General features: G+C 45.0%; 1 protein-coding gene, 1 non-coding gene and 2 pseudogenes across 5 annotated transcripts; 1 reads left to right on the top strand and 3 right to left on the bottom strand.

Moving 5' to 3' along the window:
• Positions 1-16,355: 16,355 nt before the first annotated feature.
• LOC146889178 (paraneoplastic antigen-like protein 6B) lies at positions 16,356-17,395 on the bottom strand (annotated as a pseudogene).
• An 8,264-nt stretch (positions 17,396-25,659) lies between these two features.
• Positions 25,660-31,306, bottom strand: LOC146889177 (putative PWWP domain-containing DNA repair factor 4). 4 transcript variants are annotated; one of them, XM_085684473.2, is made up of 4 exons: positions 31,177-31,306; positions 30,199-30,390; positions 29,823-30,053; positions 25,660-28,168 (listed from the first exon to the last, which is right to left on the bottom strand). In XM_085684473.2, the coding sequence occupies exon 4, from the start codon at positions 27,988-27,990 to the stop codon at positions 25,918-25,920; it is 2,073 nt and encodes a 690-aa protein (XP_085540599.2). In that variant the 5' UTR covers positions 27,991-28,168; positions 29,823-30,053; positions 30,199-30,390; positions 31,177-31,306; the 3' UTR covers positions 25,660-25,917. The 4 variants fall into 4 exon arrangements, with proteins under 4 accessions (XP_085540599.2, XP_085540598.2, XP_085540602.2 ...); XM_085684472.2 differs by having other exon boundaries at positions 29,960-30,053; XM_085684476.2 differs by having other exon boundaries at positions 29,823-30,050.
• A 9,032-nt stretch (positions 31,307-40,338) lies between these two features.
• Positions 40,339-51,604, top strand: LOC146889179 (X-linked lymphocyte-regulated protein 5C-like; annotated as a pseudogene).
• Positions 51,605-53,706: 2,102 nt separating this feature from the next.
• LOC148117351 (small nucleolar RNA SNORA70) lies at positions 53,707-53,846 on the bottom strand. The gene has a single exon (XR_015737105.1). It is a non-coding gene; the product is annotated as a small nucleolar RNA SNORA70 (small nucleolar RNA).
• Between the last annotated feature and the right edge of the window lie 18,243 nt (positions 53,847-72,089).

Genomic DNA, 72,089 nt, shown 5'->3' with positions numbered 1-72,089 from the left:
TTCCTCAAACTATAAATGTTCTGCATTGCAAAAGGAAATATTCAGCCATCTTTGGATTGGGGAAAACATTTGTAAATTATTAACTTCATGGGAGTTAATATCTCAAATATCAATGAACTAGCACAACTCAATAGCAAAAAGCAAGCAGACAAAAACCCCCAAATAATCTGATTTTAAAAGGGACAAAAGAGCTCCATAGATAGAAGGATATGAAAATGTGTCAACATCACCAGTCAATAAGGAAATGAAAATCAAAACCACAAAGTGAGACTTCCCCAGATGGGTTGAAAGGCTACTATTAAAAAGCACAACAGAACAGAGCAGATGCACATATGAACTCACAGGGATTGTGACAGCATGCACAAGACCTGCACAAATCCAAGACACACAAAATCCTAGGATGGAGACGGAGAAGAGTACACAGATTCCCACCCCTTACTATAAAGCTGTTTGCAATTTATAGCTGCTGGGAAAAGAAAATCAGTTCTCCTTAATGGAGTGACAGTGAGTGTATCAATCACACTGCAGGGAAGGGCCCATGCTCAAGAGTAAATGGCCAACACAAGACAGACTGGTGTAGGAGATCCTTCTGTACCTGTGTTGCTTTCATTGGTTGAATAAAGAAACTGCCTTGGCCTTTTGATAGGGCAGACTTAGGTAGGCAGAGTAGACAGAACAGAATGGTGGGAAGAAGGGCAGACAGAGAACCACCATGGAGACGCCAGAGTCACACAAGCTCAATGACCTCGTGGTGAACACAGATGATTAGAAATGGCTTAAATCAAGATGTGAGAGTTAGCCAATAATAGGCTAGAAAAAAAAATGGGCCAGGCCGTAATTTAATTAATACAGTTTCTAAGTGATTATTTTGGGTGTAAACTAGCCGGGCGGCCGGGAGCCTGGCGGGACGCAGCCGGCTCCTTCTACAACAACAGACTCCATGGTTTATTTTTATGGGATTTTGTTTTGTTTTGTTTGGGTTTTGTTTATTTTTAAGGGGGGCATGAAACATCTCTTCGGAGAAAGAGTGGGGGGGAGAATATGGTAAAAATATATGAAAAATTTTAAGGTAATTTTTTTTAAAGACTCACAACAAATAGCAGTGCTGGAGATGCTGTGGGGAAAACCAAAGTATTTCTCACTGTTTCTGTGGATATTATACGTTACAGAGAAATAGCATAAGCATCCTTCAGATAATTAGAACAAGATATATCATATGACCTAGCAATCCTCTCTTGAGTCTATATGCAAACCATATAGCATCAGCACCATATTCAAATTGCCATGTTCCCATGTGCACTTGCATAGTATTCACAATAACCAGGCCATGGAATCATTTCAAGTATCCATCAAAGAGTAATGTAATCTCTCTCTCTCTCTCTCTCTCTCTCTCTCTCTCTCTCTCTCTGAGTGTGTGTGTGTGTGTGTGTGTGTGTGTGTGTGTGTGTGTAGCTAATAGAGACAGAAACAGACACAAAGAAAGACAGGGTGGAAAATTGATACTCTCATCTTTAGAATATAGAACTAAGCTGTTATCTTGGAAATTTCACATAAAAATTTTAACTCAGCATATTCATTTGTCTCCCTTCTCTCACATATATTTTTCAAAAAATGCTTTGTTTTATCTTGAAGGACTCAAGACCCTATTGTGTGTAAGCGATGCCCTTCTGTGTATGTGTTGTTCTTATTGATTAATGAGGAAAGCTGCTTTGGCCTATGTGAGGGCAGAAGATAACCAGGCTGGAAGAGATATATAGAGAGAACAGGCATGGTCAAGGAGACACCATGTAGCTGCCAAAGGAGAAAGATGTCAGAACATCCAGAACCTTACCCAGGAAGCCACAGGCTCATGGTGATACACAGATGAATAAAAAAAGGTTAATTTAAGATATAAGAGCTATCTAGAAATATGCTTGTGCCATTGACCAAACAGTGCTGTAATTAATATAGCTTCTGTGCACTTATTAGGGTCTGGGTGGCCAGGAAACAAACAAGCAGTCTCCACTTACAAAATGACACCCACCATCTGTGGTGGATTCACATAAGACATCTGTGGGTATTCACATAAGACATTAAAAAACTTAAGAAAAAAGAGGGCTGCTAGGCCCACAAAAAGCAGGAGCCAAGTGCAGCTTCTTAGTGGCTGCATTTTTTTTCCCAGATAGGCTGTGTTAGCGGGCTGCAGGTAGAGGCACAGCTTCTTTAAGAGCCAGCTTTCTGGTTTGTGCTGGTTGCACAAAGGGCTTTAGAACTTTTGGGAGGTCTGGCTATGGAACACTTAAGTGGGATTTGTGAACAGAGTGCTACAAGTTGCTTAATGGCAACATAGACCCGCTGCATCCCTGGAGCTGGGGCAGTAGGCATGGCTTGCAGAGGCAGTGAACATACCTCTACCATGTGGTATGGAGTAGAACCCACAGGCAGAGCCATGGAGTTGGTCCTAGCCTTGCCCATTTAGCAATTTTAAAAAAGGTGCTCCTTGTCAGAAAATGATTACAGCTATGCAATAAAGACAGACTCAGACAAAAACAAACCTCTGAATGGGCCACAGTGTGTTTAACAACATATATTAGCTTGGGAAAGAGAGGGAAAGGAGTATAGACAGTTAAATAATATAAATAGTAAAGACAGTCATAGATTTAAGGAGAAAAGATGATAAAATAAATATTAAAAAGTAAGAGTAAAAAAGCCACATAAGGTTGGAAAATACACAGAGAGTCTGGATTATGTGTACTATTGTGTGTTTTTTTAAAGTTTTTGACTGTTAATAAACTAATAACAGAGAGATAGTTCATTGTTTGGGCTGCTAAGCTAAACCAAGATGTATGTTTTAAAGGTATTTTGACCTCAAAATTTAAGTCTAAGGATGTGTTACTTTTGGATTAGAGATTCTACTTTTGTTCCCACAGAAGATGAGATACCTTAACTTCCTTCCAGTCTAATGTAGTATGATGGAACATAGACCCCCTGAAAGTTCTCTCTGGAGATTTGGAGACTGTGATATAATACACCAGGATTGTGCCTCCCGCGCCAGAGAAGGTGTTGAGTACTGCCTTGGAATCTAAGAGAAGTTTCATGGGATGTTGTGGAACATTTCAGAGTGATAAGTGCTCTGGCATTGTTTCTTAGTTCCAAGTTTCACATTCCCTGTGGTTTGTGGAAGTGGCTGCCCTGAGGCACAGTTCCTGCTTGAACCAACTCTTCTGCTTACTGAAGGAAATCTTAGGCTAGATTGGAACAGTTAGATAACATCTCTGGAGAACCTTGTTTAAAATAGGCCAGGATGTTTTGCAGGCCCCCAGACCACCCTTGCTACGTTAAGCTGCCTTGTATGCATAATCTAAAGAAGCCGTTGGTTAACTCATGATCTATAGTTCCTCTTTTTGATAAAACTTTTGATTGAAGCAATTGTTTCCAAAGTGCATAAAAGGATTGCTTAATAAATGTGCAGCATGCAGTTGCAAGTGCTGCTTTTGCTCTGCATCCCCTGTGTCCTGGTTTGTTCAAGACCCTTAGCCAGGGACCCCCGACACACTAGGTGCTGACATGTCTCCATAAACCCTCAAAATATTTTGCTCAACAAACAGCAGTAAGCAGTTTGAAGGAAACAACTCCCAAATTCCCAAAATGATCGTTTATAAATGTTTGTTTTAATTTGAAGTGGGATATGATATAGAGATGAATACTTTGTATTGGTATGGACCTTGGTCAATCGATACAAATTTAAGGTCAACTTTGTTACACTGTATATATGTATTTCTACTCTTGTTTAAGGTATTGTGTTTGTGGAGCTCATTTAAAAAAGTAATGCATAATTAAAAATTACAAATTAATAGCCATTTACAATAGTCAAACTTGTAGTCATGTTAGTCCAGTTTTCTTGATATATAGAGACATAGTTCAGTTAATAGATAATCTTCAACACTTTAGAATGTTTTAAGAACTTAAACTTTTCTCAATACTGAGTCATGTCTGTTTCTGCCTCTCTATACCCCCCTATGCCTCAACCTACTTCTTGGACCCCCTTTACACACTGGACTAACCGTCCCTATTCTCCCCCATCTTCTCCCACACCAGATCTCACCATAACCCTGCCCTTCTCTGTTCCGTCCAGGAGGTAGCAGGAGCCAATGGCATTATTAAAGTCCATGTTTCTGTCTGTCTTCTGGATCTCTCTCAGATAGAAAAGCGACTGTTAATCCTTCTGTTTATATTAAGGAGTTTCACTAATTGGCCCAGAACTTACCTGGCATGATTTCTATGTCATCCAGGCCTCTACTCTCACTTCTGAAGAGCGAAGTAGAATTCAGGCAGCAGCTAGACAGTACGCAGATCAGACCCACCTAGTAGACAATACAATCCCTGTGGGGGAATTGGCAGTACCAGCCATAGAACCATACTGGGATTATCAACCAGGCCAAAATGGCTGACATGGTCTGCTGCCTCCTTCAGGATATTAAGATGGTCTCAGAAAAAGTTGTTAATTTTGACAAACTCCAGGAGATCACAGAGCTAGCTGTCAAAAACCCAGATATTTTTAAAACAAGAGAACTTGGTTCAGCATACTAGATTGGGTCCAGCCTCCCCAGCAGAAGCCATGGTCCTGGCTACCCATTTCATTTCTCAGTTAACACCAGATATTAGAAAAAAAAATAAAAAGGCTAAGGAAGGTCCCCAAATCACCATACAGGAATTGGTGAAAATGTCCTTTAAAGATTTTAATGCCTGAGAAGAGGCAGTAGAGTCTTCCCAACAGACAAGGATACAGCAGGTGGCAAGGTTCTAATTCCAAGTCCTAGCAGCTTCCCTGAGACCACTGGGACCCCCAGAGGGGGACAGAGGAAGTCGACCATGAGGTTCCATCCAGCTGGAGCTCAGTCTAAGTCAGCCTTGCCAGGAGCCTGCTACAAATGGGACAGAATGGCCATTTGTCACAATACTACCCTGGGCCTCTATAGCCTATAAGGCCATGCCCTGTCTGCCAGCAGCCTGAACACTGGATATAACAATGACCCCATGTGGGCTCATCCTCTATGCCACAACACAGAGGTCCAGTCTCACCAACACCAGCAAGTGAGACTGTGCCAGCCTTCAAACTACTCAGGATTGATGTGGCCCAGACTTGGTGACTCCCATCGCCCTCTCCGAACCTAGGGTAACGTTGCAGGTAGCAGTTAAGTCCATTACTTTTCTTTTGGACACAGGAGCTACCCACCCTGTTTTCACATCTCACTTGGTCCCTTTATTCACCTTACCAATTTCAGTCATGGGGGTAGACAAGACCCACTCCTTCCCAGATTAGACCCTGTCACTGCCCTGCATTCTTGCAGGTGCTTCTTCTCTCATTCTTTCCTAGTCATACCTGCTTTCCTTGCAACTCTACTTGATTGAAACGTTTTCAGCCACTTCAGGGTCACACTCACTTTGACCCCCACACACTCTCCAGAGTCACATTTTCTTCTCACCTTAATAGCCTCACAGGTTCCTATCCCAGACTGCCCTGTCCCTATGCTCCCTAATCCAGTGGATCCCCAAGTATGGGACACTACTACTCTCATGATTGCTACTCACCACTAGCCAGTCCTAGTTCACCTTAAAGACCCTTCATCCTTCCCTTCCAGACCCCAGTGTCCTATTTCTGAAACCAACCGCCAAGGTCTTAAGCCTATTATCACCCACCCTCCTATCTCAAGGACTTTAAATTCCTATCAACTCACTCTGCAACACCCCCATCCTTCCCATGTGTAAGCCTTCTGGCTCTTACCCTTTGGTTCAAGACCTCTGCCTCATAAGTGAGGCAGTCATTCCAGTTCACCCAGTGGTTAACAACCCTTAGAATCTCCTGTCTAATGTTCCTCCTGCCACCTCCTACTTTACTGTTCTGTATCTAAAAAATGCCTTTTTTCACTGTCTCTTTACACCCTAACTCATACTTCCTCTTTGCCTTAACCTGGGAGGATCCTGACTCCCAGTCTTCGAGACAGCTTACATGAACTGTTCTCCCTCAGGGATTTTGGGACAGCCCCCATTTCTTTGGCCAAACTCTGGTTCCACATCTTACAAACTTTGACCAAGGTCCTAGAACACTTCTCCAGTATGTTGACGATCTCCTTCTTTGCAGTCCCACATTGCCTCTGTCCCGACAGGCCAACTCTGTCCTCCTGAACTTCCTCAGATCCTGGGATATTCAGTCTCACCAGCTAAGGCTCAGCCGTGCTCTCCTTCAGAAGTATATTTGGGTGTTCAACTTAGCCCAGGGTCTAAGACCCTCACCTCTGACAGAGTCTAGACCCTACAGGATTTACAACTCCAACCACAGTGGCTTAGATTCTCTCATTTGGGAGCCTGATAGGTTTCTTCCATCATTGGATCCCTAACTTTGCCATTACAGCCAAGCCTCTGTATCAGGCACCTAGAGAGACCCCCACGGGGCCTTTCACCCACCCAGCCATTATCTGCTGACACTTTTTTCTACCGAGAGATGCCCTTCTAACAGTCCCTGCTCTTGCTCTTCCTGACCTCACAACACCTTACCACTTTTAAACAGGTGAGAGGTCATGAGTGGCCACAGAAGTTCTACACCAACAGGTTGGGCCTTCAAATCAGGCTGTGGCCTTTTTATCCATCCATCTGGATTTTACCATCTGTGGATGGTAACCCTGCCTGAGAGACCTGGCTGGCAGCAGCAGCTGAATTCACTTGGGAGACTCTCAAGATCACCCTGTTCAGGCCAATCATGGTATATTCCACTCATCATCTCTCAGACCTTCTGAATCATTTTTTTTTTTCTCTATCTTTCTCCTTGGGCCTTCACGAGTCCAGGCTTTTAACTTACTGTTTCTAGAAAACCCCCAAATTACTTTGGCCTCCAGTCCTGCCCAAAACCCTGAAACCCCTCTTTCTCCAGGTAAACAACAGATATCGTTGCTCAGGTGCTCCTGGACCACATCATTCCTCGGTTTGGTGTTCCACAGACCATCCAAATGGACAATGGGCCAGCCTTCATTTCCAGGGTCATGGAGCTTACATCAGAAGGTCTCAGCATCTCCTGGAAATTCCACACTCCCTACCATCCACAATCCTTAGGAAATGTGGAGAAGGCCAATGGACTCATCAAACAACAACTAATCAAGCTCTGCATTGAAGTCAGGTCATCTTGACCCTCCCTTCTCCCCAATGCCCTTTCCTGCCTTGGAGCCTCCCTACCTTCCCCTATGGGTCGGAGCTCTTTTGAGCTACTTTATGGCAGACCCTTCCTCCTTAATCATCACCTCCCAGTCCAAACTCCTCCACTGGTAAGGTACCTACTCTACCTCTCCCTTCTGAGGTCCCTTCTCTCTTCACATGCTGACAGCTGTCTCCCTGCCCCTACACCAGCAGACCCAAATACCCCTGAAACTGTCCCCACTCTCACCATGGCACAGAGTACTCCTTAAACAGCTAGTTCTTAGGTTTCTTGAACTTTGAAGGACAGGACCGCACAGGACCACACATGGTAATCCTCACCACCTCCTCAGCTGCCAAGCTTCTGAGACACCCATGCTGGTCCTATCTCTACAAGCTTAAGTGGGAACCTATTCAGGATACTTGATCTGTCCAGCAGTTAGGAATTTCCACCCTTTGGTTTTTCATGATGCCACAATAAAGAGCCTATCTGCTCCTCGTCCTGGCATACTCATCTTTGTTGGTACAAACAAGACGGGTATTAACAATAGTTTTTCTCCCAAACACCTGCCTTCTTATCTCCCTCAAGAAGCAGCTGCTTGAGGTCTCCAGGATGGCAGTAAACTGGATGCCTCTCCAGCCACACCTCTCTCTGAGTGTGAGCCCACCAACTTCCAACTCTCTCCTCTCTCACACCATGAAAGCTCACAGGAAGTATCCAAACTTGAGACAGCAACCCTTTATCCAAAAAGTCTGGAATGTTTAATTGGGGGCTTCACCTCAGCCCCCTGGCATCTGTTTTGGAATGTTGAGCAGTAAACTCCATCTCAAGTCACCTCCCCTGGGAGTTGCCTCAATCCAAACTCCACCTCCAAGAAAACCCACCAAACAGTGACCCCTCCCTAGAGATACTAGAGGCCACTCCCACAAGCTATTTAACCCCCCCCCAAAGAACAAACACGTGGTTTTCCCATTTCCCTCTTTGGTGGTTATTTCAGTTGTCTTTTCTTCCTCTCCATGTTTTCCCAGGGTCCACCCAGGAACCCTGGCGTCCATTAAACCTGGTTAATTTTTTTTTAAATTTGATCTGATTTGGCCTAATTTGAATTATTGTGTTGGTATAGACTTTTATTGTTCTGCAGAAAAACTTAACAGCTTCTACTTTTCAGGTCGCTTTCATACTGTGAAATTCTGTATTCATCACCGCCCCCATGAAGTAAGTCTGCTGTAGAGATCAGTGGTATGGTTCTTGTCAATCATGTAAGAAGGCCTAGGCTCCTGTCCTACCACTAACATCAAAAGTGTGGGCCATGTGCCTCATGTACAAATATGTTCTCAGTTTTAGAGGTCCCGAATGATTTACTTTCTTGGAGTTTCATATTCTGATTCTACATGCTTGAAAAATGATTCCCAATTCCTTCCACAGGTCCTGTTCCTCATGTTTCCAAAAGAAAAGCATACTCCTCACTCACTGTGAAATATGTATGTTGAAGTACTTTATCGCATCAGTCCAGGACTTAAAAAAAAAGGTCTACCCACAATTGCAAGCAGAGGTTGTGCTTACATTTCCTGATTGTCAAGACCCGAATAATCACACAGAAACTATGTTAATTACAACACTGTTTACCCAATAGCTTGGGTGTATTCCTACCTATCTCTTATATCTTAAATTGACCCATTTCTGTTATTTTATATTTTACCCCATGGATAGTGATTTGTTACCTCTTGCTTCTTGGCAGCTACATGGCATCTCTCCTCTTTAGCAGCTACATGGTGTCTCTATGACTCTGCCTTAATGGAGTAAGTCACAGAACAAAACAATCCCACACCAACTTGGAATTAAGATTAATAAAAGTATCATTTATTTAAAAGGAAAAAAATTTACAGATCACCGTCCTAGACAACAGCCTCCTGCATGACCAGGAAAGGCATATGATAACCAGAAGTGGAATCCAAAGCAAGCAAGAGAGAGAGAGCTGCCACCCTTATTTTTAAAGAGAAAGATACCACACCCCAATGGGCTGGTATCTCAAGGGCTATTGTCTGAATGAGCAAAAGAAACTCCCACAGCACCTCTCCCTTTTGTTTAAGTAAGAGAGTTCTAAACCTACTACTAAATTATGTACAATAAGAACAAATATCCTATTCTAACTGTCCGAAGTCTTGTATAACAAATAACTTGACCAAGTGATGAGAGGAAAGTAGCTACATAAGTTGATCTAGCCTTCAACCCCATTGAAGATCTGAGAAGGGAAATAATGTTACCTTAGTAATTAGGAAGTGCAATCAAACAACTTCCAAAATATGCAACAGATCACAGAGACCACTGGCTACCTGGGCAATCACCCAAAGTCACATCTGCAGCTTTGAAACAACAGACTTTGGCTAAGGCCTACAATAAGCAACAGATTTTTTTTAAAGGCAAGAAATATTTCAAAACTGTCTTACCTTGTCTTGGTAAGATTTGACAGTTCTGCTTATCCATTTTCGAATACTATGTATTTTTTCAGTAGTTGAGGTATGGGCAGTTCCTTGCCCAGAGGCCAGTTTTGCCAAAAAGACAAGCTCCAAGTAAAGTGTCTTTGCTGTTCAACAATCTCTCAGGAACAGATGGGTGCTGCCAGGAGTGATTGTGTCTCTCTACCATAGAACTCTAAATTAGCTTAAATGCCATTTTCTACAGCCCTTTTAAGAGGTTGAAGATTTTTTATACAGAGTAGAATCTCTATATATCTAAAGAACCTGATTAGTCTAACTATAAATATGAAAGGCATAGATGATTATTGATTTACAATTCCTAATACCTATCTAACTTAAAAACCAAGAGAATAAACAACTGTGCAATAAATGAGGACAATGAGAGGAATCCAAAGCAAGCATGAGAGAGAGAGCTGCCACCCTTATTTTTAAAATGAAAGATAACATAGCCCAGTGGGCTGGTTTCTCAAAGGCTATTGGCTGAAGGAGCAAAAGTAACTCCCGCAGCACTGCCTACTCTCTCTATAGACTCTCTTCCAGTCTGACTATATTCTTTCCTGTCACAGGCCAAAGCAGCTTTATTCATTAGCCAATAAAAGAAACATATATTAAGGACATCCCACATCATCTCTCCTTTTCTGTCTAAACAAAAATGAAAGCTTTAACTTTAAAACAGTAAAATTACATGTAACAAAACAGGTATCAAGAAAGAATGATAGTGACAATATTTCTTTGTGAATCTAAAGTTTTATGTCTAATATATCTTTTATTATAATTGAGGAAAACTATAATCCTATTCATCTTCAATTGCAGCAAAGACACCAGGAGGATATAATATTACCTAAGTAAATAAGAAGTTCATTGTAAGAAACTTGCAAAACTCTAGATCTGACAAACATATCTTGATGCCTGGACAGTCACCCAAAGCACTTATATCACTTTGGGGCATCCATCTTCACCCTACAGGCCCACAGTACAGACATTTCCATGAAGCAGGAAATTTGAAGATGTGTTCCGTCTTGTAAAGGCAAAGTGCATCAGTTGGCATTTTCTGTGTCCTATAGAAATTCTGACAGACTCTTTCATGAAGACAGAACCATGAAGGACTGTCTCACATTCTTTAGTCAAGTTCAGATCTCATTTTTCTGTGGGTTCTACATGTCCAGTTTGTAGAGCATACTATCAAGCAGTCCAGCTAGCCTTTTCACATTGAAGGCAAAATCCATGAGGAGTTTCTTCAATGCTTATCATACTCTCTGAAGCAGTTGGTGCTACCAGAAACAGACAATTCTCAGTATTGAGAAAAGTTTAAGTTCTTAAAACATTTTAAAGTGTTGAAGATTATCTATTTAACTGAACTATATCTCGGTATATATAGAAAATTTGACTAACATGACTAAAAGTTTGACTATTGTAAATGGCTATTAATCTGTAATTTTTAATTATGCATTATTTTTTAAATGAGCTGCACAAACACAATACCTAAAACAAGAGTAGAAATACGTATATACAGTATAACAAAGTTGACCTTAAATTTGTATCAATGGATCAAGGTCCATAATAAAGCAAAGTATTCATCTCTATATCATATCCCCCTTCAAATTAAAACAAACATTTATAAATGATCATTTTGGAAATTTGGGAGTTGTTTTCTCCAAACTGCTTCCTGCTGTTTGTTGGGCAAAATATTTTTAGGGTTTATGGAGAACTTTCAGGGGGTCTATATTCCATCATACTACATTAGACTGGAAGGAAGTTAAGGTATCTCATCTTCTGTGGGAACAAAAGTAGAATCTCTAATCCAAAAGTAACACATCCTTAGACTTAAATTTTGAGGTTAAAATACCTTTAAAACATACATCTTGGTTTAGCTTAGCAGCCCAAACAATGAACTATCTCTCTGTTATTAGTTTATTAACAGTCAAAAACTTTAAAAAAACACACAATAGTACACATAATCCAGACTCTCTGTGTATTTTCCAACCTTATGTGGCTTTTTTACTCTTACTTTTTAATATTTATTTTATCATCTTTTCTCCTTAAATCTATGACTGTCTTTACTATTTATATTATTTAACTGTCTATACTCCTTTCCCTCTCTTTCCCAAGCTTATATATGTTGTTAAACACACTGTGGCCCATTCAGAGGTTTGTTTTTGTCTGAGTCTGTCTTTATTGCATAGCTGTAATCATTTTCTGACAAGGAGCACCTTTTTTAAAATTGCTAAATGGGCATGGCTAGGACCAACTCCATGGCTCTGCCTGTGGGTTCTACTCCATACCACATGGTAGAGGTATGTTCACTGCCTCTGAAAGCCATGCCTACTGTCCCAGCTCCAGGGATGCAGCGGGTCTATGTTGCCATTAAGCAACTTGTAGCACTCTGTTCACAAATCCCACTTAAGTGATCCATAGCCAGACCTCCCAAAAGTTCTAAAGCCCTTTGTGCAACCAGCACAAACCAGAAAGCTGGCTCTTAAAGAAGCTGTGCCTCTACCTGCAGCCCGCTAACACAGCCTATCTGGGAAAAAAAATGCAGCCACTAAGAAGCTGCACTTGGCTCCTGCTTTTTGTGGGCCTAGCAGCCCTCTTTTTTCTTAAGTTTTTTAATGTCTTATGTGAATACCCACAGATGTCTTATGTGAATCCACCACAGATGGTGGGTGTCATTTTGTAAGTGGAGACTGCTTGTTTGTTTCCTGGCCACCCAGACCCTAATAAGTGCACAGAAGCTATATTAATTACAGCACTGTTTGGTCAATGGCACAAGCATATTTCTAGATAGCTCTTATATCTTAAATTAACCTTTTTTTATTCATCTGTGTATCACCATGAGCCTGTGGCTTCCTGGGTAAGGTTCTGGATGTTCTGACATCTTTCTCCTTTGGCAGCTACATGGTGTCTCCTTGACCATGCCTGTTCTCTCTATATATCTCTTCCAGCCTGGTTATCTTCTGCCCTCACATAGGCCAAAGCAGCTTTCCTCATTAATCAATAAGAACAACACATACACAGAAGGGCATCGCTTACACACAATAGGGTCTTGAGTCCTTCAAGATAAAACAAAGCATTTTTTGAAAAATATATGTGAGAGAAGGGAGACAAATGAATATGCTGAGTTAAAATTTTTATGTGAAATTTCCAAGATAACAGCTTAGTTCTATATTCTAAAGATGAGAGTATCAATTTTCCACCCTGTCTTTCTTTGTGTCTGTTTCTGTCTCTATTAGCTACACACACACACACACACACACACACACACACACACACACTCAGAGAGAGAGAGAGAGAGAGAGAGAGAGAGAGAGAGAGAGAGAGAGAGAGATTACATTACTCTTTGATGGATACTTGAAATGATTCCATGGCCTGGTTATTGTGAATACTATGCAAGTGCACATGGGAACATGGCAATTTGAATATGGTGCTGATGCTATATGGTTTGCATATAGACTCAAGAGAGGATTGCTAGGTCATATGATATATCTTGTTCTAATTATGTGAAGGATGCTTATGCTATTTCTCTGTAACGTATAATATCCACAGAAACAGTGAGAAATACTTTGGTTTTCCCCACAGCATCTCCAGCACTGCTATTTGTTGTGAGTCTTTAAAAAAAATTACCTTAAAATTTTTCATATATTTTTACCATATTCTCCCCCCCACTCTTTCTCCGAAGAGATGTTTCATGCCCCCCTTAAAAATAAACAAAACCCAAACAAAACAAAACAAAATCCCATAAAAATAAACCATGGAGTCTGTTGTTGTAGAAGGAGCCGGCTGCGTCCCGCCAGGCTCCCGGCCGCCCGGCTAGTTTACACCCAAAATAATCACTTAGAAACTGTATTAATTAAATTACGGCCTGGCCCATTTTTTTTTCTAGCCTATTATTGGCTAACTCTCACATCTTGATTTAAGCCATTTCTAATCATCTGTGTTCACCACGAGGTCATTGAGCTTGTGTGACTCTGGCGTCTCCATGGTGGTTCTCTGTCTGCCCTTCTTCCCACCATTCTGTTCTGTCTACTCTGCCTACCTAAGTCTGCCCTATCAAAAGGCCAAGGCAGTTTCTTTATTCAACCAATGAAAGCAACACAGGTACAGAAGGATCTCCTACACCAGTCTGTCTTGTGTTGGCCATTTACTCTTGAGCATGGGCCCTTCCCTGCAGTGTGATTGATACACTCACTGTCACTCCATTAAGGAGAACTGATTTTCTTTTCCCAGCAGCTATAAATTGCAAACAGCTTTATAGTAAGGGGTGGGAATCTGTGTACTCTTCTCCGTCTCCATCCTAGGATTTTGTGTGTCTTGGATTTGTGCAGGTCTTGTGCATGCTGTCACAATCCCTGTGAGTTCATATGTGCATCTGCTCTGTTCTGTTGTGCTTTTTAATAGTAGCCTTTCAACCCATCTGGGGAAGTCTCACTTTGTGGTTTTGATTTTCATTTCCTTATTGACTGGTGATGTTGACACATTTTCATATCCTTCTATCTATGGAGCTCTTTTGTCCCTTTTTAAATCAGATTATTTGGGGGTTTTTGTCTGCTTGCTTTTTGCTATTGAGTTGTGCTAGTTCATTGATATTTGAGATATTAACTCCCATGAAGTTAATAATTTACAAATGTTTTCCCCAATCCAAAGATGGCTGAATATTTCCTTTTGCAATGCAGAACATTTATAGTTTGAGGAAATCTTTTATGCTTTTTCTGTCTAAAGTTTTCATGTGATAACTAAAAGTGCTCCAAGAACAATGTGAGGGTCAAAATTCTTCCTTCTACACGTAGATGCATAGTTTCCTGAGTGCTATATGCTGAAAAGACCATTCTTTCTCCAGTTTTTTTGTGGGTGTGGGGACTGTTTTCTTGTATGTTTTCCCCATCACATTGACACACACCTTGATGCCAATGGCATACTTTGTTTGTTCGAGCCAGAGTCACTCTATGTAGTCCTGGCAGTTTTGGAATTCACCATGTAGACCAGACATGCCTTTAACTCACAGATCTCCTGCCTCTGCCTCCCAATGCTGTGATAAAAAGTGTGTTCCACTATGTGTGGTACTCTTTTGATCATTATATCTGTGTAATATATTATGAAATCAGGAAGTATAATGCCTCCAATTTTGCTTTTCTGTTTCAGGGGAGGGTTTTTGCTATTTAGGGTCTTTTGTGGCTCCACAGATCTTTTTTTTCTTAAGTTTTCTTTTTTCTGTATTTTAGTGAACAAAAATGGCATTTAAATTCTGTGAGAATGATTGTCTAACTGAAACACCCGTCAGTCATGAATATTGGGTCCAAGGACCTTGCTTACTGCTCCATAGCCTCACCTGAGCACATAACTGACTTATCCCTAACTCTCGTCATCCTGGAGTGCCTACCCACTGAAACCAGATAGCCACTGCCCCCACACATATGGTCAGCCTGCTTTTACCAATCCAACCCCCCTGCCAACCCACAGCCCTTCATGTACATAAACTAATCTTGCTCCAGTCCAATCCAAGCCCACAAAAGGCAGAATGCAACTGTAATGTCCATGAAATTTATTGAACAGATACATTTACTGAAGTCATTGAAGGCAAGGGGATGACAGCACAGAAACTCCCCCAGATGTTAGAGGCCACAGGTCCCACCTTTTCCTAGTCTGTGATTCATTAGAAAAGATCTCATCTACTGGCCACACTGAGGCCTACTTGCCTCAGCTTCTTCCTTTCCAGGGACCCCTGATACGCCTCTTTACAGAATGATGGCATCTGGAAGTGTTCTTTCTTTTGGTGGAACTCTCTAGAAGAATCACCCATTGGAGGGTGATCCTGAATTATTCTGGACACGGGAAAACACTGAAAGTCACATCTTGCCAAACTGAATAACTGGTGTCACAAGTAACAACAAAAGTAACAACAAGAGTGGAACATTAAATCTTGGTTCTCAGAGCCTGTTCATCCTTAGTCCAGGTCTTCGTGCCCACCCCAGGTTGTAATCAGTCACAAGATGAGCATCAGCCAGTGGCTGATTGCCATGAACAATACTTTTTGCTGTTTCCAAGGGCTTGTCTTGGAATCTCTGTAGAGCACCTTCTCAGGTAAGAACACACACATCTACAGGGAACAAGCAACATGTTGCTGGCCTGTAAGTATATCAAGAAAGCTGACCAGGAATAAACAACACGAGATATGCACAGAGCAAATAGGGCCTTGGCTGGCATGGAAGTTCACAACACAAGCTGGGCTACGGTGGTGGCTAACAGGGTAAGTCAGGGACTGATATACTTTGCCTAGGGTGTGATGGATGGGAGAACGAGTATTAAAATGTGTACTCACTGAATACCTGGGTCACTGTGAGTAGAACAGATAAAGATGAGATTCCCAAGGCAGTGTCATAAGCCTGCCTGGAGATGCTAACTGGGTAAAAGAGTCAGGCAGTCAGGATATATCTACTTTGGGGCTGACCCTTCAGCAATACTTCTTGGCTGGTACAGAATGGGGTCCTCCTCTGCCTTATGTTCCCCTGCCTAGGCAAGGCTGGGCAGCCTCCTGGGCACTCTCTAAGATTACTGCCCATCTGTGCTGGGGTAGGAGCCCTAGGGGGCTGATCAGGTCCTTCCTGGCTTAGGTCTACAGGGCTGTGGTCTGGGTTATGGTCTTCTATCTCCTCCTCAACCTCATCCTCTGCCTGCTCCTCCACCTCATCTCCTGCCTTAACACTGGCTCTGCCATCAGTCTAGGCAGAAGACAGATCACCAGCTTCATCTTCTACCTGGGCTCCCATGTTGCTGGCTAGTCTTGCCTCCCATTCCTCAGATTCCCATATGAGCCCCAACAACTCCAGGAAAGTTGGAGGTCTCCCGATCATCGTCAGCCCCCTCAGAGCTTCCTCCAGAGGCTCAGTCAGGTTAGCCCTGGTGAGCATCTGCCTCAGGCACAAATCATCCGTGGAGATTCTCTCGAGAGCCCCTTTCTGGATGGCTTTCTGCAGCAGGACTTCTAGCCTCAACACAAAGACAGAGAGCTGCTCCTCTGACTGCTGCTTTGCAGTCAGACACTTGATTCCAATGGAGGCCTGAGACTCATTGTCTCCAAATAACTCGGGTCAGAGCCTCTAGGCAGTCCTCTGCAGTCTTTGCTGGATTCTCTGCTAACAGCCCATGGACAAGGTACAAAGCAGTTCCCCACAAGCCCTCCAGAAACTGTCTCCTCTTCTCCCTTTCTGGGACCCTTTGCCACACCTGAAACATGTCAGTGGTGTGGTCTAGCCAGGCCTCAAAGGATTCTTCCCCGGGGGCTGGCTGAATGCTCCCAGAAAACATACCCAAGCACACTGGTACTGCAAGGTATCGACCCAGGGCTGGATTGCCTGACTAACTGATTGGAGCCTGCGCACTCTGTCCAGCCCCAGACCCAGGTCTCCAGGTACACTGTCTACTGTATCCCCCTGTAGCTCCAAGAAGTGGAAAACACAACCAAGAAGCTCCTCGCTGAAGCAACTGGGCGCAAAGACCACGTTTCAGCACCCCCCCCCCCCCAGTGCCTAGGATTTCCCTTGGGACCAATGCATAGTTGACTTCCTGGTCAAGCTCAACCAAGCTCAACCAGAGCCCACATTACTGTGCCAAGCACAGTAATGTGGGCCATGTGCCACAGGGCAGCCTGCAGTGACCCTTGGAACTCAGCTTCACTGCAGTCCTCCGGGATGCCCAGGATAAGCAAGCCCCTATGAACGCTGACACCCAATTACCTGCACTAGTCCTGGAGCATCTCCACCGCCACAATCTGAAAATTTAGCAAAGCTCACACTAGGGGTCGGAAACAGTTTCCCCAGAAGCAGGTCGGGTTGGGATAGGGATAGGAGCCTAGGCTAGGACTCAGGAAGACCAGCCTAGCTTTCCACAGCCTGGAAACAGAAAACGGAGAGAGGAGGTTAATGTCCTCCCCACCCCTGCCCCTTCTCATCCTCTATCTCTAGAGCAGAGGTTCTCAACCTGTGCTTCGTGACCATTCAGGGTCAATCGACCTTTTCATGGGGATCTCCAAAGACCACTGGGAAACACAGGTTATTTACATTACAGTTCGTAAGAGTAGCAAAATTACAGGTATGAGGTAGCCATGAGAGAAGTTTTTATGGTTGTGTGAGGGGGTCACCACAACACGAAGAACTGTATTAAAGGGTCGTAGCATTAGGAATGTTGAGAACCACTGCACTACACGATGCTTCTGTATCCCACCCCGTGCCTCAGACACAGGCCTTCCCTAGCCCAGTACCTCCCTGCAGTCCAACCCAGGCAGGCATGAGGGTTGAGACGGGGGCTTGTCAGGGTCAGTAATACCCTCCCAGAATTTGGTACCTTCTAGGAGCAGAATCCTTTCTCCTTCAATCCCACAGCAAAGATTCCCTGGGCTGTTCTCCAGGTTCTCCCGCCAGCCAGCTCCCTTGCTCTCTCTAGCCTTATAGCTGTGCACTCACGCAGAACAGTATACAGATGCGAGCATAACGCTGCTCTCTGCAGTGCAGACTTAGCGCGGGTGTGTGTGTGTGTGTGGTGACACTGGAGCACGGATCCCCCCCACCCCACGTCCTCAAGATGTGGACTAGCCAGGCCATTTGTGCAGGAGGGTCATGAGACAAGGCTGTCTCCTAGCCCTTGGCAGCCTGGGACCTCCGGTGATGTCACCTTCACCGGTCTGGTCACTGGTGACATCATCGGCTGCTGACCCTTCCCCCACCATACATCTGTGCCCCTGGCACAGGGGATAAAGTGCTCAGGGATCTCCACAGAAGGGTATCAGAAATCTTTATTGCCCCCTCCAGCTCTGTTTCCTGATCAAGGCCAGGAAGCAGGGACTCTGGGGGTTTTTCCCTGGTGAGTCCCTCTCTGGACCTAGTTTAGTGACAGAGCTGGGCAAGCAACATCTAGGTAGAGTCCTTGGAACAGATAGCAGATGAGCCCACACACCCCATCCCAACACTCCCCATGGAGTGTGCACCATCTGGGTGATGCCCATTCCAGTGGAAGGGGCTGCAGGTACATTCACCACTGCAGGGCCTGCATGCCTACCTGCCCTTAGTGCCAGTGGCCAGCTCACAGGAGGGTCCAGCACTGGCAGGCCTTTCCTGCTCTGCATACTGTATATCCAGGTTCTTGAAAAGCTGCTTTTGAGATTTGAAGACCAAACCCTTAGACTTGTATCTTACTGCCTGTCTTTGGGTCAGTCCCTGCTGCTTCTTGTCACAGAAAAGTTTAGAGTTTCTGGGAATTCTGCCTAAATTCATACAGGGAGCACTGTGATGGTGGTGAGGTGTTCAACTTTTCCCGGCTTCCTTCCATGATCTGGGACATGACACTTTCAGTGTGAAGGTGGCATGGGTGGCCTAGATCCCAGGAGCCTTCCTATGGTTTTAACATCAGTTAGTCTTCCATCAGTCAGTCTCCAGCTCCCCCCGCCCCCATCTTCTGCTGCCTGGGCTAGACATTCACTCAGAGCTGTGTTATCCTGGCTCAAAAACAGTTTCAGACCCTGCCAGTCTAATCACTCTGACTCTCTGCAGTCACCAAGAGTCCAGGGCCACATGCCCAACATTTCTGCCAGTGAGAGCGAGGGCAAGCAAGTTCACAGAAGGTCATGCCTCTATGTATTATTTCTTGGCCCCATTTTCTTTCTTTGGGCATCATACTCTGGCCACTTGACTTTCACTACTGTAAAGGTTTCCCCCATGGTGTCCATCTCACTCAGACTGTTTTGGTTAATTATCAGGGACTCTATTTAGGCTTTTGTCATGTTGGAATACTCCAACATGATGCATACTCAAATGTGCATCAGAGTGCCCATTTGAACGTCCCTCAGTACTGCCACCAGCATTCTATCTGCCTTCCTGAACCTCTGGCTTGGAGGAAGCCTTTGGGGTATTTGACCAAAACATGACGTTGCTGAAACTTGAGCTGTATCCAAGTAGACATCCATTAATCTATTATCTGCTGTGAGGTGGGAAATCCATGTCCTCTCCCATTAGCGGTGTGTGAGTGCTCATCTGTATCCCACAACACAAGCAGCCTTTTAGTATTGATCATTGAACACCCCAAGGGGAGAATTACTATCTCATGCATTGACAAGTGTTTGGCATTTCCTTAATAAGTTATGGTATTGTGCATCCTCTTACAATTTCATCTTCCACTCCTGGTTGATCTTCTGTGATCTCCCTTGCCCCTTCCTTATGCCCAGCTCTGTCCTACAGACAGGTCTTTGGCCTGTTTTCAGGAGAAAGTTTCTAGCGTCAAACCTGAAGGTACTCTCATTGTGTACATGCAACCAATGGCCAAACTGGTTACTTGACTCACACTGGTCTTCAGTTTGTCATGTGTGGTTCTCTTTCTTGCCCCAGTAATTTCTACTATGATTATATACAGCCTGAAGGCAAGTGCTTTGGGAACAACAAAAAAATTTCAGTTTTCAGTTACAACCCAACTTTGTCAATTGGCCTAAAGTACCTTATCACTCCCTTACTCAGCCTCCAGAGCCTGCACTGTTTGTTCTCATACAGGCCAGTTACTGCTGTTAATGTCTGATATAAGAATTTCCATTTAATGAAATTCACTGCTTGACCTGTCATGGATCATACAATGAATGCCTTGTCTTCTTTCTTGGTTTGGAGGTAATTTTCCTGGGGTCTTTCCTCAGAGAAGGCTCTCCCCTGGGAACATAGATATGCAAGATGGTCTTGTGTTACCAGCTGGCCCAGTGGGCTTACAAGCAGATAATCAACATATTTCCCTGTTTATAGGCTGGTCGCTGCTTTCCCTCTTTTCCTTCTTTCTGAGAGAGGACTTTGCTTCTTTCTAGGGTTATTTTCCTCCCTCTGATCTAGGACATTGGTAGTGACACCTCAGTTGTTTTTCTTTTGTTTCGTCTTTGTACCCATTGTCTCTAAGTCTCAGCAGTTAGTAGCTTTTCCTTCTCTAACCTTTCCTTTCTTGGTTTCTGGGACACCCCTTCCTGCCTTTGAACAGACCTTCTGCCTCTTTTCCTGCCTTTCAGCTGAAGTTATTCTTCTACCTCTCCACCTTGTTTTTCTCTTCCTGTTCCATTGTTGGAGCTCAGTATAGTGTGGGTGATCTTCTAACTGTAGTTCAGAGATGTTTTGTGCTGGTAGTGATCCCTCCTCCAGATCTGCCCATGTGCATCAGAATGTCCATTTGGATGCCCCTCAGACATTTAACAGTTGAGATGTTTCAACTAGGGTGATTCAAGCACCTTTGCATGCCTGCTCTTTCCCTGTGCTTCACCCGTTCATACAGATGGCTTCTATCAGGTTACTTCAACAAAGGCAGCAAGAATATTCCTTCCCTTCCCTTCCCTTCCCTTCCCTTCCCTTCCCTTCCCTTCCCTTCCCTTCCCTTCCCTTCCCTTCCCTTCCCTTCCCTCCCCTCCCCTCCCCTCCCCTCCTCTCTCCACCCTTTCCCTCTCCACCCTTTCCCTTCCCTTTCCTTTGTTTTTCACTTCTAAATAACACTCACTACCAAAGGCTATCAACTATGAACAGGGACAGCCCTTTTTCCCCATAGTATCTATCCCACTCTTTATGCCTGTACTCTGACCCCTCAACCTGCTCATCCTTATTAGTAGCACTTATTTACATGTCATCACCAGATAAATGATGGATAGGTCTCTGCTTTTGAGCATTAAGAACTACCTCCTGGAAAGCAAGCAGGTGCACTTACTAAAAGGAGCCTTTCATGTCAAAAATCAGCTTCCAAAAAAACTTGTATGTTCCAGGGTAAGAGCATAAGGTTGAGAATTATTAAGCAAAAGGAACAGAGATATAGGAGAAATAAGAGATAGAAAAAGAACAGCATTGGGAGGGACATTCAGAAAATATTGAATCCACCTCACTTATTTTCCACAGACTTATAATTTACTCCAAAAAGGGGAGTAGGGAGATAAAAGACTATATTACCATGACACAAGGAATAGACTTGAATTCTCTGACCTTTGTTGGAGGAATCTACTTCAACACTCAAAATACTAATTAACCATACCGTAGGTCAGCATGTCTTGTTTGTGGACACACCTGCTGTCAACGACTCTGAGAAAGCAAAAAATGAGCTCAAACTCTCTGACCTTCAGAAAAAAAAAATGGAATGGGCTGATATCTGTGTGTGCCCTGACACTTTCAGGATCACATTGCCTTGAATGGCAAGTGAGTCTGTCTTCTGGATTGTAAGAGCCAGTGGTAAACACACACACACACACACACACACACACACACACACACACACACACACACATAAGACAGAAAGAGAGGGGGTAAAGACTGAGAGAGGAGATAGACAAAAATGGAAAGAGGGAGAGAGGGGGGGGAGCAGCGAGAGATCGATAGGGGTTGCAGACCCTCAGATCCTGAACTTTCTATGACCTCTTGCCTACTAGAGTAAACAACTTGTTTTCTTGTGCTTGCAGCTGCTCTGAGCAAGAAACCCTCATGGGTTCCTGAGAACAAAGAAGCGGTTTCTGGTGGACATGCAGTAGAAAATCCTGAGAGCTAGGGCCACTTATCAAGGAGAGCCCTATATAAGCTGCCCTGAAACACAATAAAATTAGCATTCTTGCTTCAAGAGTGACCCACGTCTCTGTGTGTTCTTTACTCCCCAGACCCTTGCCTGACTGTGGTTCTAGATGGTGCAGGTGCCACGGTGGGGGAGGGGCGGAGAAACTGTGGGGGAATGAAGACATGAGAGAGACAAAATGATGATACAATTTAGCTAACTTCAAGCTCACTGGAAATCAGTGGTGGATTGATCTTGCCTTGAAGACCATCTGAATAGTTTCTGAGCTTAAACAGGGGTGAGCGACCCAACACCCAGAGCTGTGAGAGGTAAATTTATATTTTTCATGTAAGTTAGGTCTGCCTTAGCTATTTTGTTACAGCAGCACAGATGGACATGGCAGCCTGATTGTCCAGCCTGGAGTTATGAACATGTAACCCAAGGGTACTTGTTCCTTCTAGCTCAGATTACCAGCCTACATGGTCTGCCTGTCTTGCTCTTTTGTCTTGTGGGGTTCATTGATACTACTTTAGGAGTCAACCAGCATTCATGAACAAGTCAACATCTTGCAAGAAAGAGATCTTTATTCCAATGCACGGGCTTCTGTGCTAGTCATCTGATGGAGACTCCATGGACCTGGATTCCTGGATGATGTGGATTCAATTTTCCACAAATCCACACTCATAAGAGTAAGGCTCTGGCTCTCGTTACCTCAGGATGTGACGTTATTAGGGGAGAGGTTTGCCGGACACATAATTTAATTTAGATGTGGTCCTGCTGGAAGAAGTTGGGTACCAGAGCAGATATGAATGTTGGTCACAGCAGCAGAGGAAGCTGTTTACCCAGAATAAGGACTGAAGTCCCCCATCTGTGAGGGGAATGTACATCTTGTTGCTGCTTCAAAGGACGCTGCAGACCCCAGGTGGGGAACAGACCTGGCCCAGGGAAAGACCCAAAGGAACATAGATTCTAAAACCTACAGGAGGGTTCAGAGAAAGGCTAGACATAGAGCCTCTGTTCTAAATGCCAGTGTCATAGAGGAAAACAACACTTCAAATTTATTATGACTTAGTCCTCTTCTCAACGCTGTAATTATTTCCAGTGAAAGAAGAAAGGCAGTGAGAATTTATAAAAAGAAAAAAAGAGAAACTCGGGCAACAAACCACCTCCAGATGCACTAGTCTAGCACAAAACCAAATCAATAACAACAACGAAAAGATAATATACTTTCTCCAAAAATTGCTGATCTCAACGTAAAGTTTCTCATTAAGAACAATTTGCAGGAGCCAATAGGCAAAAAATTCAATACTATTTTCAAATAACAGAAAAAAATTATTAATGTACTCCAAGAGAAAGACATAAAGGTTAATGCAATGAGGAAGTCAATTCAAGATATGAAGACAGGCTTCAGCAAAGAGATAAAACTGGTGAAGACAAACCAAACTGAAATGATACAGAAAATGCAAACTCATTTAGGCAGGTTAATAGCTTGGTGGAAACCTCCCTCATCAGTGAATGAGGCATGAGGGGGAAAAAAAGCATCAAGCTGGAAGACAGGGTAGAGGAATTAGATCATTCCTTAAGAACACGGGAGAATTCTGAAACACCATGAAAAGTGTGAGTCTTCAAATTAAGGGCATTCTGCACCAAAGTCATAGAAAATATTTTCAATAAAATCATAAAAGAAAATTTCCAAACCTAGAAAAAGAGATGCACACCTATGTGCAAGATGCATACAGAGCGTCACATAAACAAGAAAAGAACCCCTTATTATATAATATAGCAAAAACACTGAAATCACACAAAAAAGGATATGACAGAGAATTATAATAAAGTCACTTGTATGAGTAGGCCCATCAGAATAACATGAATAACATCTGATTATTTAATAGCAACATTTAAAACCAGAAGATTCTGCACAGATGTATTACAAGCTCTACAAAACCACAACTGACAAACCAATTATAGTCAGCAAATTATCTATTAGAATGAAGGAGAAAATTAAAATGTTTAATGATAAAAATAAAATAAAGGAAGTTTTGGACACTAAGCCACCTCTAGAGAAACTACTAAAAGGAAATTTTTCATCAAAAATAAAGGAAAATACATCAAAGAGGCCACTGTTTGAGCATAAACAATAACAGAACAATCAATCAAAAGATGTCAAAGAAAATAGCACAAATAAACAAAATGAAAGGAACTAATACAAATCTTTCAAAAACAACTCTCTATATTAATTGTCCCAACCCTCCATGAAAAAGACACCGATAAATATATTGAATTGGAAAAAAAAGAGCCATCATTTTGTTGCCTCTAAAAAATGGAGATTTGGCTATGTTAATACAACACAAAATAAAATTCAAACCCAAAAGACAAGATGTAAAGATATAAAGAAGATTTCCTTATTTTCATCAATGGAATCAAAAGGAGCATACAAACCCAAAGATATATGTATCAAAAACAGGTGCACAAATCTAATCTGATAGAAAAATGTAAACTCACAGTAAAAAGAAAACATTACACCGAAATTAGGTGAATTCAATACCCATCACCACCAATAGAGAGGTCACGTGGATTAAAACTAAACAAGGAAAACTGAAAATAAATCATAGTATTAATTAGAAAGACATGAAAGACTGGTCCAACTGAAGCACAAGAATACACATTGCACCTGATGGGCATTTGGCAAAACTAAACAAACATTAAGACAAAACGGAAAGCTAAAGAAACCATAATCATTGATAAAATATCCTATAATCTAAATGACTATAACAGAATTTAGCAAAATATCAATATCTAAAAACATCTATTTTTGACAGAACTCTACAAAAAAGAAAAATATTGAAGAGTGGAATCAAGAATTTATTGTTAATAGGCACTATGTAGGCAACGGGGACACAAATACAGTCCATGACCCAAGATAAAGAGGGAAAACCAATCAAAAGAGGACGAGAACAAGGGCTCTGAAAGGCAAAGCAAGTCTGCCCCTCATCAGTACACCACAGGTGTCAGTGACCCCCAAGGGATGACAGGTCCCCTCCCTTCCTGCAAACAACAGAAGTCTCTGTTCTCTGAAACGTGAGGAAAGCTGGGATACTGATGTCCAGTGCAGAGAGTCAGCCCACAAGGTTGGCAAATCTGTGTCATTTAGAGTATGAAGTCTCTCGGGAGTGCAGGATGGCTGAGAACGGAAAGTGCTTTCTGCATGAAGTGAAAACCTGACTTCAACATCCAGTACTGATTTGAAAAAAAACAGGTGTGTGGAAAGATATGTTTACTCTCAGTACCAGGGAGACAGAAACAGGAGGGTCAAAAAGAGCACACACATACAGTCACAGGCATGCATGCGTGCAAACGTGCTCTCTCTCTCGCTCTCTCTGTCTCTATCTGTCTGTCTGTCTCTCTCTCTCTCTCTTTCTTTCTCTCTCTCTCTCTTTCTTTCTCTCTCTCTCTCTCTCTCTCTCTCTCTCTCTCTCTCTCTCACACACACACACACACACACACACACACACACACACACACAGAACAAAGAGGGCTAGGCCAGGCCTGAAGCTAACAAGAATTGCCGAATCAATGTAGACAACCTGCACCTTCAAGCATGCATGTGAAAGTTTATCTGGGGCAGGGTGGTGTGGAGAAACAAGAATACAATGAGGAGCGGCCATAGTAAGCCCCACAGTCTCCCAGATGGTTCTCTTGTGGAGGTGGAGCTGCAGGGGGTGAAGGCTGAAATGAAGAAGCTCTCTTCTAAGGAATGGGCGCAGGAGGGTTCCTGCCAGCCCCAATCCTGGCTGCAGACCTCTTCCGGGCCACCTTTAGGATGGTCTTCTCAAAGAGCTCTTTTTCACGATAGTGCACAGGTGGGCCATTCAGGTACTTCTCTTCTGCCTCCTTGTAGCTGAGCTCTTCCAGGGCAGCGATGGAGCAGATGATTGCCTCTGGAAGAAGAACCTCCATGGTGAGCCGGACTTGGTCTCCTCTTGCCAGCGAGAGCAGGGCCTGGTCTGCTTCCTTGGATATTTTTTGCAAATGTGTAGCCACGAGATGCAACTGGTCCTCATCCTCCAGGTAGGTCTCAATGCATAAGACTTCCCTCTTTGATTTCCAGAGGTCGTCCAGCCACCTGGATGGTTTCTTGCCCTTCACAATGTCCAGCAGGTGCTGGTCGGCCCCCTTTTTCTTCACGATGAAGTCGACGAGCTTCTGGTTGGCTCTGTCCCAAGCGGCTCTCATGCGGTCAGGCAGAAGTTTCTTGCGGGGCCCCTTGCCACCCAGGGCGGTCTCCTCCTCCCAGTCTTCCAAGTCGGCATAGCTCACCTTGGGGAAATCAATGCGCAGGTCTCCCTCTTGGATGGCTCTCCTCAGCGGGTAACTGGCTCGGGACGTGTAGTAGTCCATAAAGGAGCCCCGGAAGGAGCCACAGGCGAGGTCCTCCTTGTAGCGGTCGATTACCGAGAGGCACCAGTTGATGCCCTGGCTGTACACTTTGCCAGCTCTCCGCAGGAGTGATAATTTCTCGCCACAGTCCAAGAGCTTCAGTTTGCGGAGAGGGACTCGGACACCCCTGCGCTCAACTTGCATGTTGCCCTCGATCAGCAGCACCCTGGCCGTCTTGTCGTTCTTGCTGACATTCTTGACCACCGCCGGCCAGAAAGGATGGTCCTGGAATTTGAACCAGACCAGCATTCCTCGTTGGATAGTATTCGTCTCCTGGGCAGAAGCCACACTGGTGGCTTGGCAGTTTTCCTGAGCTCCAGCGGCTCTCCTCTTGGCTCTGGTGTTATTCACCTTCAAGTGCACTCCAGTTTCCAGTCCTGAGAGCCCACACTGTGCACACAGCACATGGATCTTCCTTTTCCTGCCAGCAATGCGGACTGATCTTCTCAGTCCCAGGACTGGAGGCACACAGGGTGCCGATGCCCCCTCTGAGTCTGGCCTCGGGGTCCGCGGGCCAGGGTCCTCCTTGTTCTCTGGGAGGGTGGTCTTCCTTTGGGCTCCAATGGCCCGGATCTCTAGGCCGCCACACTGTACTTGCAGCCTGGGAGCTTTGGGAGAGGAAGAGGCGTGCCTAGGTGGCCCAGAGGCAGGCCGATGCTCAGTGTTAGCCCGGGCACCCTCCCTAGAGGCCCGGGCGCTCAAGGACCTGAGCTTGGGTGTACTCAACTTTCTCTTGCCAGAATGATCACCAGCATTTCCTGTTGGAGTCTTGCAGGAACTTGGCCACACTCTGTTGCCCCTTAACAAGTTCCCTTGCATTTCAAGGTGAGGGGGCTCTACAGCAGTATGGACCTGGGCTTCCCCACCTTGCACTGCAGGCTCATTCTGTGAGCCCATCAACACAGGTCCTGGGCGGCCTCGCTTCCCAGGACTCCTGTGGGAGAGCCCTTGGCCTTTCTGGTTGCATCCTCGGGACTGCTGGCACTGGTGTGGGCTGGAGCTGGTCTCTTCTTTCGGAACCTTGGGAGCCCCTGTGCTGGTTCTTCGGCCACCTGCCCTTTCTCCTTGATACAAGCGGGTTCCCTCGCCCAGAATATCCAGTGCCACCTTGAGGGCTCTCCTGTATGCCCTGGTCTGCCTTGGCGAGCCATTGCCCTGTGACTCCTTTTCGGCCAAGGAGGCGATGGTTACGATTTCAGACTTGGTTAGGGGCCTCACCTCTGTGCTCCTCACTCTGGTCTTCTCACCCACAGGAAGAATTTCGACCTCCAGGAAAGAGGCCCCTCTCCTCTTACTATGGGTTGAGGTCCTGGGTCTGGACAACACCTTTGCAGGCCACAGCTGGCCCTTCCAGCCACAGAGCACATAATCTGCAGAGTCCATGGTGATGGAACTCAGGGGCTGTTCTGATCAGGACAGGGTGACTCCCTGGGTTGTGGTGGGCACTCTTCCCTGCTGGTCGTCTCTGGCCTGGCAACCCAGTCTGTGGTGCTGCCCTCCCTCCAGAATCTGGTAGACAAGCTTAACCTGATGGCCTCTCTCAGGGTGATGTGGGCATGTCCTGTAAGTGTGGGAGAGGAAAACAGAGCTGTGTTAGGACGGAATTAGCCTTTAGTGGATACTGAAGCAACAGCTCAGTGAGGTGAGGAGAGAGAAAGCAAGGGAGTGCCCAAAGTCTGTCTTTCTACAGAGATGTGGGTGCGTGCGGGAGAACATATGGAAGGATCTGGAGCAGATGAGTATACTACACACGGTTGCCCACCCTGAGGCTGGGGTGATGAACTTCCTCCCGGAGAGGTGAGTGTCTTTACGTGGCTTGTGTATTTTCCTGCCCATCCAATACCTTGGGGGCTCCCTGGGATTCTGCTCGGGTGGGGGGAGCCTCATTGCTCTCTTTCCTAGGGAGCTAATCCCACCGTGCCCCACCCCAGGAACTCTGTGGACACCTAGTGCACCTTGCCTTCTGCACCAGTATGATACCAGGTTGAGGAACAAGGAGGGTGCGCAAATCTTCAGGGCGATTTGCATAACATGGCAAGTAAGGTTGGTTGCTGTCATGGTCATAGCTTCTGGCCTCCCTCCCCTTCCCCCGCCCCGCCTCATATTTTGTTCCCGATTTCTTGCTCCCAACTCCGTGCTGGACCTCGCTATGGGATCAAGTGTACACATGGCATAAAAGAGAGTCTCCCCCCCCCCAAGGAAAGCACTTCACCGTGGAGAAATGCTTTCTAATTGGCAGACTCAGTAGTGTCAGATGAGAGCAACAGGGTAAGTGTATCTCCGTTGGTATTGCCCACTCAAGTCCATAGACCCTGCATACCCATATCTGCTGGTGATGGGCACTGTTCTACCAACAGATCCCAGGCCACAGAACTCTCCTGCCCACAACCTCTGTGCCATAATGTTAATCCACAAGGTCTCCTTAAACAGACAGGAAATCAAAGCAGCTGTTTGATGACCGGGATGGTCACTTGCCCATCCCTAAGTTCAGAAGGCTTGCTTTGAATCTTGAGCGGTGTGCAGTCTCATTTATGGCATAGCTCTCCCGTTCATGTCTCTCCATTCTCTGCCTTTCCACACAGTTCCTCCCCCGCCCCGTGCTTCTCAGTGGAGTCTCATCCCTTTCTTCTCACTGTGAGTATGTGTGTGTCAGGGTCTACTCCTTTCCTGACTACTCTTGCCTTGGGCCTTTGGTTTCCTATCAGCAGTGAGCATGCCTCACATGCTTTTGTTTGTGGAAACAAAGCCCACGTTTGTCTGATCCTCAGGAGAGGCCCACTGAGGTTGCCGATAACCACACACTTTGAGGACCACAACACGGAAGAACCACGAAGGGCTCACATGCCGCAGTTGCTCACTGTTCCTGCCAAGATGCAGGTGGCTTCTGGCATTACCGGGCCAGCACCAGGCACAGTGAGGCAGAGCACTCTGGACTCAGGACTCCTGACACAGTTTCTTGAGGACCGTGGACGTTTTGGGGACTCCTGTCACGCCATGACCTCTTCTGTGAGTGTGGGCACACCTACCTCTCCCTTAGGGACTCCAGGTTTTACCGTTGGGAACTCCCGACCGCACAGAAATATGGGAGGCAAATAATATTCGCTTCATTCCCCTAGCCCTCCCCTTCCCACCCTCTGTATCCATAAACCCCTGTCGGTACATTCACTGCGCAAATGTGCAGTGTGCCCTCTTCCGTATTCCCGTTCAAGTCTTACCGACTTCTAATCTGATCTCGCAGTGCATAAAGTGGCTCTCAACATGCAGAAGTCTAGGTCTGTCCCAGTCCACACCTGCTGGGTGATGCACTAGTAAATGTGTACTGTGCAAGTCTGGGGCCCAATTTAGGGATCACCTGCAGTACTTCTTCCTCCGAGGAATCTGTGTGATTTCACAGAGTTGGCCTCCTCTGATCCAGTCTCCGTGGAGTCCTCGGCCGCAGGTATCTGCTGAGGACACAGAGGAAAACATAGGCACCCCACTTACTTCCGGCTGCCTTCTGCTGCACCTTCCCAGCACATGCTCACCAGCAAGGCTGACTGAGCGCCATCTAGCCCAACCATGCCCCCATGTGCAGGTACCACACCTCGGTACCTTTCCGATGAAAGCAGCAAAGTCTTTCCCAGAGGTGCACGGAGAAGGCTGCAAGATGGACTCCCGAAATCTGTCTCAACACAAGCTTTGGCCCCGTGCCCGAGGCCTTCTGTCAAGAACTCGGAAACGATCACTGTGTGTGGCGTCTATTCACGTTTTGTCCAGATGGGAACTTTCAGATGGCTTCTCTCCCTGTGGTGAGACAAACAGACAGGGGCCAATCTGACGAGAGGGTGCGAGAAGGGCACAAAGCGTATTGTTCACCCGCAGGGGCCATGATACACGGAGAGATCCGGATGATGGGCTGATGGGTCAGAGGGAAACCCCAGCTGCACATCCTGTGACACAGCCCAGCTGATGCTTAACCCAACTGTGAGTGGAGCAAAACCCGGGCACAAACTAACACTGGTCGAGAGAACAAACACTGCCCCTTCTTCAGGTGCTCATACCGCACTGATTTTTTTTGCCTCGGTCTGCCTAGCTGTGCTTAGTGGCCAGTTTAGAGGTGGCTGTCTTCTGGAGGCATTTCTTCACTTCTTGTGTCAGGTCTCCAGGCCAAGAGATCTGCAGACCTCAAAGGGAACTGCCAGTCCTCATCCACGTTTACCTCCCTCTTAAATGCCTTCCAGCTTCTCTCTCTCAGACAATACAAGCTACAACTATCTCGGGTAAGGTGCCGTTGCATAAACACGGCCATTCTGTCAAGAGCACGTGTGACAATCATTGCCAAACAACAACAAGGCATCCATTTACATAGGTTGGTGATCTATGCTTCCAGGGCCTGAGAGGATAAAGCTGGCACCAACGTGGTGTCACCCGAGGACAAAGAGACAGGGCTGGCTGAGCAGCCAGTCCTTGGGGCTTCGCTTCAAACAGTGGTAGCCAGAACCTTTCCCGTCCCATGAAAGAGCCAGCACTTACCCACCGCACACTCACAGGCTCAGCTCACATTCACTCAGGATGGCTGCAGGCACCTACCTCCCTATGCGCCTCGCCTCGCGTGTCTGTCTAATGATCCCACCTCTCCACTCTGTGAGTATCCTTCGCCAATGTAACCAGGAAAGAATGGCTTGTTCCAGTTGTCATGGCAACCACAGTGTCAATGGAAAACCGTTCTCTCCCAGTAGCCAGTTCTCTGCGGAAATCAGGAAGGAGGCTGACTTACATCTCTGTCACCTAGTTCCCCCACCATCCCCGGCAGCTGCACACGTGAAACAAAGTAGGCATGCACACACACACTACAGAAGGCGATGCTGCCTGCCATTCCAGGGTGCAGGGGACCTTGGTGCAGGGCTTTGACAATGGGCTGGGACAAGGCAAGACAAGAGCTGACAGGCTCCCTTCTGCCTTCTTATATAATAAGATCGGGTGGGGGCCAGATCTGAGAAGGACACCTTTTCAGCTGGCAGAATTTGGAAGGCAGGCACTTTGTAACTCCAGCTGTATTCTATGTCACTTTGCAACAAATATGGAGGACCATGGACCCTCAGGAAATCAGGTGGCAGCATCATTCTCCCCACCCCAGTACACACACACACACACACACACACACACAAATTTCCATGGTGACTCTCATGCAGGAAAGAGAGAGAGAGTAAACTTCAAATGGCAGGAAACTTTGGAAACCTCAAAGCCCACCCACAGTGACATACTTCCTTCAGCAGTGCCCCAAACAAACCAAAACTGCAGCCATCTAGGAGAAAACATATATTCACAGTCCCTGATGTGTATAGGTTATCTCATTTAAGTCACCACACCACACAGACTTACACATACACCACACAGACACACATACCACACAGATACACACACCCACCACACACCACACAGATACACACAACATACAGACACACACGCAGCACTCAAACACCGTACATCAACACAATGCATACCTTATAGACACCACACACACACACACACACACACACACCATACACACATACCACACTGATACACACACACCAGAGAGACACACACTATACATACACATACACAAACAAGGCACAGACGAAACCGTGTTTCTCTAAGCTGCTTGAATGCATGCCTACTATCCCATGCAGCCATCACTGTATCTCGTGGCATGTTTTTTCACCAGATTAGATGACAACAGTTTGGAAAGTTCACCTCTTCCAGATTTGTGTCCTCTGCCTGTAGCACATGTGTGGATCATTATAGAGTGTGTCTTTTGTCTGACAGATTTCACTGAAAATGCTCCCAACGTTCATGGAGGGGAGTGTATTACTTCTGAGGGCTGGATGGTCTAGAATTCTGTTGTGCAAATGCACCATGTTTGGTGTGTCTCTTTATCATCAGTGTGTAATTTGTGAGATTCCCACTGTCACGAGGGCTGCCATGAGCTTTGGCATACCTATATTGGCTCAATGGTTTCTATTCAGGGGATTTGCTCATACCCAGGAGTGGACCGACTGTGTGATGGACTGATTTCCAATTTTTTTGGACACAGAGGTGCTCCCTACAGTATATACAGCATTGAAAATCCCCACAGCACCAAGGTCTTGCTTGGGATGTTTCCTGTGCTTAACTGTAGTTCTTAATTTCCTTCCTAAATTGTAAAGTGGGGGTGGATTTAACTGCTGCCATCGTAAGTTTCTTGCATTCCCTAAAGTCAAATATCATAGAACTTGTATTTTGAGCCCCCATGGTTCATGAATACCCTGATGATATGGTGGCAAAGCATGTTCACTGTGGATTCACAGTCCTTGGGGGAGGGCAGTAAGACCAGGAAGTATCAGAGCCCAGATTGGACAACACAGTGACAGTCAGGAGTCTCCCTTATTTGTTAGTTCAGAAAAAGCTCCAGAAGGCAATCAGGATGGTGACCCTCATACTGCAGGTCTAAAAAGGCTGGGCACAAATGAGCCTGTACAGTGGGCAGGGGGCCAGAATACCTTCTGTTTCTTCCCCTTGTGTGCTTTTGCAGTCATCACTGGACACCCTGGTCCTCCAGTTGTAGCAAACATGAGTGATACTTAGGCAGAAGGGGCTTAATAGGGCCTGATGCACATGCCCAACCACAGACATGAGTCAAGCAAGAAAAAACTGTTATGGTTTAAATAAAATGCTATGGATCCCCAAGTGGCAGCATGCAGCAGGACATGAGACCATACTCAGGTCCCTGAAGGGGTGTCAGGGAGCAGCCAATTCCAGGCAGGAATGCAGCAGTTCCCCAAGTGACTGCAGTGGGCCTTCAAGGCAAAGTGTCCTATGCATGGAGCCTTGTTGTGTGTAAGAGACCTCAACAGGGTAGCCAGTCGCATGAGCAGAGACAGACAGATGGGCATGCCAGGACACCAAGCCGTAGATCTCTGAAGGTGGCTGATCCCTATCCGGGAGCCACGTGGCAGATGAGAGACAGAGACATGAATAGTCACACTGTGCATTGGATATTTATTTACTGGATTACGGAGTGGAGAAGGGGGAAGAGCAGAGAGAGAGAGAGAAAGACAGAGAGAGAGAGAGAGAGAGAGAGAGAAACAGAAGGGAAAAGGGGAGAAAGAAGAGACAGAGAAGCTGCTTCTTTGAGAGGGAGATCGAAAAGAAGGGAATCAGGCTGGGAGCTGAAGATCAGCTTGCCTCAGTAGACTGGAGGGAATGGGTGTGGCTTGTCTCTTAAAGGGACAGGACAGACCATTTCAACAACTACAAGCTCCAAGTTGCATGCATATTGTTGCTGGACTGGCATCCCTTAGAAACACGTACATTTAGTCTCATGTATGCTCGCCTGCTTATCCAGCACCCTTAGTTTCCAGGAGCGAGGACTAGCTCTGGAAAAGGAGGGTCTCGGGTGACTGTCACGAAGTATGTCTGTATAGGAGAATGACTAGGCATTAGGGCCCCCGAGGTGGTATCATGGGCCTCACTTCCACCCTGGAGTGGACAAGACCCAGAGGGGCTGTCTGGGAAAGTTTTGTGAAGGTGTTAGGAACCCCGAGGCATGAGCAGGACAGCTTGTGTGCTCCTGCAGAGACTTGGGACCTTTCAAATGACTCTTTCAGTGATAGGGGAGTTCAGCCAATCATATTCTGTTTTTGGAGCGTGCCGCCCTCAGGCAAAAGCCTGCCTATAAACCTTACAAACGCGCTCCGCTAGCTCTCTTTTCGCCTGGCTCCTGTGTCCAGATGGATCGGTTGGATTCTGGTGTAAGCTGTTGTAAGTCTTACTTCTGTTTATTAAAGCTATATATTTTGTATCAATATAGTCTGGGGACTTTTCTTTACCAATCGCCCTGCAGCTTCATCTGGCGCCCAACGTGGGGCTTTTCACCCCTCGTGGTGCGGGCCTAGCGGCCTGAGCGCACACCGCACCTGGGGTCTAGCCAGTTCCTAGCCGCATTTGCGGGGCCGCGCAACTAACTTCCTTGGCTTTTGCTACCCCCGTTGAGCACTGTCTTCCCCCAGCACTCGATCTATGAATTTAACCTCTGGATTTGAGAGTATATATTTTAAAATTTGCTTTCCGGGTCGGCGCCATTGCCACGTGGATTCAGGTGTGCCCTCGCAGCTTACTGGCAGACAAGGGTCATTACAGGTAAGATTTTTCTTTTCAGTTAAAAACAAATAAATAAATACAATTTCTTTTGATTGAACATGTCAGAAAATATTACTATCCAAAAATTCAATGGCCTTTTTAATTGCACCATGGAGGATATCCTCCATGAGGTTTCTGATATTCCTCTTACTTGGTTATTTCTGGGACTTGTCGCTTTTCTGGTGTTTGGATATGTTATAAGAATGATGCAGTCCTTCAAGATTGAATCAGCAATGCTGAGGGCAGAGATTAAAACCTTAAGGACAATTCAGACTGACACCAACCTCCTCAAAAAAGAGTTTGGAGTTTTCAAGGAAGAGACTAGATCTTTGTCTGATATGACTTGGTCGACTGACCAAAATATCAAGAAGGTACAGTCTGATATTGCTTCTTTAGAAGGGAGCTTCACTGCTCTCAAGGAGGGGACAACCAAAATGACTCGTAACCTCCAGTCCATGACTGTAAATGCTGAAACATTAGCTGTGAGGGTTAAAACCATTGAATGTAAAAATTGGACTTTATCAAAAAGGTATGATAGATTAATTGACAGGATTTCCATACAAGAAGGCACAGTACATGCCATGAGGATTCTGTCCAAGGAGGAAATGGTGTCTCTGACAGACAAGCTCCATGCCTTAGAATCGTTAATAAAGGCTTTGGAGCATAATACTGGACAGGAGATTCAGGATTTACAGAAGGCAATGGTGAGCAGATTTAATAAGATTGAGGAAATCCTAGACTCTGATGAACAGGAGCAAAAGGTAGAAAGGCAACATTTACCTCCGAAAACTCTGAGTCTACACAGAGTTATACCTGCCTTTCCAGTAATAACATCAGAAAAGATAACTGGCTCCAAAAACCCTAAGGTCATTAAAGAACATACATGGGAGCCTATACATATGAATGATCTAAAAGAATTTAAACAAGCAATTATGAATTATGGACAACATTCGTCCTTTGTTAGAGAGATGTTAAAATCCTGGGCTCTCAGCAACAGGGCAACCCCTCAAGATTGGAATCAGCTGACTTCTGCTGTCCTGGAGAACTGACCTTTATGGCATTTCAAATGCCTATTCAAGCAAGAGGCCAGACTTTTACAACAACAAGAATCAGCAAAAGGAATTGAGGTTTCTCTAGATCAAATTCTAGGTGAAGGACTTTACTCTGATCCTCAGGAACAAGCTCTTTATGATAAAAACATTTTATCCATATGTGCCACAGCAGCTCTAAGAGCCTGGGACAGGGTTCAAGACTCAGGTCAGAGAGTAGAATCATATATCAGGGTAAAACAGGGTCAGAGAAAACCCTTTAATGACTTTTTACAAAGACTAACTAAGGCTGTACAAATAGCGATACCTGATCCAGAAGCAAGAAATACAGTAATTGAGTCTTTGGCTTATGAGAATGCCAACATAGAATGCAAAAGGATCCTGGGGCCTTTAAAGATCAGATCAGCACCTTTGGATGAATGGGTATTACATACAATAAATGTTGATACATTTGATTATGAAAATAAAACATGGATACAAGAAGCAATTTCCAAAGGTAAAAGGAGACATCAGATTACAAAATGCTTTCATTATGACAAAATGGAACACATAAAAAGGGACTGCAGACAATGGAATTCCAAAAATAATGCCTCTTCTAGGAATAACAGGAATAGGAGGACTCAGCCTTCAGGTTTATGTAGGAGATATGGAAAGGGTAGGCATTGGACAAATGAATGTAGGTCAACAAGAGATAAACAGGGCAACCAGTTGCCATCAGAAAACTCAATAGGGGGCCTCTTGAAGGCCCCCATGGCAAATGTGGTCCAGTCATTTCCGATCACTGCAGAGAACATGCCTCTTCAGGAAAATTAAAATGCCCCATGCCTGCTGTTAAAAGCAATAACGGCCTGAAGGATGAGTTAAATGTGATGAATGAATCAAGAAATATAAGAGGACAAAATAAACAAATATTCTGGCAGACTTCTATAAATGAACAAAGACCAAAGCTAAGAGTGTATGTAAATGGCAAATTTATTACTGGCTTACTGGACACAGGTGCAGATGTAAGTATCATTACTCCAGAGTCTTGACATCCGCATTGGCCTCTTCAGGAGGTAGATATTCAGTTCCTAGGAATTGGAATTCTATCTCGGGTAAGACAAAGCACGAGATGGGTCAATTGTATAGGTCCAGATGGACAAATAGGAAAACTAAGGCCATATGTAGCCAATATTGCAATGAATTTATGGGGCCATGACCTATTGCAGCAATGAAATACCCAAATTAACATTCCTGCTGCTTTTAGAGCCTATATTCCTGAGGTAAATAATACAAGATATTACGGATGGCAGAAACCAGCCATTAAAACTATGCAAAAACATAACACAATTGATGGCCCTTCAGAGGTACCAACAGCCATGCCTCTAAAATGGTTGACTGAGAAACCAATATGGACTAAACAATGGCCTTTAGCTGAGGAAAAGTTACAGGCTTTAGAACAGCTGGTACAAGAGCAATTAGATGCTGGACATATAGAAGAATCTAACAGCCCTTGGAATTCTCCTGTATTTGTTGTTAAGAAAAAATCTGGTAGATGGAGAATGATGACAGATCTTAGAGCTATCAACAAGGTTATTCAACCAATGGGCCCTCTGCAATCTGAAATTCCTCTGCCCTCCCTGTTACCAAAGGGATGGCATCTTATAGTTATTGATCTGAAAGATTGTTTCTTCACTATACCTTTACAAGAGAAAGATAGGAAAAAGTTTGCCTTCACAATGCCTACTTATAATAACTCTCAGCCTACAAGGAGATACCAATGGACCATCCTCCCACAAGAAATGTTAAATTCTCCCACCCTGTGCCAATATTTTGTAAGCCAGCCATTAAAAATTATATGCAAACGATTTCCTAAGTCCATAATATTCCACTATATGGATAACATCCTGATCTCTGATCAAAACAAAGATACCTTAGAAAGACTGTTTAAAAAAGTAAAAATAATGTTACCTAAATGGGGTTTGCAAATTGCTCCTAAAAAAATTCAGAGAGGAGATTCTGTTAATTATTTAGATTATAAAATAGGTTTACAAAAAATTAAGACACAAAAGACACAAATCAGGAGAGACCGGTTACAAACTCTTAATGACTTTCAAAGATTATTAGGAGACATCTCCAGCCTACGACCGACTGTTGGGATAACACCTGATCTAATAATTCATTTAAACAAAACCTTGGATGATGATAAAGACTTAAACACTCCCAGAAAATTAACAGCTAAAGCAAAAAAAAAAAAAAAAACTGACAATGGTTAAAAAAAAAATTACAGGAGGCTCATGTGGACAGGATAAATCCAAAGCTTAATTGTATTCTTATTATATTGCCTTCCAGAATTTCTCCTACAAAAATTTTGATGCAAAGAGACGATATTATCTTAAAATGGATCTTTTTGCCCCACAAACCAAATAAAAAATTAAAAACTTATATGAAAAAAGTCTCTAAATTGATTATAAAAGGAAAATTAAAACTTCGTCAATTAGCAGATATAGACCCAACAAAAATTATAATGCCTTTCACTGCTGATGACATAAAAAAGTTATGGAAAGACAATAAACCATGACAAAGAACATATGCTATTTTTTTTTGGGAAAAATCAATAACAATTACCCAAAAAACAACAGACTTAATTTTATAAAAAGGACTTCTTGGATCCTTCCTCAAATTGTCCATGATGCTCCAATAACCGGAGCCCATACATTTTATACTAATGCCAATAAATCAAGAAAAGCAGGTTACAAATCAAAAGAATTAAATAAAATGGAACAAAGTCCCTATGATTCTGTCCAAAAGGCAGAATTATATGCCAGGTTTAGGGACATCATTTAGGGGTTGGTTATAACTGATATAGGGATGGGGGAGTTATTTTATAAACTCAGGGATGTTTATCAGAAAAAGGGGGGGATTGATTGGTGATGGGATAATAATATATTGGTATTTGTGAGTTATTGTTTTTAGAAAATTGTATCAGTGTTGATTTTTGTACATTGATATATTGAAAAATATTTATGTAATTTGATTGGAATAATAATATATTGGTATTTGTGAGTTATTGGTTTTAGAAAATTTTATCGGTGTTGATTTTTGTACATTGATATATTGAATGTTGTATGTGAGTATGCTTCTACCTTTATTTGTATCAATATATATACATATATTTACATTCCTACCTCTGATTAAGATATTTATACACATTGTTTACATTTGGAGGTCATTGTCCTCACTCATTACACAGTTGTTCATTCTCTTAGTCTTCAAGTTAGATAGATAGAAATCAATAGTCATATATGTTTATTATATTTATATTTAGGCTAATCAGGTTATTTAGATGCATAGAGATCATACTTAGTATAGATAGTATAATCTTCAACCTCTTCGAAAAGCTGTAAAAAATGGCCTTTAATCTAACTCATAGTTCTATAGTTGTGAGACACAATCGCTCCTGGCATCACTGCTCTACTCCCGAGAGAACATTGAGCACCAAAGGCACTCCACATGGAGCTTGTCTTCTTCCTGGCAGAACTGGCCTTTGGGCAAAGAAAAAGCCCATACCTCAACCACTGACAGAATTACAGAATATCCGTAAATGGATAAAAGCAGGATTGTCTTATCTTGCCAAGACAGGGTGAGAGAGTCCTAAAAGGTTTCTTGCCTTTAAAAAATGGCATGTCAGTTACATCAGGCCTTAGCCAAAGTTGGTTGACTCAACATTGCATATGAAACTTTGGGTGATTGCCCAGGTATTCAGTTGTCTCTTCCATTCGTTACACATTTCGGAAGTTTCCCGCTTGTACTTCCGGGCTGCTTGAGTAAAATTATTTTCCTTCTCAGATCTTTGATGGAGTTGAAGATTAGATAGTTGTAGTTATCATCTACATTATTTAGACTCCCTGAGATAGAATGTTTAGCAGAACTTTGTTATAGGTTTCTTGCTTAACATTGTTTGTTGTTTGTGACTTTATATTTATTATTTGCTTCTATTGCATATAGTTGTATTTGGTTTGGTTCTGTCTTATTTTAGAAAAAAGGGGGAGATGATAGGGGAGTTCAGCCAATCATATTTTGTTTTCGGGGCGTGCCGCCCTCAGGCAAAAGCCTGCCAATAAACATTGCAAACGCGCTCCGCTAGCTCTCTTTTCGCCTGGCTCCTGTGTCCGGACGGATCGGTTGGATTCTGGTGTAAGCTGTTGTAAGTCTTACTTCTGTTTATTAAAACTATATATTTTGTATCAAGATAGTCTGGGGACTTTTCTTTACCAATCGCCCTGCAGCTTCATTTCAGTACCATTTGAGCATTCCCACCATCCCGCACAGGTCCATACTTCCACATGTGGGAGCATTGCAAACAGGGAGCAGAGGTGTTCTGGGCACTTTCAGCCCTTCCTAGGTGAGTTTTCAGTTTATGCATACACAACCAAAAACTCCAAGTCAAGTATGTGTCATTACAGGGTCAGTCTCAAGACGGAATAGCACCGGCCGGGCTCACATACACGGACATGGTATTTTATGGACATAGAACACTTCCCCATAGTGAGGCAGACCTGAGATGCCGCCCCCTCCCTCGCCCACTAGGAGGACAAAGAGCAAAGAGAGTCTGAGGATTGTGGAGCGCTTCATCCTTCTAGGTGAGTAGTTACTGAAACCCAGGTTAGTCTCTGAGATGATGGCCTGAGCCCAAATTCCCCAGTGGAGTGGAGGAGGCCTGGAAGGGCTGGGTGGAAAGCTCTGATAGGAAGCAGGGATTGAGAAGAGTGGGAGGGACGATATGTGTGCTCACAAAGGACTAGGGACCTGCCATACGGCCCTTTCTGAAGTCTGGGCACATGAGACATTCATCCAGGTCCACATGTCCACAGTTGTGCCTAGTTAAAACACGAGCATGGGTGTTTAAGGTCCTCAAGGGCCTTAAAGGGAAATTTCCCATCCACACATACATGCGTGCATGCATGCATGCGTGTGTGCATGGTTGTGGGCGGGCCTAACCAAGGAAATGCATTGAACAGGAGCACGCATGCACCAATGCTTTTCCACGGAGGCCGACGATGTTCCTGAAATGAGAACTCACTGGCTGTGACCACTGTAGAGGGGAAAATGGGTTTTGGGTCGCTGGGCCGAGACAATTCCTCTCGGTGAGTGACCAGGTGTTAGGGCTCAGAATATTCCCTGAGGTGGTTGATGCCTGGCTCCTGAATTCGTCTCATTATGGCCCAGGTTCCCAGAGAAAAGTCTAGGAACGCTTTGTGAGGGACACAGGGACTGAGAGGAGCGAACCAGCAACATGGGTGTTTGGAGAAAGACTTAGGGACCAACCCATGGTCCTTTCCGAGGTCTCTGGGTACTTCAGATGTCCTCCTGGACATATATCCATGGGTGGGCCTATGTGAAAGGGGCTGTGGCTGTTCAGATCCTCGAAAGTCTTAATTTTCTGTGTTCCGGGACATGCGTCTGCCACCCTGAGACTCAAGTCTCGTAGGCATGATTGCCCCTTGGCCCTAGCTAGGTGTGACCCAGCTTAGTGGGTAAGGAGGGTCTGTGGGGATCGTCGTGAATCCTGTCCACCTGGTTTATGAAGAGGTATCGGGATAGCCCATGGTGTCCAAAGCCTCATTTCTGAATGTGACTGGAGGAGGCCAGATTGAGCAATCTGAGAAAGCTGTGTTGGGGCCAGAGGAGAATGGGCAGGGCAGTTTTGCCTGCAGCTGAAGAGACTAGGGACCGTCCAGGAGGCACTTTTTGTACCTCTTGGGCATTTTCCAGATTGATTCTGGGGAGAGAGCAAGACAGGCAAGCACACTGAGAAGAAGAGGTGCTCTGGGCCCTTCCCACCCTTGATAGTGCGGCCCGGTTTCAGCCATATGTGAATGCAAGCCCTGAGTCCCTAGGCCTGATTTCGAGGTGAACCTTACCATGGAAATGGAGGAGAGGGTTGGTTAGACCTTTGTCTACCTGCCTTTCCACTCTTCCAGAATCAGGGATGCTTAAGTTCAGGAAGTGAGGGCAAAGTAGGTGTGATCACCCTCCAGTGGAAAGACAGTCTCAGAGGGTGGTGGTAAAGCAGGTCCACCTTGGCAAGTGACTGGTTACTAGGGCCCACCAGGGTAGCCTTTGAGGTGATGTCTGGAGCCTCCCTTCTGCATCAGACTGCAATCAGGGTCAGAGTGGAGATCTGAGAAAGCTCTGTCAGAACCACAGGGCCCTGGAGGAGTGGGCAGGACAGCATGTGTTCTGGTGAAGGAAGTACTGTCCCCTCCAGCCCCTTTAATTACTGCAGTTTCCAGGCTAGTCGTGTGCACCTTCAAGTCCAGGTCACCACACAAGCTTCATTACTTGCATGGGTTTTGTCCTTTAGCTCCTTGGAGTAGACCCATGCATGTCTGCATGCTTCTTCACCTAATCAGACATTATCCCATTTGGGACGTGGGGCCCAATCAGGTGGGACAAGCCTCCGAAGGGAAGAGAACTCTCAGGGAAATGTGGCTGAAGTGTGGTCACCTAATCTGGGTGGGTCCCTGTTCTGAGGGTCTGGTGGATCCAAAATTAGAGTCAGCCTGGATCCAAGTACTTGGTGCTATATCACCTACTACACATGCCAGGCACTTCCCCAACCCACCCCACCTCCGCCACACACACACACACACACACACACACACACACACACACACCCCTCATGTATGTGCACTAGCTGGGCACACATGCTGGGCATTTCTCATGCATAGGTGTTGTTCCAGCCAGTTGGAAAGCATGATTGTGGAGGCAGGCAGTGTCTAGGTGTTATTTTCCTCTAAAGAGAAAGAGGTTTCTGTGGGGAAGGTCTTGAAACAAGCTCCTCTTGATGGATGACTGTTTATTAAAACAGAAACTGTGTCAGAGTGTGGGGGAGGTAATCAGGCTTGTACCTGATAGATCCAAACTTGGTCCGTGAGATGATGTCCAGGGGCAAATAGAAGGACTCCCAGGGACTGCACTTCATCACAGATGGGTGTGAATCATCATGGGGCTCCCTAAAAATGCCATGGTGAAAAGAGTAATGATCCTGCTGAGGCCAAAATGAAATCTGTCTGCAAACACCTTAGTTATTTAGCAGATGTTTATTCAAACTTTTAGAATCTGACACCAGGCGGATTGTTTTTGACGTGTTTAAATACAGCACAATTTTGGGGAAAAAATTCTGGTAACAATGATCTCAATCCCATGTGCAGGGTGAAGATTGAGGCCTAACTACATAGAAACTCTCTTGCAACATACATGTGACCTCTACCATGGATATGGTATAGCTTAGGGACCTAGGATCTGATGTAGCTTCAGTCACATGGATAGCATTGAGGTCACCAGGCTGTAACGTACATGGGACATCTCCCCTAAAGATGGGCTCTGTTGGCTGAGAAACCAAACTAAAGGTAAAGGTTTAGGGAGGGAGAGTCAAACATAATAATCTGGGAGATCTGTGTGTGGTCTTGCTCTGCAGACAGCACAGATCACCAGGTTGTTAACAGCATCCTCTCCTGGTCTTCTGGTTGGAAAACAGGCATAGGCATCCCTTCTGTTGCAGAGACAAGCCTGGGTGCTTACTATTCCTAGTTCCCATAGTGCTTGTCTGTGAGAATAGTGGCCTCATGTCCTCTTACAGGCTGTGTGTCACTCACTGTGGGTAAGTGAGTATATTGGTGAATCTCTGCATTTGCCTCTGTTGGGTCTTTCAAGCATGCCTGAGTCCCTGAGTTGCTTCTGAGACATGCAGACTCAGAGTGGGTAGGGAGTTCAGCAGGACTCAAGCGTGAAGTGCAGGGACTTGGCTCCGTTGACTCCATTGGCTGTCAGTGGGCTGGTGTCAGGTTAATGAGACACCAGTTGTTGGGCCACTTGGTTTGGGGGTCAGCCCAAGCAGTCCTATCCTGGGGACAAGAAATCAGCAGAAAAGGCTAAGATTGAGGGCTACAGGGCTATAGAGAGCTCTGTATTCAGACAGTAAAATGGGACAGAATGAGATTGGATGTGGCAGGATATTGGTGTCATCCTCCCACCTTCTTTTGGCTGCAGCACAGAAAGTGCCAGGACGCATGGCCACAGCCTGTGGAGTTCTGGTCCCTGTTTCCATTGCCACCATGACATCCTTCTTGGTGTCTTTACTATATGTACACACCAACATTTCAGGAGTCCTCCCCAGCCCAGCAGAGCCCCAGCCATATCAAGCAAGGAGCAGAAAGATACAAAGAGAAGTGTCAAGCGCCCAAAGGTTGATCAGAATCTCCTATCAGATAACTTGCAGAACCCAGATCCAGTCACTCCTGCTAACAACTGATATGTGGCATATAGGGCTGGGCATAACCGAGGGGACATTCTGCTACTCCTTGGTGGGTGGAGCACAGGGGTTGCCTGGTACTAACCAGGTCTTTCCATGGAGCTGCGGATGTGGGTGGGGGGATTCATCTGCCCAGATCTGATTCTCAAGCATGCTGTGGGTTTCTGTTCCCACCCAATATTCTTCCCCTGTGGTAGAGGTGCTAAGTAGTTGGTCTTGGCCAACAGGCCTCTGAAGAAATCATGGGTCAAGGTGAATTTCCTTGAAAGGCTTGTACAAACACAAGTACCTGCTGTCCCTAGACTCGGGTCTTGTTGAATTTCTCCTGGGTGGGTCATGAGTTCCTGGAAAACTACTTTAAAACTGCCCTTGGCATTGGGCTCAGTGGACCCCAGACTGAAGCTGTATCCCATGTGGGATGATGAGAACAGCACACTTCATTTGCAAAGGTTTTTCCTTTCTTCTCGACGCAGCAAACAATCCGGTGGTTGATAGCAGTGAAATGGGCAGCTGTTCCTCAGAATCAAACATGCAGGAGGCCAGGTGATGTCTTAGAGGAACTTTGGCCTGGCCCAGGAGGTAGTTTCATTGTGGTTTTGTGCAGAAACTTCTGCCCTTTTCTAGAAAATGGATATAAATGGAGAATTTGGTGTTTAGTGAAACAAGCCAGCACCAGAGATGACAGTCACCTGTTTTCTCTCATTTGAGGATCCCAGATTATAAATAGGTCCATAAAATGATATCACCTGAACTCAGAAGGGAGACTGGGGAGAGGTAAGCAATGCCCAATAGAGGGGAAGGTTTGAGGAGTAGAGGCCGACTCTGGAGATGGAGTATGGTCATGTGGCATGAAGGTTGAAGAGACACTGTCTGGGTAATAGAGGAGGACTAGTGTGAGGGTACTGAGGAAGGATGAGAGGGAATATGGCTGTAGTACACAAAAGAGGGGTGAGCACAGCTTTATGAAACCTGTCACTACTGTACAGTGAATGGGCTCCGGTAAACATGTAGTATACAAACCCATACGCTGTCACAACATAACACAAAGTCGCTGCTTGTGGAGAGGAGACACATTATAGTGTGGAGTGCAGTTGGGCTAGGAATGCCAGGGATGCGGTTTTCATGAGTCATCCAGCATCCAGCCTAAAAGTTGGTTTCCTGGGGATATGGCTGACCTTGAGTCACCCACACTCCAGTGAGTAACCCTTAACCATGTGCCCATATGTTACTGCAGTGAACTCTTTGGTTCACTATGAAAACCTGAATAAAGGAATAAAGCAAATGACCAAGGAGAAGAAAATCCAATTTTGCCTCACATGAGCAATAGTCTCTCCAAAATCGTGTGCCTCACCTTTCCTTCAAAGCAAAGATATGATATTTGTCTTCATTTAAGGATTCTTGTGTGCATTTTCCACAGGGAGTCTGTCCAGAAGAGGATATGGAATTTCAAAGGTGTGTTTGAGCAGGTGTTGTTAGTGCTGGAGCTTTCTTTCTGACCCTACAACTCATGTGTGATGAGAATGTGGTCACCAGTCAACAGGAGTCTGTTAACAGTTCTGTCACTGAGGGGATTTTTATTATTATTATTAAATTTTGGAAGAGTAAATTGCCATTGTTCTTTAGGGGGTACCTTTAGCTTAACTTTTAACTAACTGCTCTGATCAGGGGGATTTTGTAGCTGTCACTGAGGCAGTAGGAGAGTTTCCTGCTTCCTGCATTGCTGAAGAGTGTTACTGGAGATGATGGGCAAGCAGGTTGATCTGTGCTTTTTATCTTACTGCATAAATGGTATGTTGCATTTCAACAGCTGTTTTTCACCTTCTGAATTAAGTCATTTTTCTGGCTTTTCAAAGTTGCCCTCCTCCAGGAACACCTGCCAAAGAATGGCTTCGAGCGCAGCATTTAGGCCATACACATCTATGAGACTGTCAGGGAATGGTGAAGGCAGCCACACTGTGGCCCAGGAAGAAGAGTGTGATGGCATGCAAACATCATGCATGCCACACTAGCTTATGGTCTGTTGTCCATGGTAACCAAGTCAGTGTACCACATGCTCCTCAAGCTGAGGCAGCTTTTTTATTACTTGTATAGGTGACCCTAAAACAGCATTACTAGAGTGATATTGTCAATTATTAGCTGGTGTATAGAGTCAGTTCATGGAAGCAAGAATGTCTGACAGAATTCCTTCTTTGTGGTACACATGAACTGCATGTTTTTTGAGGTTTCCAGAAAATGGTTTGGCAGTAGTGGTCATTCATCAAAGCGTGATGCCCCTACGCCTGTATTCCTAGCACTTAGGAGGTGGAGATGGGAGAACCCGGAACTGGAGGTCGCCCTTGCTTACCTCTCAGGTTTGAAACTGGCCTGGGATATGCAAGACCCATTCTAAAATTTAAGAAAATAAAAATAGAACAAAGAGCAAAACTAACACCAGATCTGTACATACTCCTTTCTGTTACCATGTAGGTGATGTAGAGGAAGAGTGCCTCTTTCTCTGAATATTTGATTTAAAGTGATACCATTTCCTTTGTCGACTAGGTGACATTATCTGGTCCTTTCTGGCAAAGAGGAAGCAGTTTCAAAGGGATATACATGCCTCTTTCAGAAGGCTGAATGCAAACCTCCATTGTATTTTCAAAGCACAAAAGAAGTCAAGGTGAAGTTGTGACCCTCTGTAAAGGAAACCTGTACAGCTTTCACTCTTCCTTCCAAAGTCACTCCGGCCTGCCATTGTGATCCTGCACTGAGTGGAGTCACTAATGGGACCTATGTGTCACTACATTTTCCCTATGAGCTAGTCCTGTCCATAGCTGGCGGAACCCCTCTTTTACACCACTCAGATGTGTTAGCTGCAAAACTGGCAAGAGAACAGTTCCTCCCCTCTCAGATGACAATACAGATAATGTCCTGTAAGGAAGGCAAGTCTTCAGCGGTACTCAAAACTGTACCTTTTAGGATGTGCCATTGGCGCTCTCTTTGGTAAATCGCTGTACCCATGTGGGTAAAGGGTTCTGTGCACTCTTTGTGTACGTGACTCCCAGAAGATAAAGGGTATGTTGCCTTCAGTACACAGACTTGGGCTTTCAGGATCTCTAGGTTACTCCATAAGGGGAAGGGAAGATGAATCTAATTTTAAGCCAGAAATGCAATCTTGGGAAACGTATGCCTCTGAGACCCTAGGTGTGCAAGAGGGAAGACACACAAGTGATGACACAGGTAGCAAATTAAGACAAAGTTCTTCTGGGATGAGAGTGATGTTTCTGCCTCTCAGGAGACAGTTTGATTCATGTCCCTTTCTCTTTTGTGCCTGACTCTTGTCTCATAATGTGAAGAGTGTGTGTCCTTGACGTACCCTCACAGTGTGACAGTGCTCAGTAGCTGTGACTGTGTTTCACAGGCAAGAACTTCACGCCACACACTCCCAGATATTTGAGTCCTTGCAGCAGAGGTGGCTAGACGATGTGGAAAGAACAATGGAGTAAAAAGAACACCTTGCTGTGAATGTCGCTCTTAGGTTGAAAGAGAACCACTGTGTCTTGTTTCCGAAGTGGCAGGGCTTTGATGCATCAAGAGGCCAGGGAAAGAGACAGGACAGGAGGAGACATGAGCATAGGGAAACAGGGAGGGTGGTGCTTGTGGCCTGGAGAAACTCCATCCTCTCCAGATTGCTTCTTTTTCTGTGGATGGGTGGTGTGGTCATGGGTTAGGAGCCAGCATGGGAGGGAGGCTGATTAGGCACTGCTTAGAGAGTGCAGGAGAAGGTATGGGCTTATGTGCTCTGAGGGGAAGCTTTATGATCCATACAGTGCAGATTCCAAACTGTGCAGAACAAGGTGAGGGTGGGGTTCTAACACAGTGATGAGGAAGGCAGAGTGAGAGCAGTCCCTGTGGCTGTGGCAGAGCAGGTGGAGGATTAGCATTCAGAAGTAGGAAAGTATTTATGGACACAGAGAAGTGCTATCTTTGAGGAGTCTTTCATCCTGATGGAGGACAGAGTGGTACTCCCAAAGATGCTGACTTCCAAAAGTAGGAAAGCAGAGCCTGAAATATGAGGGAGATGGAGACAGATTTCAGTCTGGTGGTGAGTAGCATGTTCTCTGGATCCCACTGATTGGGATGCAGTCATAGTGCTGATACTTGCTCGTCATGAAAGCTCAAGAAAATAAGAAACCTCCTTGCCTCAGTTTCCTAGGAGTGAAAGCAAGAAGAATTCCTGCCTTTCTAGACTTTGTGTATTGAGCGGTTTCAGTTTTTGACATGTTGCTGTGGAATGTTTGACCATAGTAGCTGCTGTATGTTTGCTATTTATCTTCCCTGCCATTCTTATTTGGTCGATAATGTAGTTGATGGGATGTCACAATCTGGGGAATGACTGATTGATGAAGAACTTTTTTTGGGGGGTGGGGGAAGGGATTCCTTGAAAGCTAATATGTGTCCCCAGTGTCTTAAACATACTTTATGAAAACAAAGAAACGTTTTATACTTAATTTTGATGAGTGAGGTGGGAATCTACAGATTAGGTAAGTCTTATGTTAATTTGAAAATGAATAATTATTTTATAGGATTTACGCACCAGCTTGATGGACTATCTCACTCTGTGACTGGTCATGCCTTGTTATGTTGCTTTTGGCAATGAAGGGCATGTCTTCAAACGCGTTCTTGAAATGTCAGCACACAAAACATTACGGGAAGTAATTCTTGTGAGCAGCAGGGTTGGATGTTCAGTTTTACTGACATTTTGTCATTATTCTCCTATGTTTCAGCTTATAACTTGGAAGCAGATGAAGATTTTACAGAAAGCTATAGGGGATCATGAAACCAAGATTGGAAACACTAAAGATTTATGTGACACATTTTTGAAGGTCTGGTAGATTGCACTTGTCAACAGAACACACTCTTATACTATGCCACATGTCTATAAAAGCAGGAGACAGGTTGGCCCTTTCTCAGTTTGTAGGAGAAGTAATTAGTTTTGCAAAGCATGATCACACTCTCTTGGGAATATTTTCCCCACACCTAGGAGAAATGCTAAGGTTTGTTAGACCTGGGAAGCTGATGACAGTGTTGAGGGCAGTGTTCTAGCACAGGAGCTGGTGATGAGAGCTCAGTTTAGAAAGGATCACAGTGCATCACAGTGATGAGTTATTGACCTCTAGTGACATTCTGATGGAGATTAGCACATCTGGGGATCCTTATGGTTTTATTTGACTGTTTTGATTGAACAGATCAGTGAAATACACAATGGACAAGGGTAGCTTTTATTTTCTTTCATAAATTTTTAGTCTTCTGACATTAGCATTGTTCTCGAGTGTTGGTGGTCATGTATTTCAGCATCTTCCCCAAAAGATGTGGGGAATGAAAAAGCTGTTAGAGGGCTAATCCCCTTTGAAGTGCGAGCTGGCAATTGCACCCTTGCTGAAGCTCCAGGTCCTAAGTGACCTCTACATATCCAGGAATTGAAGCAGCCCTTCAATGGGAATTCTTTTTGATGCTCTCATTAAAATGCTCTGTGTAAGATCTCCTTGGATCTGACTCAGATGCCTTATCTAAAGTGTTCCATGTGTCACAGTAAATTAAATGTTTTCAGGATGCTAGTGAGAAGCTAGGTCTGTCTTCGCTGAGCAAGCGTGAGTAGTCCTGTTGGTACCCTAGTGAATATTTCTAGCAGTCGTGTGTACTCCAGGGATGTGCTTATAACCCCAGAGTGGTGAGGGTAGAGACAAAAGGATCCCTGGGGCCTATGGGACCACCAGAACAGCCAAATTGGAAAACCTCGTGTTTAGTGAGAGACTCTGCCTCAAAAAGTGATATGGTGAGGGGTTCGGGAAGGCACAGGCACACCCGAATGCACATGTATGCATCAAACACGTACATGTGAAGGAAATCACTTTGAATTTTTTTGCCTTTTGTCGCCATACTCAAACACACATACATGCATACTCTCCTGCATACCCACGCACGCAGAAAAGTAAAAATTTGTTTTCAAGACCTTGAGAGCCATCTACATACATCTAGGCCTTTAGGAAGAACTTAAGAAAAGGGAATATGCAACTCTAATGCAGCTGAATACTTCCTGGGAGCCTGGTGGAAGAGCCACTCAGAAAGGCTCACTTCTAACTGTGAATGCTCGGTGTGAGCAGCAGCAGTACCTCAGGGAGCCTTGTGACTGGGTTTCTATGGCTTCCCAGGTAGTCCCTTCTGCCCTGTGCTCTTCTGCCTCTCTCACTCTCTTGATCTCCCTCTGCTTCTCTACCCAGGCTTCCCTCCTTTCCTAGTCCTCAGTTCTGGCTCTGAGGGACTGTTGTCCTGAAACACGGTCTTTCCCTCTCCCAGATTTCCCAGTGGCCTTCCTTCTTAGTTCTCTCTGTTTCCTGTGTCCTCTGCACAACACCCCCTACCACACACACACACACACACACACACACACACACACACACATACACACACATACACACACACTTGAAAGCTTCACTGGCTGCTTGCTTCTGTCTCTCCGTCTTCCCTCCCAAAGCACCAGCTTCCACTGAAGTGACTCCCATTCCCTGACCATGTTTTGCTTCCTCTTTTTGCCCAGAAAGCTCCCTGTGCCTTGTCTTCCCTTATGTTTTAACTGCTTGAAGTCACCATTTGTGTCCTTTTCAGCCACAAGCCCAGCAAGCTCCCCTTCCATATCTGTGTTCAGCTAGTGTGCAGGTCATCTGTTCCTAAGCTGCACTGGACCCTGGGAATAGGGCAAAGACTGGACAGGTGTTTTGCAATTTCTGAACAGAGGGCGACACACTTCTTTCTCCTCTGTGTACACCCCTGCAGGGTTCTTTGAAAGAACAGTGGGATTTGAGTCCTCACTTGAGCTTTCCTTAGATCGAAGGATCAGGTGATTACACATTGTGTCTTCTGTGAAAATCACAATCCATGGGCATAGCAAATGGCTCTTTTCTCTGGGAAACCTTGGGGGTGTCCAGTATGGGAATCCTTGGGGAGTCTCCATGCCTTGTCTTCCATGTCTGCTCCACGTCACCTTTTACCAGATCCTCTGACCATTTTTGAGATAAATCCGTTTGTTGTTCTTGTCTCACAATGATAATGCCTTAAAATGTGGCACTGCATTTTTTTTGGAAAGTGGAGTAACCCTTTAGGTGTGCGTGAAGTAACCACTGTTCTTACTCTGAATTTGTAACAAGCATCCTTTGGATATGCAAAGTCAGATCTTTTAAAATTACTTGAGGTGAGGTGTCAAGCCAAGCTGGAGTAGAGATTTGAACATTGTAAAGCTTTTATTGGTGGCAAAGAAAGTGAAGTGAAGAAAGAAATCTTCAAGGCACAGGACAGAGTTATCATGGAAACTTTAAATCGTGTGTCTGTAATGCTGTGTGCCTAGGGATCACTTCCTACGGGCCAAGATGGAATAATGATCCCCCAATTCTCCGTTTTCCCACAGCAAGAGCAGGATGTGTCCATTGTTGAAACGTCCCTTCAGTCCCTGGTCCTTGACAGCTCTGAAGAAACCTTCTGAAGCTCATGTGGAGGATGTGCAGGGAACAATAGTCATGCCGAGAGGGTGTTAGTAGTAGTCAGTATAGCTCCTTTCTCTTTATTTTGTTGGTTCGAAAGAAGACTGAGACTCTGTTGACCATGAAGTGAACACCAAACAGTTCTGTGAATAGCAACATTTAAATGTGGATCCTCCTGACCCTGACATTCTCCCCAGCAGAGCCAGTTACATTTAGGAAGCAGATGTCATTTGATTTTACTACAGGCTTCTTTGGTTCTCTGTCACTTCCCCAAAGAGAATGTTACCTTACTTATTTCAAGAAGAAATAAATAATGGTGGGATCTGTCTTTCCGTGCATGCTTTCATTCATTCATAAGGTCACAGAGCCAACTCCATTTAAAATGGGTCTTTACAGGAAAACCAGCCCAACCTGCTCACTCAGACTTACAGTAGAGCACAACTCGTATTTTCATGTTCAGATGTGCTAAACAGTTATCATGGTTCCCACGGCAGAGCCAGATTTTCACATGTTGGGTTAGAGCTTGTAGTGGGGCTGTGACATTTCCCAGAGACATCCAGACTCATTTCCAGGCTTTATTCAACACTGGCTAAAAGATCCTTGCCCTTCCCTTTGGTCAAAAATATTTAATCTATGGATATCTGCATAAGCACTTACAGTTTCAGTATTTTAGATGAGTGTTTCCACGGGCATTTTCTAGTGTTCTCTTTAGAATTTAATTTTACTCAAGTAGTTCTGCATGTGCATGTGCGTGCATGTGTGTTTGTCTAACTCTTGAGTCATTCTCTTACTCTTATCTTGTTCTGTATCTTTTGAACAAATCCATAGAATCTGTGTTCACTACACTTAACATTTATTTTCATGGGTGTGTACTTGTTGAGTCTTTGTGAGCATATACCAGGTACCCAGGGATGCCAGAAGATAGGCTCAGTTCCCCTCGGGAGCTCTCAACCCTTGAGTCATCTCTCTAGCCCTGTTCAGCACATTTGAAATTTCATGACCTTTTACCCGAAGTTTGTGAACTAAACTTATTCTTTATGTAGATTGCAGAAGTGAATCTATGACGGAGAACAAAAGCCTTCTGGGAGGAGAGAGATGAATGATGATTTCATTCTCCTGTCCTTCCCCTTTCATGTGACTCTGCCTACCACTCTTTGTTCAATTTTCCCTGTGAATTATTTTCTAGTCTTTCTTTGAAGGTCAACCTGATGGATTTTTTTTAAAAAAAATTTTATGTGTGTGTGTGTGTGTGTGTGTGTGTGTGTGTGTGTGTGTGTGTGTGCATGCACATGTACACACATAGGACAAAAGATAGACCTTGGGAGTGAGTTCTGAAGTTGTGAGACCTGGAGATTGGACCCAACTCATCAGGTCTTGTGGAACGTGCCTGTTCAGCCATCTTACTAGCCCAATGTTTTCAGTTTCACTGATTTTGACTTTAATATCACATCCTTCCCTCACTACTCCCTCCACCTCTCCCTTTCTCCCTAGTATCCTCTTCCTCTTCTTGTGTTTCACCCTAACCCCTGCTGTGTGTGTGAGTGTGTAGGGCAAAGGTTGACACTGTGTATCATCTGTCACACCTTTTTCCCAGAGAGGATGTGATATTTATTACTATACATGATTTAGTAAGGTAGAGGGAAGCACCACAGTAGTGCAAGACCTCAGGAGTGCCGGGCCCGCCAATGCCCACGAGACCAAGATTAGTGATGCAGATGACCCCTCGGCCATCAGAAATGAGCCACTTCTCAGTGACTGTGTCTTCAGATCAATCCATATTCAATTTAGTGAAGCCTCACCTCTTTGATATGTAGGTCTAGAGAGAGACAAAGAAGAACTCAGTGAGGAGGACCAGGGCAAAAAAGTGGGAGGAAGGGGCTTAATGACACCACTTGCCTCTGACAGCACAGAGCTTGAACTTGGCTTTACATAGGGCCTCCATCAGATGTTCCTTATTCTGAGGCGTGATTCAGGTGGACGTGATGGCCTGCACAGTGAGACCCCTGGCCGTGGGGACCTGAGGCTTCCCTAAGGCACTGTGAATACCTGCCTGGGACCTAAACTGGAGATAACATTGAGGTTAGAGCTTGAAGAGCTTTCAGAAGATTGTCTCCAAGGTCCCTTAGGGTAGCCCATATAGGCAACCGGGTGAGGTCACTCTGTTGCTGTTGTGTTGTTGGCAACTATTGCACACCAGGTCCTGGTGAGAAAAGGGACCTCCCCTGGTAGCTTAGTTGGCGGCAGATTTACCTTATCTTTTAAGACACAGTCTCTCAGTGAACATGAAACTCACTGATTTTGTCAGGCAGAGTGGCCAGAGAGCTTTGCAGATGGATCCAGTAGTCTGTCATCCACGCCAGACATGCTGGTTCTGGGGTTTAAGTGTATTGCAGTGCCTGCATTTTCTGTGGGTGCTGGTGATTTGAACTCAGGTTCTCATGTTTGCATGGCAAAACTTAACCAACTGAGCCATGATTCTTGCCCATCTTTAATTTTATGTTCACTAACATTAGTGTTAGAAATGAATGACATCTATGGTGCCATTTTGTCCCATGTACACAAGTGCATAGATGATGTACAGCTTTTCCATAATGCTACCTTCTTCCTGCTCTCAGATACTACATCTCACAAACCTCTCTACAGCCTGTCATAGTCCTACTTTCTGTTCCATGGGTTTCATTTTGTTTGTTTGTTTGGTTAATTTTTATGTATGAGATAAAAGGAACATGTGGCACTTGGTGTAGCTCTCTTACTGTTATGTAATGTCATGTTGCATTCATTTGCCTGTGGATAACTGGCTTTCCTTTGCTTGTCCCGCATGTGAATGTGCCATGTAATGTATGCATTAAATAATATATACTATATGTAATACAGCATTTTCTTCATGCTATATTGTGTTGATGGCCACCCAGGATACTTTCTTGAGCTTATAAATGTCTCCTCTAGCTACAAGACAGCATGTCTTTGTTTGTCTATGTTGTCAATGTGGCTGGACTGACAAATGACTAAAGTAAGATTAGGGAAGCTCACTTCTGGTGTGTCTGTTCCAGCATCATTGTCAGAGAGGACAGATTTACAGGAGAGTAACAGGAGAATGTCTCTCACTGGGTGTGGATTTTCCATGCAGTTGTCTAGGAGCCCAAGCAGAATTAAAGAAGAGAAAGTCTGCCAGGGAAGACTAGCTCCATCCTTCCTGAGCTAGAGCATATAGTACCATCACCATCACTCATGGCCACAAGACTCCAGAGCCTCCAGCCATTTAATGGAGATGCACAAGAGCTACAGTCCAGGGAGCTTCCAGACCTGTATTGGGACTGCATCATTTGTTCTCCTTGAGCTGGGGCTTCCAGCTTATCAGTTTAGCTGATACTGAATTATCCCACTATCTGGCATGCAGAAAGTCATATTTGGACAATCCAGCACCCAATTGGGTAAGGTATTCAATGAATTTCACCCACCCCATGTGTGCATGTGTGTGTTGCTTATCTATTGGTTCTATTCACCTGGACAACCCTGACTCATATAGGATTCTCTCTTATGCATGTAGTTCCCAAGATTTCAGGTACTGGCAGCTCAGATAGCAATGTTCCAGGTTTTTTTTCTTCTGTACCCACAGTTTTGCTCATTCTAGAGATTCACTGTACTGCAAACCTGTACCTCCAGCCTGTCACCATTTCATCAACTAGTCTTTCTGTCATCAACAAGCAGCTGTCCTTCAGGTTTTCCCATGGACAGACATGTGATCCTATTGTCAGGAAGCCCCTCTTAAGGGAGTTGTGCCTCTGCTTGTGTCTAGAAAGCAGAGCCCACCCAAGAAAATGCTTGTACCAAAAAATCATGCTTAGCTTGGTTCTTTTATGTTTACAATCCTTTCTCAAGCTCTCTCGGGTTTTATGGGGATGTAACTGCTCCACTTTGGGGCCATTTGTAGGCAGAGTTTCTATCCTGACTGCTCACTGTTTAGAATCCCTTCTCAAGTTCTCAGGTTTTATTTGGATGTAGTTGTCTTCTCATTAGGCACCATTATATAAACAAAGACTACACTTTGGTTTCCTGGCTGCCCAGTCTGGAACAATCACACAAAAACTATATTAATTACAACACTGTTTGGTCAACGGCTCAGGCATATTTCTAGCTAGCTCTTACTTCTTAAATTAACCCATTTCTATTCATCTGTGTATTGCTTACCAGTAAGGTCTAGTGTCTTTCTAATTTGGTAGCTACATGGTATCTGCCCGACTCTGCCTTCTTTCCTTCTTTATTTCTGCTTGAATGTCTTGGCTTGCTCTAGTCTACCCTGCCATAGGCTAAAGGAGCTTCTTTATTATACAATGGTAATAAAACATATTCATAGTATACATAGGGGAACCCCAGCACCCATGAAGAAATATAGACATGACTATATGTGTCTGTAACTCCAGAGTGGGAGATAGGTGAATCCCTATAGGGCAGTGCCCAGATAGCCTAAACAGAACGTCTAACTTTTGGTTCAGTTGAAAGACCTTTCAAGGCAGTATGGACAAAGCTGAAGAGAAAACCATGTGAGGTCCTTCTCTAGCCTCTGCACACACACGTCAGACATGCATGCATAAATATACTATATACACATGCAAGAAAAGAAAACTCAGTAGTTCAGAGCACAAAAAGTCATGAAAGTGGGAATGGAATTTGCAGGGGGCTTGAAGGATGACAGGAGACAGAGGGAGATAAAAGCAGGTTGGATGAGCATAATCAGAACATGTCAGCAGTTATTGAAAAACCTAATTTAACAGACAATGATTCATTCCGACTTGTGCAGAGACTTGTGAAGTGACTTGCCTCCCAGCTTGGGAGAAAGAAGTACTGTTAAGACCACATAGTCCACCTCATTTCCCATTTATACTTAGAATATTTTAATTGACATTTCCCCATCCACCATCGATAGTGTTAGCAAAGACAAGACAGTTGTGCTTTGAGAGCACTTTCTTCATGTTGTGATGGAACCCCACAGTGTTCATTGCTATCATTTATAAGCAGAAACTTGATCTGTTCTCTTCCGATTATGATTTTGAATATAAAGTTAACCATGGATGCATACTGTGGTGGTTTGAATAAGGTTGGACACCAAAGGCTCATGTATTTGAATGCTTAGGGAGTGGCATTAATAGATGTGGCCTTGTCAGAGAAAGTGTATCAATGGCAATGGGCTTTGGGGTTTCCAGTGCTGTTGCCGGGCCTGTGTCACTCTCTTCCTGCTGCATACAGATTCAGCTGGAGAACTCTCAGCTCCTCCTCCAGCAACCTGACTGCCTGCATGCCGATAGGCTCCCTGCCATGATGATAATGGACTAAAGCTCTGGAATGATAAGCCAGCTCCAATTAAATTCTTTCCCTTATAAGAGGAGCTGACACTCATTCATCTTTTCTTCCTTAATTTTCCCTTGCCTTCTGTGATATCAATAGTCTCCTAAACTACAAGGACTGTCATTAGGAAAGGAGACAGTAGGTGTTTGGGACCACCAAATGGAGATGTTGAGCTGACATTGTTAATGTCAGATCAGAGGTCCTGACAGCCAGTCAGTGAGAGGTTCTGAAATTACTGGGCATTAACTCATCCTGGAGACAGCCTTCCACCCAGGAACACATCCCATGTCCACTAGTCACAGATTTGTTCAAGCCTCAGGATTTGCCTAGATATTCTTATTTTACCATCTTCTCTGCCTTCTCCTGGTCCTTACACAAGCTGCTCCAGGAAGCACACTGTGAGGAACTCTGATGGCATGCCTGAGATGGCAATGCTCTCCTTGAGGGGTCCTGGGAAAACCTGGGCCATGGAAATGACTCTATGAGCAGGCTCATTGGAGGAGGGATAGCAAGCAAACATAAACATAAGTATCCATGCAGAGAGAGCCGAAGAGTAAAATGGGAAAGTAATCTGCAAAAGGAGAGGGACAACACTGCTAATAGCCACCAAGTGGCATGTGATGTGAAGGCCAAGAATGGACAAGCCATGCAGACCAATGAGGCTTTTAATGGTTGTCTTCCAGGTTAGAACTCTCATGGAAGAAACCTGGAGCTAGGGTCAGTTGACTGTGGGATGAAGAGTACTCAGCAGATCAGGAAATGCACGTAAGGGAGTAAGTATAGTTGACTCTATTGGGAGGTGAAAGCATCTGTGGTGTGCATGATACTGGTTGTGAAGAAGGAACTATGATTTAAAGTTGAAAGAGTTGGAGAAAATGACAAGTGAATGAGGGGGACTGAACCAGGAGGAGGCTCTCTTTTTTTGATTTCTCAAGACAGGGATTCTCTGTAGCTTTGGAGCCTGCCCAGGGTATCTCTGTAGCTTTGGGGCCTGTCCTAGATCCAGCTCTTGTAGACCAGGCTGGCCTTGAACTCACAGAGATCCACCTACCTCTGCCTCCTGAATACCGGAATTAAAGGAATGCACCACTACCACCCGGCTCAGTAGGAGGCTCTTAAAGCACTGGAGGGAGAGAGATGATGGAGAAAATCATCTGTATGATTGAAGAGTCACTTAGTATCAGATGCCAGGGAACACAAAGTACAGACAGGGAAACATCGTGTACCCCCTAAAAGGGGACAAGTTGAAGGCCTCAGAGGGAAGCCTGTTCTGTAAGATGGCACACACTTCAAACCCTCCAGAATCCAATCACCGTGGACATGGGCCACACAAAGACAGATTACGGGACATGATATTATAAATACCAGAAGTAGACTGAACCACACCATGAAATCTAGAAGACTGTAAGCTTAGTTCACATTGGTGGGGACAAAGAATGTTTTCTGACTGAGGGAACTGACAGTGAGAATGGTGCCCCTATCAACTGATAATGGTAGGAGACTGGTTATCCAAAACAGCAGCTGCATCTCTATCAGACATCATACACAAACAGTCAGATGCAGATGAACAAATAATTGAAAGCAAGGGCTGAAAAACCTTAGCTAGAAAATAGAGTTTAGGAACAACCTGAGACTGAAGACAAATTTAGTAGAGAATGGAGACACACTGCCCTGATAGTTAATACCACAGTGTAGAAAGTAGCCACACATTTGGAAAGGCACACCTATAATAAAAGACATGATCTCTTCATCACCTTGAGTATGTGAGAGGGAAATGTGAGTGGTCAACAACCACAAACTCAAAAGCCCAACACTATTGTGGTTGAAAATAATGGAGAAAAGGGTGCTAAGGAATTATGGCTCTTCATTTCTCAAAATGATAGCTTTAATGTGAGGGAACACACTTGACAAGGGGAATTCCACCTGTTCTAGGAGTTTGAATGGGAAATGTTTGGGCATTTGTGAGTCTTTCACAGGATTAAGACTTTCACTGCTACTCTTTTAAGGTACGTCCAACAGGTGACTCCTGATCCAGATAATAGACTTGTTGCCATCTACCCGAGGCATGGGGAGTGGAACCAGAGAAGGTTTTAGAATTCCATGGACAGGAAATGGGAAGAGTGCTCTCAACAGTAGTTATTGTGTTACAGGTCACTGCAGAGAGCATAGGAACATACAGAAGTTTCAACAAGAGAGAGGCCTGGATGGCAGGGTGATGGGTGAGACATGGTACTGTAGTCGTTTCTACTCTTTTGGCATTTTTGAGGGGCCTGCCACCCAGCTCCCAAGTAAATCAATCACACACAGAGACTTATTCTTGGTTACAATTGTCTGGCCTTAGCCTGGCTTTTGTCTTGCCTGCTTTCCTTAAAGTTTTCCGTCCTACCTTTTGTTATCTTTCTACCTTTTGCATATCTTGCTTTCCTTCTTACTGCATGACTGGCTTGGTTGCTGGGTAACTGGCCCCTGGTGTCCTCCTCTCCTTATTTTCTTGTTTCTTGTTCTCTCTTCTCCCAGATTCCTACTTTCGTTATTCTCTCTACCTGCTATCCCTGCCTATCTTTGCTCCTGCCTCACCATTGGCAGCTCAGACCTTTATTAGGACCAAGAGGTGTTTTAGACAGGCAAAGAGTCACAGCTTCACAGTATATCAAATGCAGCACAAACAAAAGCAACACACTGAAAATAATATTCCCCAATATGCTACTATTGAAGGAGACCCCCCCTTCAAACAAGGGCTTTCTCGGAGACCAGAGATTAGCCACAAACCCACAACTGAACACCCACTTTCACAAGGAAATCCTCTATTAAACAGGAAGAAAAGCAAAAGTGGCTGCTTTTTGCCTCAGAAAAGAACAGCAGATGACCTTTCAGGTGTAATTTTTTAGAAGAGGGAAAGGGGAGGTCTGTGTTAGAATGGGCTAGGATGCAATGGTAAAGGAGATATAGGATAATGGAGAAGGGGAAGAGGAAAAGGGAAAGGGGCAGGGGACTTTTTGCAAGTGGGACAAAGAACTGCCTCTGGACAGAGAAGAGACAGATGTGGCAATAAGCAAATGGCAGTTTTTAAAGGTAAAGAGGAAACCCTGTGTTGGGATGAGATATTTAAGTTAAATTGGTCATGGTCATTAGATGAAGCAAAGGGGACTTCTGATTGCTGGACTTTGGTAGTCAACCTCAGGAAGAGGAAGTGAGCTCATAAGAGAATGGACCTTGGTGACTAGCTTTAGGAATATAATCTAACAGTCTTTAGCAAGGCAGAGGATATGGGAGAGAAGGGAAAGGCCTGCCAGAGCCATACAAACCACATTCAACCTAGCCAGAGTCCCTTCAGCCATTCACGTTGGTGCCAGGACTAGAGAAATCATGGCACTTTTGAGAGTCTTTAAACCAGCAGTTTGCAATCTGTGGGCTGCTTACCCTAGGAGGTGGGGTGTCAAATGATCCTTTCACAGGGGTCGCCCTAGGCCATCGTAAAACACAGATATTTACATTTTGGTTCATAACAGTAGCAAAATGAGAGTTATGCAGTAGCAATGAAAACAATTTTTTGTTTGGGGCTCACCACAACATGTGGGACTGTATTAAAAGGTTGCAGCATTAGGAAGGTTGAGAACCACTGCTTTAAACTCTCAAAGTCCACCTCCAGTGACACACCTTTGCCAACAATGTCACTCTTCCTAAGCCTCCCCAAAAGCAACACCAACTCGGGAACAAGAATTGAAATATCTGAGACTATGGAGGTGCATCTCCTTCAGATTATGATAGGCCTATTGCGACTGAAGGCATTGCAGCCATGAATCAAGCCTCAGGATAAAGGCCCATATGGGGAGACATGCCCTGGAAAGCCTGCTCGAAACCTAATACATGGGCCTGTTGGTCCCTGCTTCATGCATGCATATATGTGCTGGACAGCCTCCCTTGTGAGCACATATTCTTCTGGTCTGCCTCATGCAGGCACACCTCTGAGGCATCTCTCAGGCATGACTTACACATGAGCTTGCTGTGCATGCCTCCATGCCTGCTAAGCCCATCACTCACATGGGCATGTGCGAGGCCATCCTAAGAATACCCACCTGCTCGAACACCCTGTTCCAGCCAATCAGTGAGATGCAGTCTTGGGGAGGAGAGGGACTGGTTGCAAATGTCCTCTTTCTGAGAGAAAAGTCACTGGGGTGATAATGGCTAGATGGGTGATTGGATATTGGGGGATGTTGTGCTGAGGTTTTATGGATAATGAGAGAAATGAAAAACCAGTCAGACTTACCTAATTGCTTTCCACCATGCTGTTTTGGCTAGGCTAAAACATTTCATACAAGACAATGGCCATCTGGCAGAAACCAATAACAACTGGGAGTGCATTGCCTCAAGGATAGCCAAGAACTGGCCAATAAGATATATGTCCATAGTATGCTTCATCTATATACCTCAAGGACAGATAGGAACGGGCCAACTGAGGACATACTTATGTTCATACTTCATTTGCGTAATGATATGCTTATTGAATATTACACCCTTTTGTAATTTTTTTCTGTCCTCAATTAGATCCGGGTATGCAAATTAGGTGAGAACTGGTGGTCCTACGAAACAGTCTATAAAACGTCCTTTAATCTCTGGAAGGGAGCTCCTCCTGCCCTCCATGCATTGAGTATGCTGGATGAGTTCCTTGCCTGGCTCGTACTGCGCTTTGGAATAAACCTTTATTTTGCATCGAAGTTCTGGATTCCTGGTGGTCACTCTATGGGGAGGGCAAGAGTCTGGACACAACATTTGGTGCATTGGCCTGGAAATCCCAGAGACCCGCTGGGACCACCCACCCAGACCTTGGAGTTTTATTAAATCTGATTGGTAAGAGAGCTCTTGTCTGTTTCATGTTTGTCAGTATTGTTTTCTTTGTGTGGCCATTTTCTTTTGAAAGTGGCAGGCTCTCATTGTGGTGGATGTGCCTGCACAGTGATCCTGGAGGAGTTGGGAGATGTCTCGACCCCTAGACTGGGTGGAGGGATCCATGAGGGACCCCTGAGTGATTCTACCTGAGGTGAGGTCTGGATATTCACTATCAGAAGCTTCTGGACAAAATTGGGGATGGAGAGGACAGGGAGCCACCTGTAGAATTTATACCTTTGTCTTGGAGTGTCTTTGGGCATCTCCCACCATGGAGAGAGAATAATCATCCCCTGGAATTTCAGGAAGCCTTAAGAATCTGATAGTCTTTAGTTTGTCTTGTGATTGTTCTCATTTATTTCCTTTGTGGGATATTTCTCTATCTTCCCAGACCCAGAACTAACATAACTAACAACATGGGAAACACTTGCTCTACTCTTTTGGATTTAACCCTTGCACACTGGCAGGATGTGTAGGACACCATGAACAACAATAGCGTGACTGTGAAGAAGCTTAAGTGGGTAACATTTTGCTCTGTTGAATGGCCAATTTTCAACATTGGCTGGCCAGCAGAGGGGTAGTGGAAATAGTTTGTCATCCCTGAACTGGCCACCCAGACCAGGTTCTTTATATTGTGACTTGGCAGGGATTGATAGATTGGGTAGAGAGTCCCCGTCCATGGGTTAAACCTTTCTTACCACCATAGTCACTGAAGAATAGGAAAGTGTTGACAGTGAAACCAAGGCTAAGCCCAAAGGTCCCAAGGAAAAACAGCCAGCGGTTCTGCAAGGGGGGCTTTGGAAGCAGAATTTTCGTATCCCCATATGTCCCTAGGCTGCCACCCACAGTGCCACTACTGGAGCCTGGTGCTGAGGCGGCCCACTCACTCCCTGGAGGAAGAAGCCCTACTTGGTCACATGAAGCCACCACAGAGCAACCCCCCAGCCTGACACCACTGTCACTCTGCCATTGTGATTGACTAGACCAGTGGACAAGGAAGGAATCCAACCCTTCCATTACTGGCCTTTAGCCACTACTGATCTATATAACTGGAAGGCCCAGAATGCCCCCCTTTCTGAGGACCCTCAGGATTTAACTAATCTGTTAGAAACTGTTCTTTTTATTCTTCATCCAACTTGAGACAATTGCCAGCAGATCTTGGGAATACTTTTCATTATGGAAGAGCAGAGATGGATACAGGAGAATGTCCCGAAGCTAGTACTGGGAACTGTTGGACCTCCACTGACTGATCCTGCTGTAATGGTGATGTGTTTTCCCTCTGAATGCCCTAGTTGGGATTATAACATGACAGTCTATAAGGACCGCCTCAAGGTCTATTGTCAGACTCTCTTGGCGGGTCTCAAAATAGCAGCACGAAAGGCCACCAATTTGACAAAAATTTACGACATCAAAGAAGGTTCAGAGGAAAGTCTGGCTAGTTACCTAGAGAGACTAATGATGGCCTTTAGACAGTTTACCCTCTTCGATCCAGAGTGTCATTTTAGCTTATACCAACCAGGCAGCACCAGATAACAAGAAGAAATGATATTCGTTAGAGAGATTAGGCGAATAAGACATTAAAGATTTAGTGGCAGTGGTGGAAAAGGTGTACAATAAAAGGGAGACAGAGGAGCAGAAAGCTGAGAGAAAAGAAAGAGACAGGAGAAAGAGGACAAACATGACAAAAGACAGGAGCAGAACCTCACTCAGAGTCTGGAGAAATAGCAGGCTAGTCTGGAGAGAATCCTGCTAGCCACTGAAGCTGGGGCAAAAGGACGGAGAGGATCAAGAACAGACTGGGATCACTGCCTGAGTCAAAAGGTAGGAAAAAAACCAATGTGCCCCCTGCCTGGAAGAAGGAAATTGGGCATGGGAATGCCCACAGAAAAAGAAAAGCCAAACTCTGGTCTTGATGGCTAGGGGACAAGTCAATGATAGTGATTAGGGAAGACAGGGCTCTGTTCTCCTCTCTGAGACTAGGGTAACCTTAAATTTGGGGGGGGGGGGAAGCCTATCCACATCAGGGTGGATAAGGGGGCAGAGAGTATGGTACTGTCAACATCTGATGGCCCTCTCTCCTCCAAACAATCCTGGGTTCAAGGGGTCACTGGAATTGAACCATATCCATGGATGACCCAAAGTGAAGCAGACCTAGGAACATGCCAAGTAACCCGCTCATTTCTAGTCATCCCTGAATGTCCATATGCACTGCTGGGGAGAGATCTAAAATGAAGGCCCAAATTCATTTTTCAGGCCAAGGAGCTCTACTAATGCACTCTAATGGGGACAGCAGCACAGGATGAGGAATATAGACTTCATCAAAAACCAGCCAAACCAGAGCCTGCCTTGCCCAACTGCTGAAAAGTTTTTACTTGCCTGGGCAGAGATGGCGGGGGTAGGGATGGGGGATGGAATTGACACATCACAGACCCTCACTCTTCGTGGAGCTCTGAGCTAAGACAGATCCAGTCAAAATCCGTCAATATCCCATATGCTTGGAAGCCTAAAAATGATAACACTTCACATAAGGAGACTGTTGACACTAGGGGTCTTGAAACCTACCCAATCTGCCTGGAATACACCTTTACTCCCTGTCAAAAAACGAAGTACCAGACTATACTTGACTATAGACAAGATCAAGACTGAAGAGAAGTAAATAAAATAGATATACATCCCTCCATGCCTAACCTTTATACCTTGCTGAGTATGCTGCCACCCTCACCCCCCAATCGCAATTAATTCTCAATTTGAAAGATGTATTTTTCAGTTTGCCATTGGTATTCAAGAGTCAACAGTACTTTGGTTTTGAATGGCATGATCCGGAGATTGGAATTAGTTGGCAACTAACAGGGACCAGGTCACCCTAGGAATTCAAGAACTCACCCACTTTCTTTGGTGAAGCCTTGCATGAAGATTTGCATGGGTACAGAGATAAGAACCCCGAGGTAAGCCTCCTACAATATGTTGATGATCTGCTGGTGGTGGCTGAGGATGAGGAGGCCTGCAAAAAGGGGACTGAGAATTTGCTGCAAGCATTGAGGTCCTCGGGGTACAGAGCTTCAGCTAAGAAAGCCCAGATTTGTAAATCCCAGGTGATGTACTTGGGATACATTCTGAAGGGGGGGCCAGAGATGGCTCTCAGAAGCACGCAAAGAGACTGTTTTGAAAATACCTACTTCAAAAAATGTAAGACAAGTAAGGGAGTTTCTAGGCACAGCAGGATTTTACTGCCTATGAATTGTAAAAGGCTGATGGCAGACCACAGATGGGAAGATGATCCTGCCCGAAAGTATAGGATTAAAAATGCTCCAAAAGGAAGACTTAGCATCAATATGGGTGTCAAAAGAATGCAAGGCCTCCTCTGCCATTCAGTTATTCTAGTTAGAGACGGGAACCACATCATCTAAAACAACTAGCAAAGGGAATTGTCTCAGAGGCACAAGACCAGGCATGCATTGGGAAACAGATTTCACCAAAGTTAAACCCAGCAGGTTTGGTTATAAATATCTGCAAGTTTTTGTAGATACCTTTTCAGGATGGGTAGAAACATACACCACAAAACATGAGACTGCTTATGTGGTGGCTAAGAAAATCCTGAAAGAAATTCTACCCAGGTTTGTTTTCCTCATCATGACTGGGTCAGATGATGGCCTGGCCTTCATTTCACAGGTAAGCCAGGGAATAGCCACTGCACTGAGGGCGGATTGGAAGTTGCATTGTGCATACAGACCCCAAAGAGTCTGGGCACAGCAGTAAGAGTGGTCAGGATCAAAGTCTTCAGATATGACAGTGTGGTCTCAAGGAAGAAGATAGCAGACTGATCTCTGCAGGTGATATTCAAAATTTCATTTTCACCTGGAGCTAGACAAGCAAAAGGATCCTGAGAGCAGCAGGAACCTAAGGGGCTTAGACGGGAGAGTGTTGGATGTGGAACAATTTTGGATCTTCCACACACACCCTGATCGTACTCTTCTAGGCCTCAGTTTCTGCCTGGGTGCCCTGACATGGAGTCATTCACAACTATACACCTGAAAGTGAAGAGAAGGTATTAGTTCATACCATGTGTGCCTCCCAGCCAGCCTCACAATGGACCACCTTCTGTGCTGTGGGATATTTTATCATACTGTGAACCCAGGATTGTGTTGATTAAATAAAAACCTCACATCAGTAGGCGGAGCCAGCAGTTAGTTGGCAGAAAGTAGCCATAGAGGTTAAAAATGGAGTCAGGAAGACAGATGGAGAAACATACAAGAAGTAGAAGGGATGGATGGAGAGTTTGGTGGTTCCTTTTAGACGGGAAGGGCAGTATCCTCAACTTTGCTGAGCTAGTGGGTTTTTACATAGCTTCTGACTCCTGAGATGTTATTGGTAAAATAATAAAACAAGCATTTAGATTTAAAACAACAAGTTGCACTCCAACACTAGGCAATGGTGCTGGCCCTGGACTTCGGTCAAGTTCAGTAGCCTCTTAATAGTTGGGAGAGCAGAGACAGACAAGCAGGAAGTACAAGGACAGAAACACATGCATCGTGGTTAAGGATGGTTGCTGGCTCAAAATTTACATATCCCACCTCCTTAGGGCCCAGGGTTTTTATGGGGTGGATCCAGTTCAGAGGAGCTATCTCAGCCTTTGGGAATTCCATTGTTTTTATCCTGTGGTGTTTGGGGAATGGAATGGATTTCCACCAGAGTTTCACCTGTGTATTGGTTTGTAGATGTGCCCCCATAGTTTCAGGCAATTGAATACTGGGTCCCCAGCCCTTGGATGCTATGATGCCCTGGCTGTAGGAAAATATAAGTCTCCAAAGACTGTCTTGCTGGCATTGGCCCTGGTGCGATTGGCCAGTCACATCCATATTTCCAGGCTATGGCAGGCAGTTTCTCAAGATAGACTGCCTTGTTTGGGTAAACAATCCCAAGAAGAGGAGCTCATGAATTTCTCAAGAACATCTTCACCTGTATTTACCCCACAGAACTGCCTCCTATCCTATCAACTTCCTCCTATTTAAGTTCCTTTCGTCTCATATGCAAGTTCCGACCAGCTGCCTCCGCTTGGCACAGCTTTCATCTCAGAAAGTTTCAGCCCCTTGCTGTGCTGATAAACACAGTCAGGCTTATCTGTTGATGTCAGACTTTCATCTTTTTCCTGCCTTTAGTTTCTTTCCTCTCTGAAATTTAAAGGTGGTTGGTGGCTGTTTGGAGAGACTAAGGATATGAGGCCTTGCTGAAGGAGGGAAGTATGTCACTGAGGTGGAGAGGTGGCCTTGAGGTTTCAAAGGTCTCATTTTTCACTTGACTTCCTGTTTGCAGTTTGAGATGGGAGCCCTCAGCTCCAGCTTCAAGCTGAAGTTGCCCTGTATACCATCTGCATTCCCTGCCATTATAGACCCTATCTCTCTGGAATTTAAGCCCCTAATAAACTCTTTCTTCTCTGTTATTACCTTGGTTATGAATTGTATCACAGCAATAGAAGCCCTAACTAAGATAGCCTGACAGAAGCCTCAAAGGGTTGGTTTGGGAGTCCCCTCTGTGCTGTGATTACCATTAATAAATAAAGAAACTGCTTTAGACCTATGGCAGGGCAGAACTTAGCTAGGCGGAGAAAACTAAACTGAAGGTTGGGAGGAAGAAGGGCAGAGTCGAAAAGAAGCCATGGAGCTACCACCAGAGACAGAAGCTGGGAACTTTACCCTGTAAGCCACAGTCACGTGGCAATACACAGATGAATAGAAATGGGTTAAATTAAGATGTAAGAGTCAGCCAATAAGAAACAAGAGCTAATGGGCCAAGCAGTGATTTAATTAATACAGTCTCTGTGTGATTGTTTCAGGTCTAAGCTAGCCAAGCAGGCGGAAAAAAGTAGCAGCCCCCTTCCTACTACAAAGGGTCAGTCCCACACATGGGTGTCATTTTAGCAAATCTAAATGTATCCTCAGGAAGGAGGCTTTATCTGGATGAGACACTCATCACTCCAGAAATAGAAGTTGGTATAGGAGGTCCTTCTGTCTCTGTGTTGCTTTCATTGGTTGAAAAAAAAAACTGTCTTGGCCTTTTGATAGGGCAGAACTTAGATAGGTGGTGTAGACTAAACTGAATGCTGGGAAGAAGGGCAGTGTGGCAGACACCATGAATCTCCTGCCTGAGATGGACATAGGTTAAAATCTTGTTGGTAAGCCACAATCACTTGGTGATATACAGATTTAATAGAAATGGGTTAATCAAGATGTGAGAGTTAGCCAATAAGAGGCTAGAGCTAATGGGCCAGGCAGTGATTTAATTAATACAATTTCTGTGTGATTATTTTGGGTATAAACTAGCTGAGCAGCCAGGACCAAAAACAGGCCCTCTCTCTTTGTAAGAAGAAGTATCTGAGATAACTCTGTTGGATCAGGGTGATGAAGGTGTGTGACTGACCATTAAGGGACTCCACAGTGAGGCTCCAGCTACGACAATCAGAGACTACTTTCATCTACAGCCCTTGTGAAGTAGAGTGTGTATCATGAGAGGTGCCTAATGGTCATCTGTCAAGCATGCATGCAAGCCTGGATAGGCCACCATACTCATCAGTCTGTGCTGTGCCTGCCTCACATGTGAGCACGCCCTTCCAGCAAAAAAGAGGAGGCGTGTACATTGGAAAGGCTGGGACTAACTATCTGTGACTGGTCTCTGAAGGGAAGGAAGCTCTCAAAAGTGTGGTTAGGTTAGGATCAACTAGGTGAATAACTGGGTGAAAGGGCATCCTCTGGTAAGGTATTAGGAGAATAATGCTTGAATCACAGCCCTTGAGGTTGGATGGTGGGGATCACGGGGAGGCTTGCTCAAGAGGACCTGTGATGTGATGCAGACTCAAACTGGACTAGGCACCTATGGAGTGTCAGAGGAGAGGTTCGAGAAATACAGGGCTTGGGAGGTCTGAGCGGGACAGTGTGTTAGAGGAGGGACACGCAATATCCAACATCTGGCCCCTGTGTTCTATTTGGGGAAAAAATGAACACCTGAGACCTCTGAGATACAGTCACTGGCCATCACACAACCAGAGTGCCATTTGGAGAGAAAGCACATCAGACCTCTCAGGCATGCTCAACTGCTGTGCCCAAGGATAAATGTCCATCTGACTGATAGATCAGTCCATCCCTCGAGTATCGCCTGACCTCTCTTTGTAAGTGCTTGTATTTCTTGTCACAAGAGCAACCCATCAGACTCACTAGCCTCCGTGACACGTATGCATGCCTTCCTTTTGCATCCAATCAGAGATAGACACATGGGAAGATGGGTGTAACTGGTTGTGACTGTGGCCCAAGGTAATGAGGCCGTGGGCCATCCCTCAACAGGTGAGAAAGACTGGTCAAGGCGTGCTGGGCCCCTTGGTGCATGCGCACAGTCTTGTGCCTCCCTGCGCATGCACAACGGCTATCATGCCAGTTATTCAGTGTTATTTTGGGAGGTGGGGCCAAACTAAATGTAACCGACCTCTGAGTGGAAGGAGGCTGTCTAGTAGAGCCTGGGCATGTAGGTAAGTGACAGGATTTTTTGTGTTTTTGTCTTGAGGGCTTTAGGATACTGTGGCAGGGTTCCTGGAGTGGTTTAAAGGGATCAGGAAGACGAAAGCTATTGACGCAGGACAGTGGGACCAGAGGGGCGGGGGGGGGCAGGGTGGCCTGTGAGGTAGCTTCAGGAGCCTCACTTACACTTTAGGCTGGAAGAGGCGCCAGAGCCAAAAGAGGCCATGAAGGCAGCAGGGCCCTAGAACACAGGGCAGGGCAGAGTCAGGGGCCTGAGAGAGGTGGTAGGGACTTTCCAGTCTGCCATTTTTTGTTTGTTTGTTTCTTGTGGTCTTTGGGACCAGACAGGACTACTGGGTCCTCCTGTGATGCTTCCACTGGCAATAGTTCGACAGGCTCACTAGTCTGAAAGGGAACTCTGGACACTTTAATCAAGCACATAGGAAAGTGTAGGGCCCGGGTCAGGAATGGGTGACTGATGAATGGCCTCACACCTATGTGAAGGACTTTAGGCAGCCTCAGGAGTGTCAGAGGTGGGGGTCTCTGTCTGATGGGGGTGGGAAAGAATCCTCTCAGAGGAGCATAGTCAAGTGTGGTCAGTGAGGTGAGGATAATTATCAGACTCAATCACGAGTCCAGCAGGGATGCACAGCCCTTTGGGGAGATCAGTGGGATCCTGAGGCAGAATGGTCAAGGTTTATCTGTGATGTGAAGTTTGAAAGACTCACTTTCGCCTGGTAGTGAAATAGAACGCTGAGGGCAATGGAGGACGGGGTTCTGACAGTGGCGGGTTTGAAGAGAACTGGGTATGGCAGTGAGGTACAGAAGGGGAAGTAGTAACCGTCCATGTTTTTCTCCTTGTATCCAGCTGAAGTTCTCAAGGGACATCTAGGGCTCACTGACAGCCAAGGGACTTGCCTCAAAAGAAATACCTATCTGCAGGGGGTGGGACAGGATTGGGCCCCGTCTGCATCCGACTTCTGGACAAGTTCTGCATCCAGATCTCACAAGTGCCACTTTAGGCCACTTAATCCTGGGCATGTATGCCTTTACAGCTAGTCAGAGATATGTGCATTGGGAAGTGGGACCTTGATAGAACGGCCACTCTCTGAGGAGAAGGAGGCTCCCAGGGTGGAAGAGTACCCCACATAAATAATTTGCTATTGGATAACTCTGTTAAGAGTCTCCCCAGTTGTGATAGGGATCAGAGAGGAACCTTACTTAGTTCATGCACCAGGACGGTGGGATCACAAAGAGGCAGGACTAAGGGAAACCTGTGAGTGATCTCAGGAGCTTTGCTGTCAAATGGGACTGAGCAAGGCCCCAGAGTGAAAGGTTGGGGATGGGTCAAGAGGGCAACAGGGATTGGAAAGGGTGAGTGGAACAGCTTATGACCTGGGAGATGTGGCCCCAGTGACAGAGTAGGCCCCAGTGGGTCGGTGTTCCCAAACAGACACTAGCATTAGGTGACTTGTTTTACAGGCATGAGGCAGTGTCCAGGATTTTCCCACCCAAGGGTTGAGAAAGCAGCAGAGGACCAGTCTTTAGAGGTAGTGGGTCGGAGAGCTCCATGTTCAGATAGAGATATGGCACAGAAGTGAACTTTGATGGCATGCTCTTGCCCTCTCTTTGCTGCAGTACAACTGCCAGGGCACCTGGACACATCCTGTGGAGTCCAAGCTTCTGCTTCCATTGCGATCTTGTAGTTCTTCCTGGTATCTGTAGTGATCGGAGTCCTGACTAGGCCAAGAGGATTCTAGGCGGAAAGCCCCTGACAGTGCTGGCATGTATGCAAGGCTGGATTCAAATTTCACGTTGGATGACACCAAGAACCCAGATGCAATCACCCCAGGTTAAAAAAAAAAAAAGACAGAAACAACAGCAACAAGCCAGATGGACCCCTGTAGGACTGTGTCCACTTGGGGGACATTCTAAAATCTCTTAGTGGGTGAGAAAGCCCCTGACAGTGCTGGCACACATCCGAGGCAGGGTCCAAATCTCATGTGAGATGACACCCGAAACCCCGATTCAATCATTCCAGGTTTAAAAAACAAGATGGGCTTCTGTATGGCTGTGTCCACCCCGGGAGACATCTTAAAATCTCTTGGTGGGTGGGATAGCCCCTGACAGTGCTAGCAAACATCCAAGGCTGGATCCGAATCACTCATCAGATGACACCAAGAACCCAGATGCAATTACCCCAGGAAAACAAAAAAAACAAAAACAAAAACAAAAACAAACCGCAACAAAAATATAAGGACCCCTGTAGCCCTGTAGGACTGTGTCCACCCAGGGAGACATCCTAAAATCTCTTGGGGGGGTGGAACACTGAGTGGATAATATGCATTAACTTTTCTTGGAATAGCAGGAGGTTTCAGATGCTAATAACTCTTGCTCAAGCTATTTTGTGCCTTTAAGTTCCCCTACCTGAAATTTCTACCACACAGGAAACCTGCCACACGCCTAGTCAACATGCCTCTCTGGGAGCACATGGGTCACAGTGACTCTCTGGAAGGCCTGTACAGGTGCCTGTACCAACTGGTCTGAGAGTCAAGCCTAAAGTTGTTTGTGTGTGTGTGTGTGTGTGTGTGTCTGTGTGTGTCTGCCTCTCTCTGTGTGTGATGTGTATCTGATATGTATGCATGTGTGCTCATGACTTCACGGATGACTGCTTGAAAAAGTTTAAGGAACACATGCTGGCTATGGGATCTAGAAACACCATAATGACTCTGTTTTCCATGGGGAGGATGAGAACAGC

Source organism: Myodes glareolus, chromosome X, assembly GCF_982192425.1.
Source record: "Myodes glareolus chromosome X, mMyoGla1.1, whole genome shotgun sequence".
NCBI classification, from domain to species: Eukaryota; Metazoa; Chordata; class Mammalia; order Rodentia; family Cricetidae; genus Myodes; species Myodes glareolus.
The sequence above is the reverse complement of the archived record's forward strand: the minus strand, read 5'-3'. Positions and strand labels throughout refer to the sequence as shown.

What these genes read in the sequence shown, in the direction of transcription:
- LOC146889177 (XM_085684473.2), bottom strand. Translation starts at nt 27,990, where the DNA reads ATGGACTCTGCAGATTATGTGCTCTGTGGCTGGAAGGGCCAGCTGTGG.